General features: G+C 39.6%; 1 protein-coding gene and 2 long non-coding RNA genes across 3 annotated transcripts; 2 read left to right on the top strand and 1 right to left on the bottom strand.

The window, feature by feature from the left end:
- The first annotated feature begins 30,742 nt into the window (after positions 1 to 30,742).
- LOC135427265 (uncharacterized) lies at positions 30,743 to 33,006 on the top strand. The gene is made up of 2 exons (XR_010436016.1): positions 30,743 to 31,366; positions 31,420 to 33,006. It is a non-coding gene; the product is annotated as an uncharacterized LOC135427265 (long non-coding RNA).
- A 2,605-nt stretch (positions 33,007 to 35,611) lies between these two features.
- On the bottom strand, positions 35,612 to 49,951 carry RnrL (Ribonucleoside diphosphate reductase large subunit). Its single transcript, XM_064680672.1, has 4 exons — positions 49,799 to 49,951; positions 49,653 to 49,741; positions 47,333 to 47,510; positions 35,612 to 37,843 (listed from the first exon to the last, which is right to left on the bottom strand). The coding sequence occupies exons 1-4, from the start codon at positions 49,848 to 49,850 to the stop codon at positions 35,706 to 35,708; spliced, it is 2,457 nt and encodes an 818-aa protein (XP_064536742.1). The 5' UTR covers positions 49,851 to 49,951; the 3' UTR covers positions 35,612 to 35,705.
- A 491-nt stretch (positions 49,952 to 50,442) lies between these two features.
- Positions 50,443 to 54,556, top strand: LOC135427266 (uncharacterized). Its single transcript, XR_010436017.1, has 3 exons — positions 50,443 to 50,457; positions 53,910 to 54,174; positions 54,260 to 54,556. It is a non-coding gene; the product is annotated as an uncharacterized LOC135427266 (long non-coding RNA).
- The last annotated feature ends 4,398 nt before the right edge of the window (positions 54,557 to 58,954 follow it).

Genomic DNA, 58,954 nt, shown 5'->3' with positions numbered 1-58,954 from the left:
AAGAAAGGGCGACTTATAAGATGACTTCTGTGGAGCGAAAATGCGAAAGAAAATTGACTTTGGTGAGTGTCAAAACCCGACTTTTACCGAAACGTCTTCGGTAATGAAGTATGCGGTATGAGGCCGATCCGACCCCCTTATTATTTTCGAGCACCTTGAAGAGCGGGCCATTACATATGGTATCGTCCTAGATCATCTGCCTAAGGAGATGAATGACAGGGCTGCTTGGTGGTTCCTGAGTAGTGGACTGAGGGACGTGTCTATAAAAGGGGCTTCTTAGAATTTTTATTACCATTGCGCTACTTCGAAAGGCTCGTAGGTATTACATTGGATATACGAGAACGTCTAGCGTAGTCAATACTTGTCAACCATGTACCAGTGGCGTCCAGGTTAGGGTTGGATCGACGCCGACACACCTACGCACCTAATATAGATTCCTTTAAAGGCGGTCGGTGGCCGAATCGTCGGACAATGCCTGCAATAATTTATACCGTGGCAGCTCGCAGCCTCGTGAGTGAAGACTCGGGGAAGAGCACAGGATGTGCAGACGTGCACTCTTCTGGCAGACAGATCCACGCTGGAATTAGGAAAGGCGCTCTGCTAGACCACATCATCCTGGGCATGGATTATCTTTGTGCGATGGGCACCCGATAAGTTGCGGCAACGTCGAACTGGTCCTTGAAATGTCCCGTGGATGAGGCAGAGTGGACAGTGGATCTGGACCCGAAACTAAGAGAGTTTCTAAAGTCGGAATTGGCACCCTTTTTGGGTCTGCAGGGGGTCTCACATATCGCAGGGCATAGGATCCGGCTTAATAACGATAAATCTCTGATGCAGAGGTATGATCCGTAAAACTGGTTATGCGGAAGGTGATTGACGACCAGGTGTACAAGCTGATCCAGGCGCCCCAATAGTCTGAATCAAAAAATAGACTGGACTCAATGCGAACTCCATTTCGGCTACTTGCCGCGTCCCTCGGATCGACCATATCCTTGAGCGTTTGCGTCATGCCCGATGATGAGAAGGTGACAATCATTTCCGACCAATTGCTAGGAGCTGCGACAGTGTCTCGAGATGGCCTTGTGGAACAAGCGTTTCTTGCCCAATATCGCAACTCAGGTACAGCCTGACGGCATTCCTGGAGATGGTCGTGGGGCAGGGATCGGGCGAGGCATTGCGTCAGTTAAATGAGAACCTAACGACTTTGCCGGTGTTAGTATGTCCCGACCCTTCCGCCAGGTTCGTCTTGCATGGGCAGGAACGGGTGATAGCCTACGCGATCCGGCACTCGCTGAACTCAACCTATGGGGTCATCAAGTTCGTGTCCCCTTATATTGTGCGTCTTCCGATGTGAAGCGAACATAAGAAGAGGATGGCCACTATATCGGGGTTAAGGCCTATCTTCCAGGGAAAGAGTTATGACGGAGACGAACTTAAAAAAAACTTAAACTTCTTAGCTGAGATTAGCACCCGTAGACTAAGCTAATCCTATTAGAATATTACAGCCAAGCTCTGTAGTGTGTTAATGGCACTGCTAGAAGAAGGTACTCTAAGTTAAGTAATTAATAATTTATTCAATAAGTCAATTCCAGAGATGGACTCCGAGATAATCACAATCTCTGGCGACGAGGACGCCAACGAGGATAGTAGCGACCTCACGGCGCCGTTCCCGGATCTTGCGTCGGAGGCCACCCACGCGACCGGTGACGATAGGAGGAGAAGCTGCAGCGCGAGTTCCGGGAGGGACCCTTCTCCGATTTAGGATATCGCCGAAGAGACCACAGCCCATTTCACCGTCATCTACGTCACGATACTTTGAAGGATAATCATTGGACTTGTAGCTCGATTCCGGAGAAAAAGAAGGACAGTCTTCACACCTACAGACAGCGCGTATACATACGTTCAGCCCATGCCATCGCTATTGCTTTTCCTTCGATCCGGGGGGAAGAGCTACCGATGAACAATTTATTTCTTATAAAAAAAAAACCAACTAAAATAGCAGCAGATAAATCAATACAATCGCAATTGCAATGCTGTTGATGGAACCAATTTGCGCTAGCTGCCGAAAAGACCTGGCCAGCAAAAGTACGTTTTCTTTAATAGCTTTTGTGTTTCTTAACCGATTTTGAAAAATTTTTCAATTTTTCTCAGTAGAATATTCGTATATTCTCAAAATGACTATTGCCTTAAAAATTGTGCGTTAAATTGGTGGGTAGTTCCAATTGTTTAATTTTTTTTTATTTCTAGCAATGTTGTGTAGGCTAGTGGTGGCGATAGTTATAAAATCAAAGATATTTTTCTTTATATACTGTTAAGAATCTATTTGTCAAATTACAAGTCTCTAGCACTTATAGGTTCTGAGATCCACTCGTTCATACAACGGACAGACGGTCACACAAATGGACATGGCTAGATCGACTGGGCTATTGATGCTGATCAAGAATATATATACTTTATGGGGACGGAGATGATTCCGTCTGTCTGTCACATACAAGTGCACAAATGCTTTATACCCTTTTTACCCATATCAGGGTTCAGGGTGTAAAAAGAGTTGGAGAAAATATTCCTAAGAACTCAAAATTAGAATGAAAATGGGTGGCAAAACGTTTTAGGCAGATGATAGCACTGCCATTGTTGTAAGCGTGGTAAATGTGGATAACACTACTCCTTATTTGCATATTAATAATTCGAATAGTTATAGCTTCATTAGATATTTGTTACAAATATACCAACTGCACAAGGGCGCTGCGAAAGCGCTATCACCTAGACAGGGTCAAAGAAAGGATTTATTTATCATTTAGCAAACTAAAAGAAATGATCGGAAATAGCAAACATAAAAAGTACATTAAGAGCCGAGTTTGACAAATCGAATGAGTGTTTCTTAATTAAGCAAATTCAGACTTGTACAAAAGTACATTGACATCCGAAGCTTAATTAAGGAAATAGGTTACGGTAGTAAGGTACACCTAATACAGGTTTCCGACGGCTAGGGGAACAGCTCATTAGAGTAAATGAAAAATCGAGCTAAGATTACTTTTTCCTTAGGTGGTAGCAACACAAGCTGCGTTTCACCCTTCACACTTATCATATTGCCAAGCAGAAGAACTATGCAAATGCTGCTATCAGCAAAACCATCACAGAGTAAGATGGCAGTCAAGGGAGAGTAAGAAAAAGTGACCACGAGTATTAATAAACTTTCCAACGAAAAAGGCCAATTAACAAGAGCCCTTCAACATATATACATCGCTGAAAGTAAACCGCAAGAAGTAACGACAAAATTCCATTCCCAGCAAGCAGTTAAGGCAATGATGAAAGGCGGGCAAATTATCCAGTATGAATGACACTATATCAAAATTCTTAAATAGTTGCACGGAAGCGACTGGTAGATCAGATACCGTCCTTAACTATAACAGTCAATAATCTGGCTACCATAATGGCAATCGCGGTAGGGGCTACTAGGCAGGCGGTAACCGCCGTGCTCGTGGAAATAACAGTTAAAAATATGTATGCTAAGCCTTCATTAGCATATTCATAAATATAAAAAAAAAGCGCATAATCCATTAATTTTACTAGTAGATACAGGTGCCTTATAAGGTGCCCCAACAGGTATTGAGCAGGGAACACTGCAGTCATTAGTCTCGATAGATCTAGCTCTTGGAATCCCAGAATTTCTTGTACCATATGATTTTAATGTAGTATATGATAGTTTTTTATACCATGTGATGGTAAAATTGGGTTGGATTTCCAAACCAGCAACTACAACGTGGAAAATTAACAGCTATTATTATCGTCAATAGTAAGAGTGTCCTTATTCCAATAAATAATACAAAATTTAAAACGCTGTAATAAATACCGCCAAAATTAAATGCGAGTGAAAAACTTTGAAATAACTTCAGCACCTACTTATAAGTTAAAAAGAACCAATTAAGATTAGTTTAAATAAACCGGTGTACATAAAAAATTATCGCATACCAGAAATACCAAAAATACTAAAGCAAAGTAATTAATCAGGTCGACAAGCTGATAAAAGATGTAATAAGAGAACCATCGTAAATTGTTGATGGCGTACGATAAGTATGATTACTCTTTCCTTTTCGGATTTATAGCCCTCGCAGGCGTTTGTTCTGTGGGTGATTTAGTAGCAATATTTTGTTCTGAAAAACACATAATGAAAACCCCAACGGCGTTTTTCAAATTGTGCATACAGCATAATCTAAAACTTAATCCTGATACATGTTTTTTCTTTATGAAATCACATAATTAGTCCCCAATTTTTTTTGTCGCGCAAATCCCGATGCACTGCAGGGAATCCTACCTCGCGCCCAACTGACTGAGAGGCGAAGTCGTGTAACATACGACCTGAGTCGCGAAGCACAAAGCGAATAGTTGCAAAATAGTTTACAATAGAATACTTTATACGAGAAAGAGAACACTCCGAGCATAATACTCTGTGATGCTTGTTATAATCATCACAGAGAACCCTGATCGGTTCATTTAATAGTTAGGCATAGTTAGTTGAACAAAATTGAAGCGATAAAGGTGTATAATTACGTGTGAGTCTTATGGGGATAGAGAACACCAAGCATAGATGTATGATTTATTAATGAAGGAAGAATAATCATCAGAATTCTACTGGAGTATGACGGAAACCGCACCCGAGGATCCCAATTTAAACCACGAAGGGCGAACAACAAAAATCGTTTCTGTAAAGATTTAGTTCTGTCTTGATGAATAGAGTATTGTGGCGACTAGATAAATGAGGCATACTCTAGTATAGGTCGTACCAAAGACATATAAAGGATCTTTGTCGTTTCCTTTGACCATCGCTTGATGAAACCCAAATCAATTCAGGCCTTATTGACCAGGGTCTTAGCATGAGTGCCGAATTTAAGTTTATGTTCAAGAATGACACTTTGATCATTAACTTCCTTAGAAGTACTGTTGACACGCTCGAGCAGTAAGCTATCAAGGATGTAAGAAACCAATTAAGGAGGGATTCTATAGAAATTCGATACCTTAAAGTTAAAGCAGTTTTAATTTAAGAGGTGTGCTAGACAATAAGGCTGAAAAGCATCAATGTTGGCTTGTAAAAGATACATAGTGCCATATCTTTATATGCAAGTCTTATGTTCACATCATCAGAATACATTAATTCTCGAGAGTGGGACAGTATGGAGGGAAGGTCATTGATGAAAAGAGTAAAGAGTAGCGGACCAAGATGACTTCCTTGAGGAACACCGGAAGTCACCAGAATACGTCCAGAAAACGAATTTCTGAAAATAAACTTTTGGGTTCTGTTACACAAATACTCTGAAATCCAGTTCAAGAGATTGACTGGGACGCCGAGAAGGCATAATTTATGAAGCAGTAAGGAGTGGTTGGCAGAGTCGAAAACCTTACTGAAATCAGTATAGATGACGCCAGTCTGCATTCCTTTCTTAAACCCATCAATTACAAGCGAAGTTAACTCGAGAAGGTTGGTGGTTGTAGATCTGCGCTTCACGAACCCATGCTGGGAAAGTATAAATATAGAACTACATAAATGTTGCAGTTGAGATGTTATGATTCTCTCAAAAGCTTAAGGTTTAGCGGATAATTTGGAAACATATCTATAATTTTCGACATCGGACATACTCCCTATCTTATTGAGAGGGATAATGTGTGATTATTTCCAAATGGTCGCAAAATGAAGTGGGCACAGATAATTAAAAAGTTGTAAGACAGGTTTACATAGTGATGTAGCACAGTACCTGAGCACACAAGCCGTCCTGATTGTGTTAAGGTCGCTGAGAAGCGAACTTTTACTAACAATAGGATTTAGGATGCAGTTTGACCTCTGTAACTGATAAGGGCAAGGTTGATTTTTATTATACCTAGAGGAGGAGTAGGTTGTTTGAAAAAAGTTTGCGAACAGATCGGCAATGCCTTGATCAGTATTCGCGCTCTCATCTGCAAACTTAACCGAAGATGTCAAAGTAAATGCCATTCGTTTAGAGTTGATAAAGTTAAACATTTGCTTAGGATTATTTGCAAACTGAAGGCAACTACAACGAAGGACTCGACCTCGACTTCACATTTGTTAATTTCATTAGATTTCTTGAGAACCAGGGAGGCCTATCATATCTCGCTGGGTGATTAGTTTAGCTTAATGTTTCCCTTATTATAAGCTCTTTGATTATCAGCTCTGCTTCAGTTTTTATATCTCTACCGTTGCTAATGAGGCAAAAGATGTACTACGATGTATTAAAAATTGTTCTGAGTAGTTCAGCGGTTCCTTCTTAACAAAACTTTTGTGTTTCCCGCTTGTATGTCCTATCCTGAAATAGAGCTCATGTCTCGTTTCTCCGTAGTATAAATAGACCCAGGACCAATGGCCGCAGTACGAAGTGATGACTCGGAGCGGTTGTGAGTAATTGGGTTAAGGCGGAAAGATATCGTCCATGGGCGGAGTGAGATTCTCCGAGTAACAGGGTTATAGCGACAAGAGATTGGTTATCAGAATAAGGACGGCAGTCCCAACACTTATTCTGAATTGGTAGAGAATGATCAATAAAGGCCATTGTCATTTAACAGACTCGATGTGTTATTTGATATCTTTATTTGTAAAACTGATTGTCCTGACTGACATACTGATTGATTGGTGATAAACGCTCAGCCCAATCCGTAAAAGCTGGGTAGGGTGTTTTGAACAATTCCTTCCATTAGGAAGCTGTACAAGCAGGTGGTCAAGGTGGTGACTGCTCGAAGAAGTCGGGATAGGCTGCAATGCCAAAGATGTCAGGAGTACGGGCACATGGCCACATACTATAGAAAACAACGCAAATGCGTTAAATGCAGGTTCAATCATCGCTCTGCTGATTGCACATGGCCCGACTCAGTTCCGGCAACATGAGCCCACTGCGGTGGTAACCACCCTGCCAACTATAAGGGCTGCGAGTGGTTCATCAAATATATAAAGCGTGCGGGAGCCCCAAAGCTTGCCAAAATGAAAAATCTCCTACTGACTTAAGCGAACCGAAGCTGCAGCAATAAAGTTCATGGGCATACACCTGTTGACTTCCCCCGTACAGCACCCACTGAACAAGTAGAAGGGCTTTCATACGCTGCTGCCACCAGAAGAGGACTAGCTGCATTCAGCAAAGAGAACAACGGCCCCAACTCTAGCCAGAGAGAAGGCCCAGCGCAAGCTATAAACATAGACAAATCCTTACCCTTTTAACCGCGTTGCTATCCAAATGAACATACCCCTGAAGGTACTAATCCGGAATGCCAATGGCATTTCACGTAAAGTACTAGAGCTGGAGGCCCTACTACAAAAATACGCCAATGGTCCTAGTTTCCCCAAAATCGTTGGCATCGAGGAGTACTCTGTACAGTGGACACAAAATCGCTCAGCTAGCGGTGGCTGAGCTACTACAAAATACGCCAATGGTCCTAGTTTCCCCAAAATCGTTGGCATCGAGGAGTACTCTGTACAGTGGACACAAAATCGCTCAGCTAGCGGTGGCTGAGCTGTCCTCGTCCGGAGTAACTTGGTTCATTTCCCGCAATTGAGTATTACGAATCGTGTTTACCAATACTCGACTGTGAAATGTAGCTGGTACCGTGAACTTTTGAGCAGTCTTTTGCAGACCAAATGAGCAGAAGTCGACTGATGACTTCAACGTCATACTTAACTCGGCTGAAAGCAGATATCTGGTGGGAGGCGACTGGATGGCACCTCACTGGCTGTGGGGCGCAAATAACAGCAATGGGGGTGGACTAGACTTCGCCATTTACCAGGGGATCCCTGACCAGTTCTTCTCAATCGCTGACGACTGGTATCTCCCCAGCGACCACCTGGCCCTGCTAGTTACCCTGGAGAGCTGGGCCAGGGTGGTCAGTGCAATACCGACGCTGATCAACGCTTGCACTGATCTCGGTGTATTCCAGAGACAGATGAGTGAAAGTATTCACCTCAACACCGAAATCTGCACTAGACGGGATATAGAGGACGCCATTGAGTTGCTCAACGCATAGATTCGCGCAGCAGCTGCCTAAGCCACTTCACCACCGGTTGGCAGGCGGCTGGATAGTGCTGGCAACGGACTGCTCGCAGATATAGCCAACCTGCTCAGGATCAAGAGGCGGTGCAGACGCAGGTTCCAGACGACACAGCATGCGTGGGACAAGGCGGAGTGGTGAAGAGAGGAGCGGCAACTCAAGGAGGCCCTTCGAAGACTCAAAGACTTATCCTTCTCTAGAAGGTTGGAGAGCATGGACTATACCCATGACTCAGGACACTCGCTCTTGCGAGCAACTAAAAACCTGAAGCGCCAACCCTGGTGAACCGTTCTCCTTCTTCGCCACAATGGTAAATACTACTTTACAGACGAAGAGCAAGCTGATACCTTCGCCAAACACCTGGAGGAACGGTTTACACCTTCCGTTTCAGATGTCACCACCTATCGGCCCCATTTGCGTGGAGGAGGTTATCAACGTCGTCAAAGCCCTTCCCAGGGCTAAAGCACCGAACCATGATGGAATCTGCCACACCAGTCTGAAGGCCCTACCAATGCGCGCATGCTTCTTTTTATAACGTCGATCTTTACCGCCATATTAAGGACTCAACACTTCCCAGCCCAATGAAAGTTAGCGGGGATCTATATGATCCATAACTTGGGCAAGCCGGAACATGACTTTTAGTCATATCGGCCGATCAGTCTTCTGCCTTCCTTGTCGAAGGTCTGGAAAAGACTGATTGTCGCCCTTGCAAGGCTTATACATCACATGGCCATCCTTCCTGATCACCAATTTGAGTTCAGGGGAGGGCATGGCGCTGTTGAACAGGTTCATAGAGTGATTAACCATATTTTTAAGGCTTACAACTACAAAGACTTCTGCTATAGAGTCTATGTAGACGTTAAGCAGGTCTTCGACCGAGTCTAGTTTGATGGATTTCTCCAAAACATCAAGGTGATTCTTTCCGCCATCTTCTTTCTACTTCAGCGCTCTTATCTAATGGAGCGAAAGTTCGAAGTCAAAGTTGGAGCAGCAGTCGCTCCTGTTCGCAAACTAAACGGGGGCGTCCCCCAAGGCAGCGTACTGGACCCCTTTCTTTACAATTTGTAAACGGCAGACATCCCCACTCCGGATGACCTACATGAGTTTGCCACCCCAGGCAAATACCTGATGGCCACATTTGCCGATGACGTGCCAATATTTTACTCCGCACACTGCGAGTACGAAGCCAATGACGGGGCCAAGGAATACATCCACTTGCTTGAGAACTGGGCACGCTGGTGGAACATCAAGCAGTGCCGTTATAAGATGGCCAAGGCCAACTGGCTACTAAACTCCAACAGCCCATTGCCAACGTCGAGGTAGCAACAACTTGGAAATACGGTATCCAGGTTTGGGGCATTGCATCTCGTACAAATCGAAGACGGATTCAGACACTCCAAAATTTGGCCTTGCGCCGAATGACCGGTGCTGACTGGTACGTCAGGAATTCTATCTTGCACACAGACCTCAAAATGGAGACCATAGACAGCCAAGTCAGAGCATTCGCCAACCGGTACAACGAAAGCTTGCAGCGACACTGCAGCCGGGAAGCAAGAAACCTCGCTGGGAGGTGTGTAGTCAGGAGGCTCAAGAGAAGATCGTTCAAGGACACCCTCCAACCGCGACATCTTTGATTCAATACAATAAACATTTATTAAAAAAAACAAGTAAGAGGTTCTTGTCGGGAGCTCCCGACTAAAGGATACTCTGAACCCTCTTCTTCCAACACCAAATGCAGCTCGAGCTACGCGCTCGTTTGCTTTAGCAGTAATAAAGAAAAATTAAAATAAAAAAACAAATTGCACAGAAAACAATACAATCGCAATTGCAATGCTGCTGATATAATCAAATCAGACGCGCATGAATGTGTGTTTGTACATATATACAGAATATCTTGGAATTTGCTGCTGCTAACACGTGCGCACATAACTTTTGTGTTTCTTAACCGATCTTAATGAAAATTTCGACAGTACATATTATTGTAGAATAGAATAAAGAATATTTGGGTATTCTCAAAAAATCAATTGCATATAAATTGTGGCTTAAATTGATAGGCAAAACAAGTTGATTTGGTGGCGATAGGTATGAAATAAAAGATGCTTGATATATATATACAATTCTAGAAGCTACATGTCAAGTTTGGTGACTCTAGCTCATATATTTGCCAAAATTGCTCAAAAAACAGGATTTCGATATCGAGTTTTAGCGAATACTTGGAAACAGGGCAAGTTTTCGTATATCGGAAACAAGCTCGTTCTGCGCGGGCACTAGGAGGTACTACAGCTAAAGTTTCAAGTCTCTAGCTCTTATTGGTTCTGAGACCCTTGTGTTCAAGGGTCTGTCTGTCGGGCAGACAGACATGGCTAGATCAACTCGGCTATTGAGGACTTTTCATGTAAGCCATCAATAAATTTATTGAACGAAGAGGGCAACAGAAAGTTTAATTCAAATCGCAGATTAAAGTCCCCAAGAACAACTAAAAGAAGGAAGGATATAAATTTAATAGCGTTAAGATGGCTTTGGTATGAGTATCTATAAGTTGTATATTTGAAGGTTTAAATTGAAGAATCTGAGATGACTGGCTTAATTTGAAAATTAAAAGAAATAGAATCTAAGTACGGGTTAAAAAGTTAAGATTTGAGTCCTCTAACATTTTGATAGGCAAGCTAAAGAGAATAAATTAATTTTTGACGCAGGAACAAAAGTTGATGCGCCACTGGGAACAGATGGTAACACTATCACTACCTAAAACAGCCGGTAGTCCGGACGACGAGCCTTCTAGCGGCCTCTGTAAATTTATTTGTTGCTATCGCTTTTTCGGAACTTCTACAACAGCGGACAACTCGGATAAATCATTTGATTTTATCATACCGACAGCTAACTGAGTAACAAAAGAGATGAGCTGCTGTGTGATCGGGGTAGTAGGCTGCTGAATTGCAGTCGGAAGCTGAAGGGTATTTGGCAACGGCAATTCACGAGGAGTGGACTTTTTAGGCCCTCTAGACTCATCAAACAGTTTTAGGCTATTGAATTGGGTATCCAGGGCTGTGAGTAGTCCTGATCTGCCGCATAAACGCCCGCATTTCGCCATCAATCTCCCTACACGAGTCACAACTATAATGCAAACCATTGCGTTGGACATCCCCCACTAGGCCACTGTAACCCGCACATTTTGAATGCACGATATTATTACATAACCAACAAGGTATGCTCGATTGTCTTGCCGTAATTTGCTTTTGGCAAGTTTTTTTTAAACAGACAATTTTATGATCCATTATTATGGGTCTTTACTTTAACAACGCAACCAAAATGTTAAAAGAAAGAGAGATTAGATTAATAGCGTATACAACGCAAACAAACGGCGGAAAACGGAGTAGAAAAAGATCAAAGCACACAAAGAAAAAAGGTAAGAGAGCGCGGGAGTGCGAGAGAGTCATCTATTTATTAATTGCTTTCTTGCTCACGAGATCTTGCATGCCAAGAGAGGCGATGTGCAGTTAAGCATTGACATATATACATGTGTGCTGCATTACATGATAGGCTAAGGCTATGATAGGCTCAGCTCTTTTTTTAATTTCCAGTAAATTCATTCTAAACACCTACTTTAAACAGCGACATTGAATATTGATTGATCTTGCACCGAGCCAATTTTTCATGTTTACAGAGACGTCTTAAAACTAACTCCACCTTCAGCTGCTGCAAAATATAGTAGACCTCAGATGTCCTTACCATTGAAGCGTATGGCTCCGCTGCCCAACATAATTCCTTCACTATCTCCCGGCAGCTTCGTCCCAGCAGACTGACAGAGGTTCCCGTGCCCAACAGCCCTTTCATCTCTTTACCAGCGACTTCCACATTTGCCCATCTCACAGATTCGTTGATTGGGTGCTGCGTCATCCTACGCCTGCGGAAACACGCTCTAGCCTTCACTACTCGTCAGCGTCAATCCATCCTATTTCGGGTCGACATGTATTCCCGAAGATGTTCTTTATATAGTAATCCAATTAAGATTTTTTCTCTAGTAATATCCGTAACGTTATTCTTATCCTTATTCATATTCTTATTGTTTTTGTCTTCTACTTGTTTTGTCAGGTGCCGCTCGACTGCTTCTCCTTGGTCGCCATCCCCTTAGGCGCGTGTTCCACCATCATCGCAGCCCCTCTTCAGTTTCGCGTACAGTTATCGCACTGCGGTCACAGAGTGTCCGCTCTATAGAGAGGCAGTCCCTAAATACGTGGTCGAATTGTCTATACTTCCAGTAGATTACGCGGGATTGGTTCATACCTCTCACGAAGGCCTGGTCTCAACCCCTTGAGATATTGGCTTCGCATATTGCAGATAGTGGTTGCGTATATCCCGATCAGTGTTAGAGACCAAAATGCCTCCCCACTTCTATGCACTCTTGGCTCATCAACGGTGAGTACGTTTATCGCACACACGTCCTTCGTCATGCTCTTCAAATCTTGCTTTATTATCTTCACCAGTTAAAGGTCTCTTAGCGGCTTCTGAAATCGCGAGGCGATTTGCCGTATGTCATTGATATAATCTTTGACTCCCTCGCCGGCTTGTTGCTTTGTTGTAGCAGCTCCTGTATGATATCGTGTTCGGTCTGGTTGCCTCTAAGCCGGCCCAAATGTGCATGCAGAAGTCGACTTTGAAATGCGGCAAATGTTCCCAATACTTTTAAGAGGCCGTGCCCAGATGAAAGTTGGCCATGAGCTACTTCCACGAGCAGTGCCTCTCCAACTCCAACTCCAATAGGATCACAAAGTCCTCGATGGAGTTCATGGAAACGTCCCGCGTTGTGCCCCTTCGTGGTCTTTCAGGATGACGCGCGTCCTTGGGTCCCTCGGTAGCACTGTCTCTCCGTCGTGGCTCCCTGGCGGCCTGTGAACATCGATGATTATATTCATCATCTCCATAAAGCCTATCCACACCTCCTCGCGGATTAATTCGCTGATGCCGGATGGCAGGGCGTGTCGATACGTCAGAAAGGCCTGCGTAATCGCCGCGTATACTGCCACGTGATCACAGAGTTGCGTCCGTTTTGGTAACTCTAGGTTCCGCAGATGCATTACTTTTTGAGCCAATTCTTAAATTCAATCAGATGCCCCTCCGCCGGTATCTGTCTCTCCGGAAATCATCGAAAGTTCATCGGCGTGCTCACTAGATTTCATGCAGGACGTAGCGGTTGGACACCTTCTCGTCGCGCACGATTACTCTCTCCATAAGGTACCATCTAACTTATACTTTATTCCTAATACTATCGACACACAATAATAAATAAATGAATATTCACACTCACCATCGACAACGTATATTACAAGTATTAATAAATAAATAAATATCCCCGACAACTAACTAACGATCACGTAGTTACTTATGATATAAGTTTATGTTTGTGTTTATAGCGAAACTTTATTAAAAACTGGGGGGGAGAAAAATTCCTAATACTACAATTATTTACCTCTGTCGCGCTTCTGGCTACAGTTGGGGTATGCTATATGTTATATCGGACTGGGTAATCTGTTTCCGAAGCTCTTATAACTACGGCCAGCACGCATTCAACATGAAAACAGAATGTGACACAACAAATAGTAAATAATAAACAGCATCTGACAAAATGACCACTAGTCTTTGGTGGAAAGTCGCAAATGCCATACTTCCATCAACCGCGGCAAGAAAACTTATGTTAATGGAAGCTCCTGCAAAATTTCCCGCGTTTCTCGGATCGCACCACACGCTGCGCTATTGTGGGCCGCCACATAAGACATCAGGTAGGTGAATCCTTAAGCCGAGAGAAAATTCTTTGTAAAACTACCTGTTTCAATTATTTTACAGAGTCTGCAGCGACTTCAACAAAGCTTTTTTTTGCCTATTTAAATTAATTGAGTAAATTCATAAATAATATTAATGACAGATAGGGAGCGACCCAAACGCACTTGCGTTTTCCGACCTTGCAGTAAAATTAACAAAAAAATAATTTATATATATATATATTTATATATATAAGTGCAGTTTTTATGTTTTCACTTGATTTTTTTTATACTGGTCACAACTGGAGAAAACTGTACTTCGTCAATTTTTGTAAGAAGAATGGGCTCTGAATTACGAGCATCGAAAACATACATTTACGAGACAAGTCGAATGGAGTTACGAGGAGTCCCAATATGGGTTTAATGTAGTTATTTCATGACCCACTGCCTTCTTTCCGTGTTCATAATCTTCCTGACGAGGGTCCACTTGAGATATAAGATTAACTCTCTTACGGCTCCTTTCACTTTGACTATCCAAACTGTTTGAGCTTTTAAAATTACTAGTTCGTACGGTAGACTTGGCTGACACCCCCTAACTGTATCCCTGTTGGGCTTGTTAACGTAAAAGTTTGTTGGTTGATAAAATTAGGAAGATGTTGGATCTGCATCCATTTTTTCTACGAGATCGTGATCGCGGAAGCCCCCCTGTGACAGGCCCCTTAGGTTCTTTTCTAAGTATGGGCTTTTTTCTTGCCCTCTTTTGTATCCTTTCTCTTTCTAGTCACCTTGTTTTTTGTTTGCTGGTAGTTTTGAGGCAAATCTTTGGGATAAGCTGAGAACGGAACATCGGTAAGGTTCCTTCTAATTCCAGATATGTACACGCGAAGTTCGTCTGCTTTGTACTTATCAGTAAAGTGCTGTGATAGGCATCATACTCCATGATAGTTTTGTTTGCCAACAATGTGAGCTTTTCCTCAACCTCGCCGTAGAACTGTAAGACCTGCCTGAGAGTGCCAATTTTCTGTTTAATCAAGTGAACCGGCTGCTTGTCGGCATAAGAAAAGTCCAATCTAGCTAAATTGGCATCAAAATTTAATGTTGTGCTGAAAGATGCCAGCGTGGTGTCGGTTGTGACACTTATTTATTTCTTATAATAATCAACGCCTGATAATAAAGTGAGGTATTTTATGATTTATATAAAGTCTATATACCGACATTGCCGCTTGGCCCCCATTTAATTCTGGGTGACACTTTACAACGTCGAGATTTGTTTTCATAAAGTACATCCGCTTCCAGTTTTAATTTGTTGCCTTTAGCTTACGAAAATATTAAAGTATAAAAACGGCAATTATTAAACTGTTTTGTTGGTTGCCCACTCACAGCCAAATGAAAATAAATTCAGAGATATCAAAATATTGCAACGCATCAAATTCCATTAGATCTTAATTCTTTAGTATTTCAAACATGATGGCTTACATTTTATTTTGTTACTGTTATTTTGATTATGGCTTGGTTTAGAATATTGTATAAAAACACGCACAATTGTTGAGAAATTATAGTATTTTGTATAATTAAAAAACAAACTTTGGTGGCTTTAAAAGGCAGATTATGCGTTTTCGTGCTTATCGCTTTGTTATTATTCGACAACTGAACTTCTTAAGCCTAAATTAAGTTTAGGCGGCGAAGCGAGGTGAATTCGCTCCCAGAGCGACTGATAAAGCTTTGTTGCGCTCTCGCTCCGCCCTTTACAGTCCGTCCACATACTCCTTAGACCATCGCAGCCAAAACTTTTGCTTGACAGCTCGCCATCGATTCAAGGAGGTGAGTCCCTGCAGGCAGAGCCCTCAATGGGCCTCCCACCAGTAGGTTGCCTGGCGTTACAGCATCGCCATCGCTTGGGTTCTCGCTTATTGCTCCCAGGGGACTGGAATTGAGGGCTTCTACTGCAAGAAAAGTCGTCTGCAGCTCTTCGACCGTTAGCAACAGGCTGCCTACCGTCCGTAGGAGTAGGTGCTTTGCAGACTTCACACCTGCCCTCCACAGACCCCCGAAGTGCAGAGCTCTTGGCGGTATAAACGCAAATTCGTATTCGCTCTTTTATTGCGAATTCGCGAATTGCGTCCGCCTCTTCCTCGATTTGAACTCGCAACTCCTGAAATTGGCGACTTGCTCCGACGAAGTTCATCGCGTTGCCGCAATGGACGGCCTGCGGGACTCCTCGACGGCCGCAAACCTTTGAAAAACCATTTAAAAATGTATGAGCGCTCAGAGTCGGTCTGCTGGTAAATTTCCCATAGTTTGTGTTAGCAGACGAGGTTTGCATTAAAAACAACGGATACATGATCTCACTGTCTGACGATAGACCTCTTGAGCGTTGATTAGCCAAAGTCGCTCATGGGCCAGCATGACAATTCGTCAAATGCGGGTACCTGCTTCTAGCGTATTGCGAGCTTTTTTTAAAGTAGAGGAAATTTGGCATCATTTGAAATTAAAGCATTTACAAAACGTTCCCCTACTCGCAACAACGAAAAGGAGCACCAAGATCCATTATACTCATGTATAAATGGACTGAGACGCTGTAGGATATGACCCACGCTTGTGCCCTTTCAAAGTCTATCTATGTCATCTTCAAATTCAACTTGTTGGATAACTTCAACTATTTTATCGAAAGCTTAGTTTCTTTCGAGCGCCGTAGGGATTCTCTTAAATTGTACTTCTCGATTTTTACATTTTTGAATAAAGCGGAACATATAAGCAAACACTCTCAGCAGACTGGCCTGCGATGAGCAACTATCCATATTTTCCAAGATATCTGGTCGGTCTACCATAGCTGCTAGTCCAACAGCTGTTTTGCGTACTTCTAGGGTACGCATCTCATCTGTCATCAGATGATGGTTAAACGGCCAGGATTCTCTTGGTTCCTTCAAAAATGAAAGTAACTCATCAACATCGCAGCCTCTTGAAACAATCTCTGCTGGGTTTTGCTTTGTAGGTACGTGGCGCCATCCAGCTTTCTCTGTTCATTCTTGCAGTTCAGCCACTCGATTCGACACAAATGTTGCCAAAGACGAAGGATGTGACCGAATTCAATGAAGCGTGACTTCGGAATCAGACCAAAGAACCGTCCGATCAATCGGTAATCTTATGAGATTTCTGACACGATGGCAAAGATCTGCGCGGGCACTAGGAGGCACTACAGCTAAAGTTTTAAGTCTCTAGATCTTATAGGTTCTGAGTTCCTTGCGTTCATATATACGGACAGACGGACAGACAGACGGACGTGGCTGGATCATCTCGGCTATTGATGCTGATCAAGAATATATATACTTTATGGGGTCGGATGCTTTCTTCTGCCTGTTACATACATTTGCACAAATACATTATACCCTTTTTACCCATTTTTAATGGTTTAAGGGTATAAAAAAGAGTTGGGTGAAAAGGGTCTTCAGGAAGTGCAATCGGGTCAATCCTTTGAACAAAACTAACCCGAAAATCAGATCAAGAGATCTATTTCTTGAATTGCGCACCCGGTTAACCTGCCGTAAGGACTTTTCATGTAAACCATCAATAAATTTATTGAACGAGGAGGGCAACAGAAAGTTTAATTCAAATCGCAAATTAAAGTCCCCATGAACAACAAAAAGGAGGGAGGATATAAATTTAATAGCGTTAAGATGGCTTTGGTATGAGTATCTATAAGTTGTGTATTTGAAGGTTTAAATTGAAGAATCTGAGATGACCGGCTTAAGCCAGGTCTCAGTAAAAGCGATAATTTGAAAATTTAGAGAAATAGAATCTAAGTACGGGTTAAAAAGATAAGATTTGAGTCCTCTAACATTTTGATAGGCAAGCTCAAGAGAATAAATTAATTTTTGACGCAGCAACATAAGTTGATGTGCCACTGGGAACAGATGGTAACACTATCACTACCTAAAACAGCCGGTAGTCCGGACAACGAGCCTTCTAGCGGCCAACAACTCGAATAAATCATTTGATTTTATCATACCGATATTACATATTTCGGAACAGAACTAGTGTCCACAGCAGACCTGACAGCTAACAAAAGAGATGAGCTGCTGTGTGATCGGGGTTGTAGGCTGCTGAATTGCAGTCGGAAGCTGAAGGGTATTTGGCAACGGCAATTCACGAGGAGTGGACTTTTTAGACCCTCTAGACTCATCAAACAGCTTTAGGCTATTGAATTGGGTATCCAGGGCTGTGAGCTGATTGTTTATTTTGCGAAAACCAACAATCAGTTCCTTAAACCTAGTCCTGATCTGCCGCATAAACGCCCGCATTTCGCCATCAATCTCCCTACACGAGTCACAACTATAATGCAAACCATTGCGTTGGACATCCCCCACTAGGCCAGTGTAACCCGCACATTTTGAATGCACGACATTATTACATAACCAACAAGGTATGCTCGATTGTCTTGCCGTAATTTGCTTTTGGCAAGTTTTTTTTAAACAGACAATTTTATGATCCATTATTATGGGTCTTTACTTTAACAACGCAACCAAAATGTAAAAAGAAAGAGAGATTAGATTAATAGCGTATACAACGCAAACAAACGGCGGAAAACGGAGTAGAAAAAGATCAAAGCACACAAAGAAAAAAGGTAAGAGAGCGCGGGAGTGCGAGAGAGTCATCTATTTATTAATTGCTTTCTTGCTCACGAGATCTTGCATGCCAAGAGAGGCGATGTGCAGTTAAGCATTGACATATATACATGTATGCTGCATTACATGATAGGCTAAGGCTATGATAGGCTAATCTCTTTTTTTAATATCCAGTAAATTTATTCTAAACACCTACTTTAAACAGCGACATTGAATATTGATTGATCTTGCACCGAGCCAATTTTTCATGTTTACAGAGACGTCTTAAAACTAACTCCACCTTCAGCTGCTGCAAAATATAGTAGACCTCAGATGTCCTTACCATTGAAGCGTATGGCTCCGCTGCCCAACATAATTCCTTCACTATCTCCCGGCAGCTTCGTCCCAGCAGACTGACAGAGGTTCCCGTGCCCAACAGCCCTTTCATCTCTTTACCAGCGACTTCCACATTTGCCCATCTCACAGATTCGTTGATTGGGTGCTGCGTCATCCTACGCCTGCGGAAACACGCTCTAGCCTTCACTACTCGTCAGCGTCAATCCATCCTATTTCGGGTCGACATGTATTCCCGAAGATGTTCTTTATATAGTAATCCAATTAAGATTTTTTCTCTAGTAATATCCGTAACGTTATTCATATCCTTATTTATATTCTTATTGTTTTTGTCTTCTACTTGTTTTGTCAGGTGCCGCTCGACTGCTTCTCCTTGGTCGCCATCCCCTTAGGCGCGTCTTCCGCCATCATCGCAGCCCCTCATCAGTTTCGCGTACAGATATCGCACTGCGGTCACAGAGTGTCCGCTCTATAGAGAGGCAGTCCCTAAATACGTGGTCGAATTGTCTATACTTCCAGTAGATTACGCGGGATTGGTTCATACCTCTCACGAAGGCCTGGTCTCGACCCCTTGAGATATTGGCTTCGCATATTGCAGATAGTGGTTGCGTATATCCCGATCAGTGTTAGAGACCAAAATGCCTCCCCACTTCTATGCACTCTTGGCTCATCAACGGTGAGTACGTTTATCGCACACACGTCCTTCGTCATGCTCTTCAAATCCCGCTTTATTATCTTCACCAGTTAAAGGTCTCTTAGCGGCTTCTGAAATCGCGAGGCGATTTGCCGTATGTCATTGATATAATCTTTGACTCCCTCGCCGGCTGGCGCTTTGTTGTAGCAGCTCCTGTATGATATCGTGTTCGGTCTGGTTGCCTCTAAGCCGGCCCAAATGTGCATGCAGAAGTCGACTTTGAAATGCCGCACATGTTCCCAATACTTTTAAGAGGCCGTGCCCAGATGAAAGTTGGCCATGAGCTACTTCCACGAGCAGTGCCTCTCCAACTCCAACTCCAATAGGATCACAAAGTCCTCGACGGAGTTCAGGGAAACGTCCCGCGTTGTGCCCCTTCGTGGTCTTTCAGGATGACGCGCGTCCTTGGGTCTGACACGAGGGGTTTTGGTAGCACTGTCTCTCCGTCGTGGCTTCCTGGCGGCCTGTGAACATCGATGATTACATTCATCATCTCCATAAAGCCTATCCACACCTCCTCGCGGATGAATTCGCTGATGCCGGATGGCAGGGCGTGTCGATACGTCAGATAGGCCTGCGTAATCGCCGCGTATACTGCCACGTGATCACAGAGTTGCGTCCGTTTTGGTAACTCTAGGTTCCGCAGATGCATTACTTTTTGAGCCAATTCTTAAACTCAATCAGATGCCCCTCCGCCGGTATCTGTCTCTCCGGAAATCATCGAAAGTTCATCGGCGTGCTCACTAGATTTCATGCAGGACGCAGCGGTTGGACACCTTCTCGTCGCGCACGATTACTCTCTCCATAAGGTACCATCCAAAGAACCGTCCGATCAATCGGTAATCTTATGAGATTTCTGACTCGATGGCAAAGATCTGCGAGAAGGTGAGCCGCGCTCTGCTCAAGTCGGGGAAGAGTCTTCGTCTTGAGGGAGGCTACTTTAGATTTGGATATCAACAATGAAATACGATAACCTCCTGCAGTATGGCTGCGGATATAAACGCATGCGTCAACCCTCTTGTTTATGTATCGGCGAAACAAACTGTATCTCGATCGGTGAAGTTGGCTCTGTAAGTATTGTGGTATCTTAATTCGTTGCAACTGAATCAAAGTATTTTTCAGTTTCCCAATTTAACTTCTGAAGCCAAAGCTCTTGGGGTAGGATTTTTGCCTCGATTATCAGAGGGCTTAACCGCTTTGTTGCTCCAAGACCCATGAATGAATCGTGTAGCTTGAATTGAAAAACATCTTAATTCGGCAACCACTACATGCTCAGTGTTTTGCTTGTGTCAGACTCTGAGATCGTTATCGGCTTAGCTGCGTTTGTTGCGGAGAACTCAGGAGAATTTGGAAACCGTTTGGTTAGTTTGAAACCTGCGCTTTGGAGTATTTGCTACATTGCAGACTGAATTGTCTGAAGGTTGCATCCATGCATAAGATGGATTCTCTCTCCACACTACGAGCTAGAAATCTAGATCTGCTTCATGCACCATGGCCTGCCTATACATCCTTTTGATGTGATTTTGATCTGATCATCTATTTCACTTCTTTGCCTTACATTTGGCAACAGTGTGCCCCCTCCGAAGGCAATTGATGCATAAAGGTGCCGCCTTAGCGAAATCAAACCGTTGCTGTACTGATTCAATTCATTATCGAATGGCCTTCGGTTCAAGGGCGTTTCACAATTACTGAAATGATTGCATAATCGTCAACTTTGAGTCAACTTTGTTCATAACGAGGTGAATGAGATTTGCGTTAAAAGTCTTTTTGACATCACCTATTGACAGGAGCGAGCCATGTATTGTGGAGACATCATCAATCATTGATCTCAATGATGCCGCAGAAGGTTGTGTTAGCTTTGGCAGGCTAAAGAGAGCCGAAATATTTTCATTAACTATTAGACATTCATTGTCGTATACTCTCTTCAGGCTGTGTAAAGCTTTTAAATAATTGTCCTCGGTGACTTGAAACGCTCTAACAGTGCCTAGAGCTTCACCAGAGAGACATGAGATCAGATGATTGAATTTCTCTATGCTCGGAATCGCATGACCGTTATGAACAGGAGTTTCGACAAGGCTAATAAAATTCTTAAACTCTGAGTATTTTCCACTAAACTTGGGAAGTGCTAGATGCGGAAGACGAGTGCGTGGAGCCGCAACGGGCATGCCTGCAGGCGTTGCAGGACTTAATGTCTTAATAAAGGACCTTAGACAAGGTTTTGTCGTTATACAGAGTTCTTTAAACTCGGCACGATACTCATCATCTGGGTCAAAAGTTTCTAATCGAGTCTGATATTTTAACGCTGTATCTATATGTGAGGCCAGCATTTCTAATCTACATTCTAACTCTTTTTTTAACAACTGTTTTGAAGCTATAGCTAAGAGATAATGCGATAAAGCCAAAATAGGCTTTTCACAACAACACGTTATAAATTTATTTATCGAATTTATATAAATTGCAAGGTTATTTGGCTGTGGCTCAAAAATAGATATTCGCTTCGTTTCAATCAACAACGAACAAGTGACGAGATATAAGAGAATATGCAATTTATAGCAGCTGCGTCAAGTGCATGTTTACATGAATGTTGCTTATTCTAACGCAATGCGACTGCTGCAGAATCCAACAGACATATTACGTTTCGCTTTTGAGTCGTCAAAACTTTCTTTGGAAGCCATATTTGACTTTAAATTCGATTTAATAATAATTAATTTAAATTAAAATCGAATTTGCCAAACGAATTCAAAACGAATGCCGAAAGTCAGGCATCACAGACAAATATTGTGCGGATGCGGAAGAAAGAAATTCTAAAAGGCACCGAATTTTTAAAAATGTGCGTCAGGATATAAGTGCATCAGAAAATATTCCCCAACTAATACGCTTGCAAGCCGTCAATGCCAATCAACAACTACAGATAGAAGGAGACGACGACAATATCGCATTTAGTGATGCTGACGACAACGGCGCCATCGAAACTTACGCTATCAAAAACAACAAAAATATTGATCTTTCCATTGAATTCCGCAATGATGACGTCACCGAAGCTGCATGTGATGAAATTCATTTGCTTCAAGCGACAAAGCGGAAATGGACTTCGGCCACATTTTAATTGGCTACGGAAATCCTATTGGATTGTAAGGGCGAGACGTCTGTGCGCAATTGGATTTTGCAATTAAAAAGTGACGCTGAAGATTATCAGCTGAATGATATGCAACTTCGAGTGTAGTGTGTTACCAAACTAAAAGGTAATGCATAACAGTAGTTGCATATGGATCCTTTGGTGTGAAGTCAGTGAACGAGCTGTCGGATCAAAAACTGGCAAGTTCTGAGCTGCGACGCACGTTTTTCACGCGCCTTTGGCAGCCTTCCCAAAAATTAGGTTTGTACTTCGAGAGTAAAACTATTATATGTTGGCTCGTGGTCTCAGTAGGGACGATGAGGAGCTATTAGATGGTCGTATTGAAGGAATTCCAAAGGAAAATTTGAGACTACTGGCCAAACAAAAATGTTTTGATGACCCAGAGAAGATTCAACAAGCATTCGCAAATGTGCTTCTACTGCAGCATGGCGGTTCTGGTGAAAAAGGAGGTGCAAAGTCGGCGGCAGCTAACATTAATGCAATACCTAAGAATAAGCGTTGTTTTAATTGCAATTACATGAGGCACTGGGCATTTAACTGTTTGAAGCCCATAAGAGAGCATAGTTCGTGCTATGGATGTGGTGCCACAAACCATGTAATAGCTCAAGGCCCTTAAAGAAAGACACACGCTGGAAAGGATGAAAATAATTATGTAAGACAGGCAAACTCATATTAATGATAACATTGACAGATCAATTTTTGCAGAATGCCTCATAGAATCGGGCACCGCCAACCACATTTTGCAATTTGGAATCAATAAAAATCCATCTTCATTAAAAAGTGGTGGCTGACGAGCAATAGCATTGGGCATTTTATGGAGGCTTGTGATTTAAATATTGACCCGAGCGCTCTGAAAATGATTTTTGTAGAGTAGACATAAACATATGAAGAATACAGAAAATAACTTGACACCAAATTCAAAAAAACAGACTAAGCAAGTATTTATGTGGGATAGTAGGGTATTTGGGAGTAAATTGTTGGCAGAAATGATGTAAGATAATATATTATTAAGACAGCGGCAGCAGCCCACATGCTGGTGCTATTGTGAGCAGAGACCCCGTTCACGCCGTAGTGCGTATAATAGATATCGTCAAACCCAATTCACCTGCCGCAGCCGCGGCTCGAATGATTCAATTACAGGCGAAATAAAACGAAAAGCGCAAAGTCTTAAACAGCAGGTCCCCACCTGTCGCGCGGCGAAAACAGAACAAGACTGACCCCAGTCCAGTTGGCACCCATGCTCCCGATACATATGTCTCTTGGCCCCACCCGATAACGACGAAGACATGGATACTGACGAATCTGAGCCCGACCAGATAAACCCAGTCCAAGAAGAGAACTTGCCTGCCTCAGCGACTCCTCAGGTTGGGGGCGGCAGCCAGCCCAACGCTGTCGCCCATGCCAGCACCAGTTCCCCCGTGCCTGAAAGAAGCGCCAACAACAATGCCCCCACCGGACGAAAGAAGCCACCCACCATCGTCCTAAATCGCATTGACGACATCAACGACGTGTCGCTCATACTATCCCAAGTAGCGGATAGCTTGACCATCAAATCCAACCTAGGTAGTACTATGCGACTCCTGGCCAATGATGTGCCCAAATACAGGGCCATCATATAGAAACTGGATAAACATAAAATTGAGTTCTACTCATAACAGCTGCAGGAGGAGAAGCCCTACCGCATAGTAATTAAAGGCCTCCACTACTCTACACTCAACCGAGAGCTCATCGACGACCTGCGCAGCCCGGGCCATACCGTTTTCTACGTACACAATCCGAGCAGCAATGTCACCAAGGAGCCCATGAATATTCACTTCATTAACTTGCAACCGGCGGCCAACAACAAGGAGGCTCTTACCATCAGGAAGTTGTGCTAGCAGGTGGTCAAGGTTTAGATTACTCGAAGAAGCCAAGATGTGGGGCAATGCCATAGATGTCAAAAGTACGGGCACACGGCCACATACTATAGAAAACAACGCAAATGCGTTAAATGGGGGCTCAATCATCGCTCTGCTGATTGCACATGGCCCGACTCAGTTCCGGCAACATGAGCCCATTGCGGTGGTAACCACCCTGCCCACTATAAGGGCTGCGAGTGGTTCACCGAATATACAAAGCGTGCGAGGGCCCCAAAGCCCGCCAAAATGAAAAATCTCCCACTGACTCAAGCTAGCCGAAGCCGCAGCTATAAAGTTCATGGCCCTACACCTGTTGACTTCCCCCGTACAGCACCCACTGAACAAGAAGAGGACTAGCTGCATTCAGCACAGAGAACAACACCCCGAGCTCTAACCAGCGACAAGGACCAGCACAAGCTAGGCGAAATAGACTGCTGAGAGAATAGCAGCAGGAGAGGCTGACTGCGCAACAGCAGCAACAACAGAATCTGGAAACGGCGTAGGACTTTCCTCTGCCATCAAGGGCAGGAGCCGAGCTATCGAGAGGATGGCAAAAAAGCAACATCAGGGTTTGGGTATGCAATAGAAATTCCTTACCCTTTCAACCGAGTTGCTATCCAAATGAACACACCACTGAAGGTGCTAATCTGGAATGCCAAGTACTAGAGCTGGAGGCCCTAGTAAAAAAACACGCCATCGGAATAATTCTGCTGTCAGAAACTAGAACTAGAAAACAAGCTGACACCTGCGCCAGCCACCTAAAGAAACGGGTTTCAACATTCAATTCGGCCTCTCCAGAAGAGATCGATGAGACTACCCGAGCGTCACCACCTATCGGTCCCATCCGCGTGGAGGAGGTAGTCAACGTCGTCAAAGTCCTTCCTAGAACTAAAGCTCCGGGCCACACCGCCCTGAAGGCCCTCCCCCCTTCCTTTCTATAACTTTGATTTAAAACGCAATAATAAAGACGCATCACTTCCCTGCCCAGTGGAAGTTAGCGAGGATACATATGATCCATAAGGCGGGCAAGCCGGAATATGACCCTAAGTCATATCCGCCGATCAGTCTCTTGCCTTCCTTGTCGAAGGTCTGGGTAAGACTGATTGTCGCCCGACATATAGGGCCTATGGATAATATGGCCATCCATCCTGATCACCAATTTGGGTTCAGGGGAGGACAACCACGACATAGGAGATGCCCCAGAGTCCCCCGACTACCTACGTGACGATGCACCCTTATTTAAAAAAGCCGCTTTTGACGTTTGTCCACAATAAAGCCTGGGGACTCAAATAGGCTGTGCGTAAAATCACATAAGCCAACTATGTTGTAATAAAAAGTTTTGATTCCATACAATAAACAACACAAAAAAAATATATTATTGGACAGTAAATTCTAAGAAATAAATTTTTGGATACCAAACTTTTCGAAAAATAAATTTTTAGGCAGACAATTGTTAGAAAAAGAACGAATGGAAACAGAAACGGTTAGTACAATTTTAGAAAATGATTTAAAAAAAGCATGATGCTTTTTTCATAAACATTTTAGACACAGTGTAGAAATGTAGTTTGTATTCCTTTGAGATATTGATAATTCAAAACAGTAGCACGTCAGTGCTATATCGCTTTCGTGTTAATAATGACTTTTTTTGCCTTTAAAGTTTTGCGTTAAGCCTATGGATACATATATGTACTTATGCTGTTATTGGTTAACAGCTACAAAGAGAGGGAGAGTGAGTAGCTTGCATATGCCTGTGTTAGTGAGCATATATTTATATGTTGCTCATGAAATGCGCTCAGACGGAGCGTGGGATATGCAGCGTAAGCATAAATGGTCAGCTAGTGGGCCGCACTACGTAACATGAGCCAGAGCCAATATATAAAGTGGCTCTGGGCTTGTTTAATGTATAATTGTTATTGTATGCAACAAAGTGCCGCATACTTTATTCTTGTATATAGGGTGTTCTTTTAAGGCATATACATACTACAATAGACACAATATAAAGAAGTAAGAGGTTCTAGTCGGGAGCTCCCGAATAGGGGATACCCTGAACCCTCTTATTCCAGCACTAAATACAGCGCACGCTACGCGCTCGTTTGCTTTTGTAGTAATAAAGATAAATTTAAAAAAAAAAGTTCCCTTGGCAGGGTTCGAACTTGCAACTAACCGCACTACTCGCCGCCACCTCTACCCAACAGCCACACCAATAATTAAGTCTTAATGAGAAAAAACCAATTAAAATGGCAGCACAGAAATCAAGACAATCGCAATTGCAATGCTGTTGATAGAATTAAAAGAAGACGCGCATTAATGTGTGTGTGTACATGTATACAGAAATTCTTGGAATTTGCGCTTTCTACGCAAACTCGTGGGCTGCCAAAACACATTTTCTTTCGTGTTTCTTAACCGATCTTAATGAAGTTTTCTACAGTATATCATATTGTACTAGAGAACATTCGTGTATTATCAAAAAGTCAATTTCATTTAAATTGTGGGCAATACAAGTTGACCTAGACCTAGATCTAAAATTTCAAGTCTTTAGCTGTTATAGGTTCTGAGATCCTTGCGTTCATACATACGGACAGATGGACAGACAGACAGACGGACATGGCTAGATCGACTCGGCTATTGATGCTGATCAAGAATATATAAAGTGGGGTCGGAGATGCTTTCTTCTGCCTGTTACATACATTTGCACAAACACATTTCACCCTTTTTACCAATTTTCAATTGGTTCAGGGTATAAAAAACGGCTTCTCGAGTATTTACTAAATGTATCAAGAGTATACCTCTTATTATAAAACTGTTTGTCCTGACTGACTGATTGGTGATCAACGCACAGCCCAAACCGTAAGAGCTAGGAAGCTGAAATTTTCACTATAGTTTTAGGTTTTGGGAAATGCCACCCGCAAGTGTGGAAAAATCGCGAAAAACGTTTGTATGAAACTCTTTTGTTTACCATCCATTCGGCCTCAAAATCATTTTCAAAGATCTTTGTTCAAACTCATTTGATGGGTGTTCCACACTTTTCCAAAAGTCCATTCGTCCTTGGTGGAAAAGTGGGTCAAAGATTTGTTGGGTGATCTATATAAAAAATCATTTAAGGCGTGTTTCCCATTTTTCGCAAAATTTTTTTGATGAAGTTTTAAGTATTGTCCGATTTGCTTCAAACTTATTTTCAAAGCTCTAAATAAGGACTTTATGTATACGTGTTTCAGTGATTTGTGAAATTCCACCCACACCAGTGTATGAAAGTAATATGTTTACCGTCCGTTACCATAAATTTCAAAGCTTTTTGAGAAAATTTTGTTTTATACGTCCTCGGGCAACGCCGGGTTATACCCGCTAGTTTTTATATATAATTCGAGATAATAAAGTCGTTGCGTATATGGACGACATTACGATAGCAAGTAAAAATATATATTTTAATTTGGAAGTCTTAAGATCGGTATTTAAGCGGTTAGTTGAGAACAAATTAGAGTTGAGATTAAATAAAAAGTGAGTTTATGCAAGACTAACTTTGTCTTGGATTTCAAATATCAAAGAAGGGTATAAAAGCTGACGTGAAAGGGCTTGAGGTGGTAAAGAACTTTCCCATTCCCTATAAAACTCAAGCGGTACAAAGTTTTCTTGGACTTTGTTTATACTTAAGATCATTAAAAAATTTTCTATAATTGCCAACAAATGTATGATTTACTAAGAAAAGATAGAGTATTTAAATTCGAAGAAAAAGAGATGAATTGTTTTGGGTAATTGAAAGAAAAACTGTCCCATATTATATTTTTCTAAGCGTACAACGGAAGCGGAACGAAATACCACAGTTTTAAGTTGGAGACTTTAGAAATTATGTATGCACTTCGTTGATTTAGGACATATTTACAGGGAAGACGTTTCAAAATTATATCAGACTGTAACTCTTTGGCTTTAACGCTAAATAAGGAATATCTTAACCTGAGAATTGCTATGTGGGCCTTAGAGCAGCAAGAATTTAATTATGAGCTAGCTTATAGAGTTGGTAAGCAAATGCAACATGTGAATGCTTTATTAAGAGTTTATAATACGATTTTGATAACAGATGCGCGTAGTTTTGGCACGAAATTTATAGTTTGTCAGACTAAAGATAAAGAAGTACAAGAAGCTATGAAATTATTAGAAAGGGGCGAGCTTAAACTGTTTGAAAGAATGAAGAACCATGTTTTGTATAAATACCATGACGAACTGGAGCATATTGGAAGAGAGAAAATGTTAGACCCCATTGGAAAATCATACTGGTTTCCTAACATGAAGGCCAAAGTTATGATATTGAAAACTGTTTAAAACGTATAGCATATTGACCTAAGATAGGAAAGAAAGGTGGGATATTATAGAGTATACCTAAAAGAAGTTATACCCTACCAAAGTTATGATATTGAAAACTGTTTAAAACGTATAGCATATTGACCTAAGATAGGAAAGAAAGGTGGGATATTATAGAGTATACCTAAAAGAAACAGACGATTTGACTAAATCCACATAGTAGTGCAAGGTTTTACAAAATTTTTTGGACTGTATACAACAAATAGCAGGCAGGTTATAAGCTCATTAAAAGATTATTTTTGATCATATAGCAGGCCGAGCTGTATAATATCTGATCGGGGGAGCTGTTTTACATGGACGCAGCTCGAAACATTTTTACGGGAAGCAATGTGAAACCTATAAAAATTGCAACGGGTTCTCCTTAAGCGAATGGGCAACTGGAAAGCACAAACAGAAGTTTAGGTCACATGATAGCAAAGCTAACTGAACCTGAAAGTAAACAACATTGGGATAGGATTATTGAAAAAGTTGAGTACACTCAGCATTGTATTTGGATTAGCGCATAAGGGAGAGGTCAGTGATGGATTAATGCAAAAGTTAGAGGAGATGAGACAGTTAGATACAGTTATTGAACGAAATTTGAAAGATATTAGAGAAAAGGCAACAGATTAGAATCAGAATAAATATAATGTTCAGGATTATGTAATGGTGGAAAACTTTGATAGCAAGGCAGGAGTACCGAGAAAATTGATACCTATAAACAAGGGCCCATATATTACAGATATTTGTCAAAGATATTGATGGCTTTTAGTTATCTCGAAATCCTTATCAGTGTGTTTGGAGTGCTCAAAATATTAAATGCTGGATTTAATAGACATAATAAGTAAACTTAATCTAACGCAACATAATACTAAGTATAAGGGATAAGACTTAAAATATATTGTAAAAGGTAAAATGTAGTATTAGATTTTAGTGTAGTAGGTATAAGTATATTATAAGTGAAACAGAGGACTATCTCATGGTCAGGATATCCGAGTTGTAACAGGCTTGGTCATCTTGTACGGTGTAAGGGCCTAGTCAGCTGCTAGTCCGCTGTAAATGAAATACTATCTTAAAATAAAAGACTATTACACAATGTTATTAAATCTAATTATTGACGACACTATAATTATTCAATAACTTTTTTTTGTGGACGGGAGGTGTAATATAATAGCAATTAAGATTTTCTTTTCCATGACTTGCGGCCTTTTGTAGTCGTCTTAGTAAATCGTCTCGAATTCTTTTATGCCAAAGCGCTGGTCGCTTTTTGACTTCGTCGCCGCTGGATAATGGACGTTTTTTGTACGCCAATATTTTCGGCTCGTGACCGCGAGGTTCATTGACAAGCTTGTAAGCTTTGCTTGCTTGCTGTTACTCACGAATAGTTTTTCGTCATACACACAAATACTTTGAGTACTTATTTCCTGTATTTTAATTAAGTGGGGTGAGCCAAACGAGAGACTAGCACGCAGCGCCGAAAATCGGCCAGATAGGGGGAAAAAAAGGGAACCAAAATTTTTCCCTTTTTATACGCTGAACCCATTGAAAATATGTAAAAAGGGTATTATGTATTTGTGCAAATGTATTAAACAGGCAAAAGGAAGCATCTCCGACCCCATAAAGTATATATATTCTTGATCAGCATCAATAGCCGAGTCGATCTAGCCATATCCGTCTGTCTGTAAGTCTGTCCGTCCGTCCGTATGTATGAACGCAAGGATATCAGAACCTATAGGAGCTAGAGACTTGAAATTTTAGCTGTAGGTCCTCCTAATGCCCGCACAGATCGAGTTTGTTTCCGATATTCAATAACTTTCCCCGTTTCCAAGTAATCGATAAAAATCGATATCGAAATCCAGTTCTTTGAGCAATTTCGGCAAATAATATGAGCTAGAGTCACCCAACTTGACATGTAGCTTCTAGAATAGTATATATATATCAAGTATCTTTCATTTTACACCTATCGCCTGCTCCCCGCTACCACCGCAACGCTTTAGATCATGTTAGTAAACCAACATGTATTGCCTTCCTATTTAAGTCACAATTTAAATGCGATTGTCATTTTGAAAATACACGAATATTTCATAGAATTATACAATAAGACCTACTGCTGAATTTCATCAAGATAGGTTAAGAAACACAAAAGTCAGGTGCGCACGTGTTAGCAGCAGCTACCGCAAATTCCAAGAATTTCTGTATACATGTGCGCGTCTGCTTCTATCAACAGCATTGCAATTGCGATTGTATTGTTTTCTATGCTGCTATTTGAATTCGTTTTTTTCTCACTGAGCCTTAATTGTTGGTGTTGCTATTGAGTAGAGGCGGCGGAAAGTATCACCATCAGTTACGAGTTCGAACCCTGCCCAGGAAACTATTTTTTTTTTTTGGCTAGTGTGGCTGTTGCGTAGAGGTGGCAGCAAGTAATGCGAGTTTGAACCCTGACTAGCTGGCTGCCCGACGTGGAGTACGTGGTGGACCTGAGGGCGTTAATGCACCATCCTGAGAAAGGAACTGAGCAGGATGGACGAGAACGCGAGCCCACAATATAAATTGTATGTCCGTAGGCATGACTTCTTGTTTTTACCCAAGCTCATACTTTTTGCAGTCCAATGCGAAGGAATAAAACTGCATGGTCAGAAGTATCCTCTGGTCTCGCGACTTAAAGTTGGGTGCGGAATAAGCGCATATCCGGGCGTCGGGCAGGCGCCATGAACGAACGTAATAAACAACCCATTTCAGACGACCCTTCCGCTGGCAGTAAGGACGACGATGCAACGAGGAGAGGCGGCCAATAGGATGATCGGCCAGAAACTGGAAACACCCGTCAAGCGGCGTCGGATATGTTACTGATGCGGTCAAGAGAGTGAGGGGCCGGATCCCACGGCCAGGGTAATCATTCTCATAACTCACTGAGACTCGTGCTAGCAGGCGAACGAGCCGTGGAGCTGAGCCCGGCCGCGGGAATCCGCAACAAGGCTAGCGAGAGTGAATGGTCTGAAATAGGGAGTCTGGACGGCGAGGACGTCTGGCCAACAGGCCTGGAGTCTGGACGGCGAGAACTTCTAGCCAACAAGCATGGAGCCTGAATTGCAGGTGCTTCTGAAAGAGGAGTTGGCGAAATTCGAGGGGCTTGAGGGCGGATCCCATATAGCCAGCCATCGGATAGTAATGAAGAACAACTAGGTACCCCACGTTGCAACGCGTCATCGACGAAAAGGTGGAGGAACTGCTCCGGACGGGATTCATTGAGCAATCCCGAAGCCCGCGAAGCGCGCCGATCGTGCTAGTGAAAAAGAAGATAGGGAAATGACTACCGGATGATTACCCCTGCACTCAGATAAACCACATATTAGACCGCCTACAACCAGCGCGTTTAATCTCGATAATGGATTTGAAGCATGGATACTGGCAAGTCGTGATGCAGGAGAGTAGCGAGCAGTATACAGCATTTACGGTTCCAGGTCGGGTCTATACCAATGGAAAGTCAGCTTTCCGCAAGCTCTACTTTCCAGAGCGAATAGAACCTTACACGTTTGCCTATCTGGCCGACATTATCAAAATAGGCGGGCGTGAGAGACTAATTTGAGGCTAAAGCAGGAAAAGTGTCTATTCTTTCAAAAGTAGAACTGCATCAGCGTCTGGGAATGGCATCGTGGTATCGGTGATTCGTTTCAAATTTTGCATCAAGAGAAAGAAAAATGTGAGATCGCGCAACACAGAATAGCAGGCAGTGTTGGTACAACTAAAGGAGCGCCGGATCTCTGCCCCGACCCGTGCATGTCCAGACTTTGACATGATGTTCGTATTGTATCGACTATGGACTCGGCGCTGTCCTTACGCAGACGATTCGAAGAAGAGGGACGTGTATCTGCATAAGCCAGTAAGAAACTCTCGATGGCAGACATCAACTATTCGGCCTCGGAAAAGAAGTGCTTGACGATAGTATGGTCAATTTGGAAGTTTAGATGCTACCTGGGTGGTCGTCATGGACCATATGGCGCCCAAGTGACTGAACTCGATAGAGTCCGTCCGGAAGGATCGCTCGATGGTCCCCGGAGCTATAGGAGTTCGAATTCGGCGTACAATACAGACGAGGGGTAAAAATTACATTAAATTCATTAATATGTATGTGGTATGTAAACCTAACGATATGTAGGCAACAGCATAAAAATTAACAGTTGTTAATTAATAATATGAAGTTTGCCACACGGAGTGGGTCAATCAAATGTTAAGTTAAAGGAGAAAAATCACCGCTGGGTTTATACTGATAACAGCATGAGCGAGGAGTAATTAGGCTTAAGTAGGGAGCAAGAGAGGGTTAAAAGATGGCGAAGCTAAGCAGCAACTTGACTTTAAGGTGAACAAACGTATGTAGCGCACATATGAGCGGAACATCAAGAAGTTTGGTAGAACTATTTATGTGTGAAGGTGCTGCAGGACCATCGAAGATATTTGCGGAATAATAGAAAACGAAATCAAACGCGGTCTTATCATTTGGTTCTTTTTTATCGTTCGGCAAGCAAGGGTGAACAGGGCTAACTTTGCCTTAATCTCGATTCCACTAATTTTAACAGCACCTACCTATCTCGAACTGCTACGGAGCAATCATAACGCCGGCCACGACTTTTGTAGCCGCCATGTCGCGAAGCGATCCCGACCGGCCAACTAGCCTTGCTTCACGGATTGTCAAATTCCTCTGATGAGACCCAAAACAATTCTGGCCACTGTCGTTACATGAGATTCGAATTTAAGTTTGTTATTAATAATGACACCTGGATCATTAACATTATTTTTGGTATTGTTAACACGCTCGAGAGGTAAGCTATCAAGGGTGAAAAAACTCATTTGAGGAAGGCTTCTATAGGAAGTCATTACATTACAACTTTAGGTGCTTCGGCACAAAAGTCAATGCCGTGACAGCTGCCCAATGTACAAAAATAAACTAAACGAGGCATAAGCAAGTCACGGCTTGTGAGCAACTCTGCACCCAAGCTAAATAAAAGCGTCGCTGGTAATCAAGTGGTAATAATTTTGAGTGTGAAGTCTTAATACAGTTTTATGGTGATTTATAGCAGCGTAAATAGTATGGTAATATCACAACGACAATGCACGCCAACCAAGTAATTTCATAAAGAGGTCTAATAAAAGAATGAACCCAATGACAGCACAAGCAGTAAAGCACTGTTAGTGCGTCGATGATTTTATCTACAGCGGCCGAAGTTGCAGTTGAAAAGCATCAACGCCTCTATCAACGTCATCATATTCAAAAAGGTATGGAACGAGATGGATACTGCTGAATGAACTCGTGTTCTTGTTCAAATTGGGCTATCTGAGGCTCAACCTCCTCTGCAAATGTGAGCTACCAACAAAACATTAACTGCTGCAGGTCCTCATTTCTATGTTCGATCTGAAGACCATGCTGCAAATAGTGTGGCGGTCCTCGATTGAGGGTTATGAAAGCGAATCTTTGCAGAGTTTGCCATTTAAAATTTCAAAGTGCTGCTTTTAAAACGCAGTGTAAAATTTGTTGGCGAAATGGCAACGAAGCAACGGTGCTTCGTACTGGCGCGTATCGATAGCAATTTATACCTAAGCCATGGGGTACTGGTGCGTTTTCAACACGATTGTGATAACACTGCAACAAATGCATTGCGCTGTAATAACCCCAGCAAATGGTTAAACCATCAACGGGCAGAATACACCAGCAAAAGCTTTGCATCCCCTGAATAAAACTGAATACATATTTTTAGGTGACAACAAGCTGAATGTCAGTAAAAGAAAACTCTTAGGGCCTAACCATAAAATGTGTTTCCTTATAAGCATCGCGGTGTAACATCCCCAATAGCTATGCCCAACGACACCCAGAGTTTGTACTATATTCTGCCCCAATATACCATATTCATACCACACGTGTCAATTTTAACAAGTAAAAGGTTCTAGTCGGGAGCTCCCGACTAAGGAATAACTTGAACCCTATTACTTCAACACCAAATGCAGGTCGCGCTACGCGCTCGTTTTCTTAGTAGTAATAAAAATAAATTAAAAACTAAAATAAAAGTTTTTTGGCAGGGTTCGAACTTGCATCCGACTGCACTACGTACTGCCGCCTCTACTCAACAGCCACACCAATAATTGAGTTTTAATGAGAAAATAACCAATTAAAATAGCAGCACAGAAATCAATACAATCGCAATTGCAATGCTGTTGATAGAATTCAAAGCAGACGCGCATGAATGTGTGTGTACATGTACACAGAAGTTCTTGGAATTTGCGCTTGCTGCTGCTAACACGTGCGCACATAATTTTTGTGTTTCTTAACCGATCTTAATGACATAACAGTAGATAACAGTAGAATATTTGTGTATTCTTAAAAAGCATATAAATTGTGGCTTAAATTAGTGGGTAATACAAGTTGGGTTATTAACTTAAATTTTAGCTTTTCGGTGGTAGCAGGGGGGTAGCGATAGGTAAAAAATTAATGATATTGATATATCTGCGCGGGCCCTAGGAGGACCTACATACCAAATTTGAAGTCTCTAGCTCTTATAGTTTCTGAGGTCCTTGCGTTCATACATACGGACGGACAGACGGACATGGCTAGATCGACTCGGCTGTTGATGCTGATCAAGAATATATATACTTTATGGAATCGGATATGCTTCCTTCTGCCTGTTATATACATTTGCACAAATACATTATACCCTTTTTACCCATTTTCAATGGGTTCAGGGTATAAAAATCAATAACTATAATTTTCTATATATTTTAAGCAAATAAAACAAAAATTTAAAAGCGTATAGATTATGAAAATTAAAATAAGTATTATTTATTATAAGAAACTTCTTTTTACTTATAGATGTGAGCGAATAACAATAGGTAGTCTAAATATTATTAGGATCCACAAGATAAACATGCATCCTTGTTTTCGAGGGAACAAATCATTTCTGCCATTCTACGCTCTCGTTCTATATCCGACTCGTTTGTGTTGCCCATTTCTATCGAAGTATGTTGGTCAACTAAGTTCTGTTCATTAATTTCCATTACAGACACATTTTTGTCTACAGTAAATTGTATAGCATTTGCAGCTGGTTTTGTGCGAAGATAATACATTCCTGTTTTAAGGCCCGCTTTCCAGGAGTAAAAGTGGATTGATGTTAATTTTCCATAGTTTGGCTCAGCAACATGAATATTAAAAGATTGACTTTGATCAATAAACGCCCCTCTATCAGCCGCCATTTTAATAGTTGACTTTACCGATATCTCCCATACGGTTTTGTACAAATCCCGGATTTCCTCGGGTATAGATTCTATGTTTTGTATAGAGCCTCGGCTTGCGATAATTTGATTTTTCATCTCATCATCCCACAAATCAAGCTCCGTTAAATCACGCAGTAAATGAGGATTTACTACTTGAAACTCACCGGACAATACTCGTCTTGTATAAATGTTGGAAGTGTAGGGCTCGAACGACTCATTGTTGCCCATTATTTGCGCAGTGGATGCTGTAGGCATGGGAGCAACTAGCAAAGAGTTTCTGACACCGTGCTGTTTTATGGACCTTTTAAGATTATCCCAGTCCCAAAGATCTGTTGGTGATCTGTTCCACATATCATACTGCAAAATTCCTTTGCTTACTGGACTTCCAATATAGGTTTCATACGGACCATCCTTCTGGGACAATTCACAACTAGCTTCCAAAGCTCCAAAGTAAATAGTTTCAAATATTTGCTGATTTAAAAGAGATGCTTCTTCGCTTTCATACGGAAACCTCATTAAAATTAATGCATCTGCAAACCCTTGAATACCAATACCAATAGGGCGATGCCGTAAATTTGATTTTTTTGCCTCTGGCAAAGGATAGTAGTTTATATCAATTATTTTATTCAAGTTTTTGGTAACAATTTTAGTTACTTCTCTCAGTTTTTTGAAGTCGTAAGTTTTTTCGGCCGTCACAAACATGTTTAGTGCTATTGATGCTAAATTACATACAGCTATTTCGTCTGGTGCTGAATACTCAACAATTTCCGTGCATAAATTACTGCATTTTATAGTTCCAACATTTTGTTGATTGCTTTTTCTGTTACACGAATCTTTAAAAAGCATGTAAGGGGTACCAGTCTCCACTTGAGATTCGATTATGGCAAACCAAAGAGATTGAGCTTTAACAATTCGATTCTGTCGCCCTTCTTTTTCATATTTGACATATAGTTTTTCAAAATCTTCACCCCAAACATCTTGCAGACCGGGACATTTGTGTGGACACATCAAAGACCAATCCTCGTTGGCTTCAACCCGCTTCATAAAGAGATCAGGAATCCACAAGGCATAAAACAGATCCCGGGCCCGATGTTCCTCTTTCCCAGTATTTTTTTTAAGATCTAAAAATTCAAACACGTCTGAATGCCAAGGCTCCAGATAAATGGCAAATGCACCTGGTCTTTTACCACCACCCTGATCGACATAGCGCGCCACGTTGTTAAATACTCTGAGCATTGGTACCAAGCCATTTGAAGTACCATTTGTGCCGGAAATAGAGGTGCCCTTTGCTCGAATACAATGAACATTAAGACCAATGCCTCCTGCCGATTTGGAGATCATTGCGCACTGCTCAACTGTTTTAAATATTCCTTCAATAGAATCCGATGCCATTGTTAAAAGAAAACATGATGATAATTGAGGACGATTTGTGGCAGCAGCAAAAAGCGTTGGTGATGCATGGGTAAAAAAACGTTCCGACAGTAAATTATATGTTTCAATCGCAGAATCAATATCATCACCATGTATACCAATTGCGACACGCATTAGCATGTGCTGTGGTCGTTCCGCTATTTTGCCATTAATTTTAAGCAAATATGATCGCTCAAGTGTCTTAAATCCAAAATAATTATATCCAAAATCACGATCATAAATTATTGCAGAGTTCAAGCGGTCTGAATTCTTTGCAACAATGTTGTAATGATATTCAGACACCATAGGTGATGTCTCATTAGTTTCCTTGTTAACGTGCTTATATAGATCTTCAAAGACATCTGAAAAGAAACAATTATACAAATAAGCTAAAAATCGTTCATTTTGCATTTTGAAATGATTTAAGTAATGATCTCGCGTGATTGAGTGACTATGACTATAAGCTCTGTACACAACCCTGAAAACATAACCTTTATTTGACAAGATTATTAACCACACAACATATAGATGTGACAGCTAGAAGATAAATTGGTAACCATTCATTTTCTGTAGATGCTGTAGAGAGCATATGCCTTGTGTGACACAACGGCATCGCTGTTTTTTAATTCGCCCCCACTACAGGAAACTGCTTTGCCTATGTGTCTCTCAGTGCTCTCTCATTAATTTTTAATTGTCATTTAAATGTATGTGTGTGTATGTGTCTGCTCAAACAAAAAGGCGCACAAATTGAATTTTCTCAAATTTATGTGCCTTAGGTTTCCTGCCTATCATTCACAAAAAGCATATGGCTCTGTAACTTTCTTGCATTTTAGTCGATGCTGTCTTTTTTATATGTTGTATGGTTAGTGATAAGACTAAAATGACATTGCAAAAACTTCATTGACGGCATTGTTAGTAAAATATATTGGAAGCCATACGAGACTCTCCTTAGGACATACCGCATGACCCATCAGCAACTTGTAATGATGTTTTATTTTTACCTATTTTTTAAATTTGTCTATAATCCTATTGAGCTGTGTAGAGCACAATTACTCTAAACTCATTAAATGGATATTGATGTATGTTCTCGATTGTCAGTGATGAAAGAACAGTGCAAAAACAGCATGGTATCAGCCATGGTATTAGTAAGAATAATAATAAAAAATAATATTCAACAGTTTAGTATTTTTTTTTAAAGTAATCAACTTAACAAATTACATTTTAGCTTTAAGAAATTGAAAGAAATAGATAGGAAAAGATAGAGAAGGTGGTTACCTAAAATGACCGGAAATTGAATTTATCTAAAACAACAAAATGTACTGTACTGAAGGTACAAGGTAACTTGAGGCGGTGAATAATATCCAAAATATGTTCGGTAAACTAATATTTTTCAACACCATAAAAGTCAATTAGCACGCACATGAGTACAAATTTGTATAATATAATTTAGATGTTGCTTATAAACTTAGGTGTCAACAGAAGTGATTTATGATTAAGTGATATAAATATGATTAAGTGATAAAGATACAAAATGCAACCAAAACAGATTTTTGAGTGTCAACACTTAATATTAAGACTAGGTCAATCCCTATCTAAACAACGCCTAAAATAACTTCAAACGGGGAATGTTTTTTTTAACTGAGAATCTCAGTGCAATAAGGCGCAGTAGGCTTTACCGGCAATTAATATCGCGACAGCCCCTAATATTTTGATGAAGAATAGCTACAAGGTCTGAAGGCGGATTTAGTTATATGAGCCAGTGCTGGCTGATGCCTATTAGAAAGAAACTTAAAATCTGACTTCGTTTTATTGGACTCACCTCGTGAACAATCAGTGTGGAGGCCATAAAATTAGGATCACAAAAGATTGGGAACGACTTAGAGAAACATAAACTTGAAAAGTTATTATTTGTTGTTGATAAATTATACATAAAAATAGATACAGTAGAAGAAGATTAACTAGCAATCTTCTAAGTTATCGATTATCGGAACACTCGTAAAGCGCGGGCATCAGAAGGATCTATTAGTTTTGATCAAGATTATTTATACTTTAAGGGTTTGGAGAATATCTTCTGTCTGTTACAAAAATTTGCACTAATAGATTATACAATTGTCAGGGTATAAATAGACTGGACAAACGCCTTAACAGGGAAGCGCATAAATATAAATATTGCTAGCTTTTTTAAATAAGTAGAAAAAAGGTTTAAAGACAAAGAAAGACTATCAAAAAATCAAAGTGCAATTTAAGGACAATGAAGTCAAAGTGCAAAAAAGTAACCTACTATAATGGATCTCTAGTAAATTAAACGGATTTGCCGATTTGTCGAGGTTTCTTCCATAAATATATAGAATTGCGTACCTGTGCAATAATAACTATCTTCATAAAAAACCCACACAAATTGATTTTACTTTTATTTTTGCACAGTGTATGCTGGAGAGAAGTTTTTGTCTCAGCCGAGCAAGCGCCGATATTTGTTTGTCTGAATTATTCATGCATGAGTACACCATATATATACTATATATTTAAGGATATTTTTGTGCTTTCGCATAATATATGTTCACATTATAGATATGTTCAGAGATGCTAAGGTTTTGATTTTCTAACGTTGTTGGTTGGGAAACAATTAAAAGAAATTCCATGAATATGAAGATCGTATTAAAAATACTAATTTTCTAACAAGCCAACCTCAGTACACAAGAAAATAAGTGAATACACATTTGGGATAGATCATGGTTAGCGCAGGAAAACCAAAAAAAAGTAGTTTCTACGGAAGCAAAGGCCATAGCAATGAAAAGCTACGCATCCAAATATGCGTTGATGTGTGTATATTGACACACATGCAAACATAGTTGGTTGAACGGCTCTTATAGAGCCGAAGCTGAGAGTACATTATATTTTAAGCGTTTTCGCTCTTTAATCTGTACGGTACCGATTTCTTCTTCGTTCTCAATTATGTGAAAACCAAGCTCCATGTAAGCATTTTGTTGTATGGCGTTACTAGATTGATGAAAACTTCAGTGTTTATATTGTCTTTGGTCTGACGAATGTCTCTCAATGACGTCAACTAATTTACATGTTACTAACGTGAAAGATTTCGTCCAAAAGCTCAAAAATTACATTTTTCAGCCAGCTTTCTCCATTTTTCAATAACATTGAGTGGACCATCAATCAGCCGGATTGACGTTTACCTTTTGAAATTATATTTTCTGATTTATATTTTGTTTGGCCAAGCCAAACATTTACAACAATAGACCAGTTTCAATGAAGACCGACTGCTGAATCAGTCTTACACACGATTGCCTTAAGAAAAGCCAAGGTGTTCGAAACGAAATATACTCAAACGAAAATATCTGTCCACTTGGTCAAACATTGCATTACAAAATTATATTTCCCTAATCATGATTTAACGTGCTGCATCCAACCTCCCACCCACAGGGGGGGGGGGTCGTGAGAAACAAATCGCAAAGTACAAAAATAAATACAAAACATTTAGATAAAGTGAATGGATTATTGTGGCGACCAGCCACATAAGGCACACTCAAGAATGGGTCGTTCCAGAGATACAAAAAGCGTTTTTGTCGTGAAAACTTCTTTACCTAGGGAGGGCTTCTATAGAAAGTCATTTCCATTTATTTAAAACATTTAAGCTTTGAAAGATTAACTTGACACCAACACTGAAAGACATCAATGTCGGCTTGTAATAGATTAATGGAACCAGGAACCGTCATTGATGAATGAAAATACAGTGCAAAAAAAAATCTTTTTTAAATAATTTTATATATGTACATATATATATATATATATATATTTCAAAAATGATTTTATATATATATAAAAAATGATTTTATATATATATATAAAAAATGAATTTATATATATAAAATATGATTTTATATATATATAAAAAATGATTTTATATATATATATATATACATATGTGAAATAATTTTTGATGTCTTTCAGTGTTTGCGTCAAGTTAATAAGTCAATATATATACAGTATAATTTGCTTAGCTGCCTCGATACTTAGCTGCATCGGTAAGATAGCTGCCTGAAATTTTATTTTCGCTATAAGAGCTAATTTTGTATGAAATTAATTACGTTAAGTGCATCTAACTTAACAGCCTTTTGCACTTAAGCGCCTCCTATAGGCAGTAATTTTTTTTTGCCAATTTCTATGAATATAATGTAAGTTAACTGCGACATCCATGATCAGATGTGCTGATTTTTTTATTTGTTTTTCTTATGTATACAATAAACTGTTCAGAAATTAAATTAAATGTAATTTAAATACATAAAGTTAATAAAAACTATCAAATTAATTTATTTATCTTAGTACTGTTAAATAATATTCAGTGCAACTTAAAAAAGTCGAGGTTACTATGAAATCGATTCACTTTTAGGAAAAATAATAAATTAAGTTAGCTCCCTTTTTAGGATTTAGTGCCCCTTCGAGGCAGCTAAGCAAATTATACTGTATATATACATATATATAAAACACAAAATTTTAAAAACTATTATATATGTATATATTTTTTTTTTTTTTAATTTGTATATATATATATTAAATAATTTTTTAAAATTTTTGTTTTTTGTAACTGTGTATTTTTTGTCATCAGTGACGGTTACAGTTGCGAAGAAATAATAGCACCACTAAAAGACATTTTATTCTTGATAAAAAAAATGCAATTACTTCTGCGATTTTTTTAAACTATGATTTTTTTATATTGTTCGGTATTCCCCATAAACAAAAACAGTGTTACCGTTCTTCAAATTTCTGTCTAATTTTTTTTTGGGATTTTAAGAATAAAGCCCCCAAAATTGCCGAAAAATAGCACCATTAGCCTTTTTTTAAGTTAATCCTGTATATTTCGCGGAATTGCCTTTGTAGAAAGAACGTGTTTATTAGTTTTGACTAAGATTGAATTGTTTCTATCATAAAAGTTAATAATAATCATTACAATGGGACGTAACGCCTGCTCAGTTGCCTGACCTGAATCCCATCGAAAATCTGTGGTCCGACTTCAAGAAGGCAGTTGCTGCTTCCAAGCCAACCACTATCGGATCACTTTGGGAAGAAATTAAAGCATCTCGTGCCAAAATTCCCCTAAAACGATGCCAGGACTTAGTTGATTCCATGCCAAGACGTTGCGCAGCTGTTATTGCCAAAAAAAAGGACACTGTTCTGAATAATTAATGATAAACATAGATTTAGTATTAATAGTTCAAAATTGTTAACTAATGAATTCGTTATTTATTCAACATTTTTAAATTTTAATCCATTTTTGAAGTGTTGCTATTATTTTTTTCGCCTAATTTTATCAATTTCAGTAGTTCCTCAAATTACTTAAAAACCGTAAAAAAAACAGATGATTTTTTTTCCCAGGTTTGTAAGTCAGTTTACCTAAGTAAGTTTACCTAAAGTAAAAATCAAGCTGCAAAAAAAATTCTTCCCTCTGACGGTGTTGAACTCGCATCCTTCAACCGAACTACATTCCATCGCTTCAGACCTTCTATCCGTACCCCGGGCTGCACTTTTTTGGAACACCGAAAATGTAAGGGTATCTTCGGATCGCCGAAGATTTAATACCATTGTAGGTTTTCCGTTTTGCAGATATGTGGCAATAGAGAAGCTAATAAAATAAAAAGGTTTTCACACCAGAACTCACTATTTGATCGATCGCCCTCCTATGACAGCTATGTGATACAGTTGTCCGATATTGAAAAGATCAAGATATCTTGATCAACAAAAAAGTTTTCTATACTTTCAACCGATCGTTCCTATGGCATTTATATGATATAGTGGGCCGAACCGGCCGGTTCCGACATATTTACTGGCTGCAATATAGATGATAGCTTTAAAGCTGGGAGACTAGTTCGCGCAGAAACAGACGCAGATGTGGGTATATCAACTCGACTGTCGATACTGATCTAGATTATATACAACAAATATAAATAACGAAATGTAATAAAACCCTACCAATGTAAACATCCGAAGGACGGAACGTGGGAACTAAGATAGTTTTACTAACAATATTTGTAAGTCATTATCATTTGTCGTTTTGTCAATTGGTAACGTTAAAGACTTGCTGTAAACACACCTAGTATGAATGCAGAAGAACATTTAAGTGAACTGTCCCTACTAACCCCTTTTTCATCTCAAAAAATATAACTATCCAATTTGATCGCTAAAGTGGCTAGGCGAGTTGGATTATGGAGGAAGTCAGTAAAGATAATATTAAAAATATATGAAAGCTAACAAAATTCTCCAATACTTTTTGCCATTTTACATTCTAACTGTAACAAGATTATCGGCAAAGCTGCACTTAACTTTAGTTAAGTATTATTGTATTATTTACAATGCAGGTTTAGTAAAACAGTTTACAATCAAAAGATTTAAAAGATTCATTCATTGATTCTCGATAAGAATAATTGTTTGGATAATAAGGACGAAGCTCTACATACAATGACCAACTTTTACAGATATAAAACATTAGAGGTTTAAATAGCAGTCTGTCAAGTTTGTTAAGAAGACCATCAAACTTGCAAGAACTTTAGGGCAACACAATGAAGATGTTCTTGAGCGGCATCTATAATGTTGAAATACAGAATTACAAACAAATGGTACATAAAATAGATATGCCAATCAGCCACCATAGAAAATAAAACATTCACTTTCTCAATCCACACGTCTTTCTAATGAACAACAAAAAATTTCCTAATGCTATGCCGGACGACGAACAATGCCTTTCAATAGGCTTACAATCTTACCTATAGATAGAAATGGAAAACGTAGAAAAAATAATGGGACTAACTGAAAATATAACATTTTACGCAAATATCGATATTTTTGGCAACGAAAAAAGTAAAATACAATTCTTTCTTTTGACAGAATGAACCAAATAAAAATTCGAAAACCATAATTAATATACACGAAAATCATTTAACATTATTAAACAAGTAAGAGGCTCTAGTCGGGAGCTTCAGACTAGGTGATTTCAAAAACAATATAAACACTAAGATGAGTAACGTCATACAACAAAATTATACTATGCAGCTTAATTTTTTGAAAATTGACTACGAAAACGAAATCACTATCATAAAAACTAACAAAATTTATTTCTTTGCCAGCAAAAGCCAGTGCAGTGAATAACAACACATTGAAATATGCTGTTATGTATGTTTATTAACACATATACAAACATAATTGCTTGCACGGCTCTTATATTAGCCGAAGCTGAGAGTACATTCTATTTTTAGCTTTTCCGCTCTTTTAGCAGTAAGAGATTTTTAAAAAATCAAGCTGCATAGTATCATTTTGTTGTATGGCGTTACTCATCTTAGTGTTTATATTGTCTTTGGTGAGAACAATATCTTGTTTTCTTATTTAAAAGCACCCAATGAATACGAAATCAGGCAGCGCCAGTGTAGTTGCAAATGTTTTTTTCTTTTTTTTTCAAGTTTCGAGTTGATGCGCAGTAGCGAAAGGTCGTCCGAAAATGTGATTTACTGAGTAGATACTTCTATTACCGCTTTCAAATATCAAATATTTCTTGAAATTCACGGAAAATTGTCAAACCAGTTAAAAGCATTTTAATTTTTTTCTCTCATTTCAATAATATAACTTCAACTTTTTTTTTAAATATACCAGGATTTGTTGTTGTGTTATATATATGTAAATAACTTAAACCTAATATTTGGTAGGGTACCCTCTATTCTTAATGACTGCATCAAGCCGATTTGTGCATGGACAAAACAAATTTTCCAGTGTAGGATTGGTCAATTTTCGTCCACACTTCTTTCAACACCTCTTAGCTTGGATTTTGAGTTAATGTGGTGATTCCTGATCTTTTTTTCCAACATGTGCCAACAAGGCTCGATTGGATTTAAATCATTTTTTTTAAATATCAATATATAGACGATGGTCCATTACTCCCTCAATTATATCCAAGCTGCCACCCACCACCATGTTTAATTGTTTTAATAGTATTTTTGGGTTGTATGCCTCTCCAGCTCTACTCCACACTCGAAGCCGTCCATCTGAGCGATATATATTGTATTTAGACTCGTCCGAGAATATGACATTACGCCAAAACTCTGGAGGCGCATTTTGGTACTCTTTTGCGAAGTCTAAGCGTTTCTTTCTATTGACAGAGTTCACAAAAGGTTTTCGTCTGGGTGTGCGTGACTTGTACCCGGCATATACTACGGCCTTTCTAACCGTCTCGGGGTGCACTTGCTTCTGCCTTGACCGTAGAAGCTGTGAACTTATGTTATTTGCGCTTATAAATGGATCCGAGGCAACCATTCGCTTAATAGCCAACCGATCGCTGTTTGTCAAATTTTGTGGGCGGCCAGATTTTGCCTTATTTTCCACACGCCGTTCATATTTTACCCGTCCAATGACAGCTTGTACGGTAGAACGACTGCGACATATAACTTTCGCAATTTCTGCATAAGATTTTAGTTGCTTGACGTGCATATTTAAAATTAGCCGACGTTCCTCAATGCTTAAATATTTTCCAGGCACGTATTAAACAAATTTTTAAAAAAAATCCAAGAAACTTGCTTCCAAGATGTGCCCAAAATGCCTATGTACACATTCAAAAACTACCGTTACCTTTTTTACATTTCGTATGCAGCTTAAGTGCCTGAATAGTATGGTGTACCAAGACCATTGGAGCAAAAAACGTGCCTTTTTTTGTTTATAACTTTTATATTATTAAACATTTTGAATATATTTTTTTGTTAAAAAAAGTTAATTAATAGATAAAGAAAACTGCATTTAAACTTTTTTTGTTACTCTTCTGCAAGTTAGTTACTTTCGTTACCAAAGAATATTTAAGTCGCTGTACGAAGACATTATTTGTACACTGTATATGTGCAAATGTAAGGTTTGTATGGAATTTCGTGTTAACAAGAGGAAATAGCGACGTGGAGATATAATAACATATTAAAAACATTTTCCAGAGTGGGAAATAGGTGCGGACAATATACTCTCCAATAAATTAACATAATTCAAAATGCCACGTGGACTGCATTTATCGGAAACGTGGTTTTATAAGCGGCTTGCAGGAGGCCGGCACCACAATTGCCGAAATCGCTAAAAGAGTAAATCGACATAGAAATACGATTTCCAACTTTCTCAACAATGTCGATAATGGGCGATGTAAACGGGAAATTTCACGACTTGAGGTTCAAAAGGGCATGTCATGTATGGATTGGCATTTGCTGAAAAATATAAATTTTGTACCTATGTATTCCAGAAAGAAATTATTTGGGACGAGAAAAAAGAAAGTATCAATTGGATGGTCCTGACGGTTGCCATAACTATATAAATATTAATAAAAATAAACAAATATATAAATTAGATAGATTCTGACGGGAGAGCTCGACGCTTAGACATCTAAGTAACTCAAACTGTAGTCACGTTTGCAAATTTCACATATGCATGTGCGTACTAGGTGATGAATTTTGTATACAAACTTTGACTACGAATATCCCCAAAGGGTAGGACAAATTTTTCAAATCCTCTCTATGTATACACTTTCATCCTAAGAGAAAAATTTAGTAAATGTTTTAGCTTCAAAGCTCTGATGATTCACCAATCTGTCAGTCAGTCCGTATAGCTTTAGCTTTAACCATAATATTTTAAAATGTTTAAAATCTAAAAAAAAATTAAATTTTGCTTGTATATAAATTAATTTTTTTTTAATTTGCAAAAGTTAACGATTTGAGCCCCTAGATCACAGTCTTATCGAATTTTGTACATTATTATTATATATTCAAAATTTATACAGTTTAAAGCAAGGCAGAAAAAATAATTTTATATGCAAGTGTCTATACAATTACCTGAAAAAACTTTCTTTGTTTCCTTGTGAAGATTGGACACTGCAATTCTAGCAGCTAGAAGGGCATAGTCTGCATGATGGGTTGTTAAGCTGGCTGCTATCTCCGCTGCTAAATTATCAAGCTCCTGTGTTGTCACACCACAGTAAAGCCCGTTTATGACTTTAAGTGTAATTGAAACCTATTTTAAAACATTTAATATTCTTAAACATGAACGTGTATTCAATATGGTATATACATAAAATTAAAAAGGCTCTAGTCGGGAATAATCGACTAGGAAACCCTGAACCCACCGCCAAACTGGTGTAGCAAAAAAATTCGTTTCCCTTTATATAAAAAAAACAATTAAGAGGTTCTAGTCGGGAGCTCTCGACTAGGGGATACCCAGAACTCTCTTATTCCAACACCAAATGCAGCTCGCGCTACGCGCTCGTTTGCTTACTAGTAAAAAAAAAACAAATTAAAAAAAAAACCAGTAAGAGGTTCTAGTCGGGAGCTCCCGACTAGGGGATACCCTGAACTCTCTTCTTCCAACACCAAATGCAGCTCGCCCTACGCGCTCGATTGATTTAGTAGTAAAAAAAATAAAAATGAAAAGAAAAAAAAACTGCTCCCTTGGCAGGGTTCAAACTCGCAACTAACCGCACCACTTGCCGCTGCCTCTACTCAAGGGCCACACCAATAATTGAGCTTTAATGAGAAAAAAATCAATTTAAATAGCAGCACAGAAAACAGCAGCTATCAAAAACATTGCAATTGCAATGCTGTTGATAGAATTCAAAGCAGACGCGCATGAATGTGTGTGTGTACATGTATACAGAAATGCTTGGAATTTGCGCTTGTCGCTCCAAAGTCGAGGCCAGCAATAACATGATTTATTTAATAACTTCTGTGTTTCTTAACCGATCTTGATGAAATTTTCTACACCAACAATTTCAAGTCTCTAGCTCTTATAGGTTCTGAGATCGTTGCGTTCATACATACGGACATGGCTAGATCGATTTGGCTATTGATGCTCATCAAGAATATATGTATTCTATGGAGTCAGAGATGCTTCCTTCTGCCTGTTACATACATTTGCACAAATACTTTATACCCCTTTTACCCATTTTCAATGGGTTCAGGGTATAACAAGAGGTTCTAGTCGGGAGCTCCCGACTAGGGGACACCCTGAACCCTCTTTTTCCAACAGGCGATAGGTATAAAATTAAAGATACTTGATATATGTATATATACTATTCTAGAAGCTACATGTCAAGTTTGGTGACTAGCTCATATTATTTACCGAAATTGCTTAAAATAAACAGGATTTTGATATGGATTGTTATCAAAAATCGGAAACAAACGCGATCTGCGCGTGCACTAGGAGGACCTACAGCTAAAATTTCAAGTCTCTAGCTCTTATAGGTTCTGAAATCCTTGCTTTCATACATACGGATGAACGGACAGACAGACAGACATAGCTAGATCGACTCGGCTGTTGATGCTGATCAAGAATATATATACTTTATAGGGTCGGAGATGCTTCCTTCTGCCTGTTACATACATTTGTACAAATACATTATACCCCTTTTACCCATTTTCAATGGGTTCAGGGTATAAAAATCATGCTGATGAGAACATGCCTTTTGGTTGATCATTCATATCACGGCTATATGATATAGATACAGACTACTAGAGAAAGACGGACCTATGGAATGTTTCAAGACGATAGCTTTAAAACTGATACTTGCTCATACATATCTAAACAGACAGACAGGGCATGGCTATTTCAACTCGGCTGATATAGAGTATATATAGTTTATAGAGTCGGATGTATATCCTTCTATGCGATGCACATTCATGACAAAATTATAATTCCTTCTACAAGGGTATAAAAATGGAAGACCCCAAAAGAATAGCACGAAAATCTAAATTTGCCTTTTGTACACTGATGTGGAAAAGATAGATTTGACTTATCTTTGTATCAACGTCATAATTTTACTGTAAGCAATACATATTTCAAGTCAGTTTATAAACTTAACTTTTTTTATAATTTGTTAGTAAAATTTTGACTTAGATAACAAATTCATAAAGTTCATGACAACAAAATGCAAATGATGGACTTTTACAAATTTTGTCTAGATAATCGTAGACTAGGTTGTATGGGAACAGACTGACGGACATACATAGCTATATCAGCTCAACAGTAGTGACCGAAAATTGTTAAAAACTACGGGAGCAGAGGTTTCTCCTTTACGCTCTTAACAATTTCATAGGCAAATTTTATTTAAATGAATTTTTGTAGTTCTATAATTAGATCATGTGAAACTTAAATACTTACAGGATCAACAAAGTCCATATTTAAATTATAACATAGCTTCTGTACTCTAGATGTAATTTTATCAAAATGAATTTCCTCCTTCCTGCCATCTAAATGATAGAAAGTATGTTATTACCCATGCACAAATAAATATGCAAGTAATTCACCTCTTTTAATAACATATAATTTTTCGGGTTTGAGGGACTTTGACTTCGTCATCTTAAGTATTCACAGTTTTAGAAATCAAAATCGGCTTGCTTATTACACAAAAAATGGCGCCAAAATGTCTTGCTGTACCATTTTACACCGTTCGATAAATGCGAAACCATTAAACGATAAAAATGCATGCTTGACAAATATTTTGGTCTGTTTCAATAACTATTGAGAAAGTCAAGATAGCGTTCAGTAAACTACTCATACAAGAACTACTATATACAAGAACAATTATTATTGCTTTTATTATTATTGAAATTACTGCATAAATTGCATGTGAAATATTTTTTGTTTCTTCAAGTTTTTTAAGTAAAGTGTCATTTAAATATATACATGTAAGTTAAAAACATATACAAAAGTTGCTTCTTTTGTATGGAAAACGCAGACGACCAAATTAAAGAATAAAATCGTTATTTTGATTTTCCACTCTATGGACAAAAAACATATTAAGTTGCTATATATTCGCCTCTGTCCACTGAACACATTTCTTGAAAATTTCACATTTTTGCAAAATGTGTAAAATGCGGCCTGTACGTTCTCCCATAAGAAAACACATTTCATTCTCCCCGAGCAGTTTGATTTGTTGCGATGATATATTGATTTTGCGAAAAATGTGAATGTGTTCATCAGCATTAATTATAATTATAATAATAATTTTAAAATTTTAATAATCTGTGCGGCGCTTAGGTTAATAAAAAAACAACTCGATCAGCGGTTTATTTAAATAAGCGGAACTTTTGCCACTCGTTACCGAAAACCGGTGGAACACCAATATGTGAAACTTGAATATGTGACATTTTTAAGCCCAGTGGAGAAAGGCTATATGTTAATTAACAAGCACGCGACAAAGCAGCTGTGTTACATTCCGTTCAATTTTCAAATTAACAGATTATTGTTTTTGCTCACTCTTGCGATAAAAACCTGCCAGGAAATCAAGTAATAATTGTGCGGTGGTTTCTTCCATGGAACGTTTGTTTGGTAAATGTTCTCAGAAAATCGCTGTACAAATCCTGAAAAATATGATCAGTGATTGCCTCCTTGCCCCTGTAATTTTGTGATTTTATCTGGATCAGTGGATGGCAATTTTGACAGGCATACACTTATTTTTTTTTCATTGTTTAATTTACTTGGGTAATTGCGGCTTCGCAGAAAAAACCCGATCGGCATCCTGATGCTTCTCAATAAGTTTAATAGAATAGTTTCATCTCCGAAGTGAGATGCATTGCACTAGCAAAAGAAGTGCCTTATAATAAGGCCAGAAGCAATTGAGTAACCGGAGCTGTTGTAACTGTTTTCTTAAATTTCACACTTAGGACTTCGTTGTTCATTAGAAACTTATCAGTAATACATAGATATCGGCGTGATTTTAATTGAAGTGCCGATATCATCCTGCTGCGCCCAGAGAACTTATCACAACATGGTCTGTTCTCCTATTCGGAATGTTCTTTAACGCCTAATCTTTCCCGGACTCAGTCACGATGTTTCGCAGCCCCTAAAAATGTAAAGTACTGGTGACGCGAATGCCAGGAATTTCCTGCTCTCCTTTACCATATCGATCGACACTGGATCTAACAGGTGTTTCATTTAGCAATTATGATATCGATCAACCGATGGATTGATTGTTCACCAGTGGCGATACTCATATAGATGAATTTAAAAAAAACATATTAAAGCTGCCAAAATGTATTTGTATTTTAACGGCAAAACCAATTTCTTAATTAAGAAAAGTTTGGTGAGGCTTACAATACAAAAAAAATGTTAAGAGTTTTAATTTTGCTGCTCTTAGCAACTGTCCCATGAGTGCATGGAATACAAGCCAGTTTATACCGAATTACTGACAAATTTCTGGTTATCCTTGGTACTTCAGTCCCTGAAAAAAAGGCATTTTGTTATGGCAAGGTAAATTTTAAGTGAGTCCCGTAAATGCATATTGCCGAAAAGACTTTCAAAGTTTATATTTTTTTTTGCCGTTCCTGACTGCGCTTTTCACGCATTTATCACACTAACTCCGCGCTTAGCAGAAATTCCTCCGTCCTCTAAAAAGAGGGGGTTGACCGCTAAACACTTTTATAAGGTTTTTCCGGATTGTGGTTTACATTTTAAAAAGGTGCTATATCTAAAACCATCTGCAACCAACATACCTTTCTCTGCTCATCTTCACGACAATACAGCATCTACATGATTAAACTTGATATAATAACGATTTAGATTGCAATTTGCCGGTTTGATAGTCATCTGCTCTCCGAGCCTCCACTCGAAACAGTTAACCTTTATGATTACGCCAATTTCTTACCTGTTATGTTAGACTTTAATTTAAGCTACTATCGATAAAATAACTTATTAGCATGTAAATTGTCGCCCCTATACTTGTATGATGAAAATAGCTTAACACACGACTATTGAAATTACCCAAGTTAAATAAAATATAAAAACAAAAAACACTTTTTTATGCCGAGAGGATCAAGATTTTTGACATAGGCGCACTTGCCTTTCCTAACACAAATACTTTTACTTCGTGTCATTTTTCTTGACATTTTTTTAACTTCAATAGATGCGTTTATTATTGGGCAATGAATAAAAATAATAAAAATACGTTTCCTTTATTTGGGAAAACCATTCTCCAATTATAATAAAACAAACAAACAAAACAGATTTCAAACACTGCCAAAGGCAATGATTTGATTGTGCTTAGGTCAAGTTGGAAAGGTTCTTCTTCCGTCTTAATATGAACGCATAATCAACCTAAAACTTAGACTGACTTTTACGGGATACGATGTTGTTAGATGTTTGCTAGGCTATTGGTACTAGTTTTAGCCCGAACCTATATATACAGAACCTATTTACAATAAGTAGTTTTTGAGAACAGAAACCTGATCACAAAATTGGTGCATTTTGAAATTATTTATATTTGTCGTCGATGGTGAAGAGAAGTCGAAGCTGTCACTAGCGCGACGAGTGCGACGTCATAGAACACAATTAGTGCAAACAGCCCCTTAAAGATTGCAAATTTTTATGCAGGGGCGCTGAGAAAGGGGTCTATGCAACCCCACAGCCAGGGCCGTGGTGAGGAGGGAGAATTATGCAGCAACGGGATGCGCCGAAACTCCAGGGCACAATCTGCGTCGCGTGGTAAAATTGCTGGGTGGATTCTCGTTGCTTGCAGTGGGACGTTTGCAACACAAGCGGTGGCGAGACAGATTGTGCCAACTAACTTTATGGCGATGGTGTCGATACCGTCTGGTGACTGGAGAGGGGGGGAAATCTCCTGAACCTAGCGATAGAAACTTGATATCTGAGCCTCGGTGACAAAACACAAAAGAGCCTGGGATATTCTCCAAGTCTCCAGAAAGGTGAAAATTAATCACCGAGCCAATGATGGCAATGCAGCACCACCGCAGAGGTAGTCGCACGGGTCAATGATGCAGTAAACATTATAGCTTATTTAAGGATGCCAATATTGCCCATCTGATGAAGATTTTCGATATTCAGGGGCTTGCCTCTAAGCCCATTAGAGTTTTAGATGACTATTTTAAATCCGTAATTTAGCAACGTGGGGAAATGAAGTTAGAACAAAGGCGAAATTCGTCAGCAGGTGCAGTATCATTTCTGAGGTAAATGGGATTCTCGACATCTATTGGTCAAAACTCGATAACAACTTTGGGAACCTTACCACTTGGCGCTGTCTTGCTGCTATCTCCACAGCTTATCAAATCAGCTAAATAAAGTCCTTTTATACCGATCTCCAGAACCTGGGTACTTTTTAAATAACAACAACAGTAGGAAAGATAAAAAAAATTAACATCGAACAAAGCACAGATCCACTTAACTTGTCTAAACAGGATCGGCACCTCGCATTAATTTCTTTAAATCATAAAATGTAGCCCAATATGTATTCTTAAATGCTGATGCAGATATCCATAGATGCAATTATGATCAACACACAAACATCTGTGCGGCAACAGCACAGCGGCAACTTTTGTAATTAGCAGGAGCCAACATTAGACCTTTTGTAAATGTTTGCTTCAAAAGTCTTTCAGCAAAAACGTCCTTTTTCTCTTTTTTAAGGCATCGGTCAACGGACCAGATATGACCTACATAATTCTACTCTTGTGTTACATTTTTATATCACCTGCTTCTTTATATCAATGCGTCTACCACAAGAATGCAAAGAACAGTTGTGAGCGCTTCGGCAATGTGCCACAAGCCTACCAGTCGCGACAAAAAAATTAATCCCATGCTAAGGACATTAAGAAGATCATCCTTTGTCATGCGTCCCGGATCATCCTGCACACTGCTATGGGCTACCAGCTCGTGCCACATAAGCTTTCAGGTGAGTGCATCCGATGGCTGATCGGTATTTGTTTGGATATTATATATTGATTGATTGTGCATTGATTGTTTTTATTTATGTTCAGAATTATCAACGATATTAAAGCCGTGTGCTTCTTCACATTGGGCGTCACATTAGGAACTGTTTGTTCTCCTTGACCTACGCCGACAGGGTCAGGTATCGGTCCCGTCCCCAGCCCGCAATTCGCAACGTCAAAGTATATGTTGTAACCCTGCTTGTCAAGCAATCTGCACCAAACGGACATTATGCAAGACTTCAGCGAAAACAAACTACACAAATAAATCGCATACAGAGCTTTAACGTAACAGATAATATTGGAATATTACCTTACAATCGCACACAATTAAATAATAACACTTAGTTTTATTTTTATAATCGTTTTGATATTTATTATTTGGATTATTGAGCGCGTCAAGAAGCCCATTCAGAAGATCTACTACGAGTGAGGCTAAACGATATAAGCATTCCAGTATCAAGACTAAAGTATTTAAACAACAAAAGCCTTCTTGGTCACATTAACTTTTGTATGAATGAGTGCTTGCGTGAATTTTAGTGTTGTTAAAATATTATTTACAACACAGTTTTGTGAAACCAAATTTCATTCATTATTCCAACACTCATTATTTTAACAGATAACAATGTGAATCTAGGTTCCCGATTTCAGATACGCGATATTAGATACTTTTCCTGCGTTACATAAGTTTACTACATCTCCCTCATTCCGGTCATACTAATGATCCTATGACGCTTTCGACGATGATTCCTTTACCTTTTAACAATTATTTTCTGGGCATTTTTCTACATCAATACGCGAGTATAATTATTTTAAAATATAAAATAATTTATTTTTTTAACAGGGAAGCATTTTTTAATAATAGTAAAACAAAACAAGAGGTTCTAGTCGGGAGCTCCTGACTAGGGGATACAATGAACCCTCTTCTTCCAATGGTCGATAGGTATAAAATGAAAAATACTATATATATATATATACTATTTTAGAAGCTACATGTCAAGTTTGGTAATTCTTGCTCATATTATTTGCCGAAATTGCTCAAAAAACAGGATTTCGATAACGATTTTTATCGATTACTTGGAAACGGGGCAAGTTATCGAATATCGGAAACAAACTCGATCTGCGCGGGGACTAGGAGGACCTACAGCTAAAATTTCAAGCTCTAGCTCTTATAGGTTCTGAGATCCTTGCGTTCATACATACGGACGGACGGACTGACAGACGGGCTGACGGACAGACAGACAGACGGACATGGCTAGATCGACTCGGCCATTGATGCTGATTAAGAATATATATACTTTATGGGGTCGGAGATGCTTCCTTCTGCCTGTTACATACATTTGCACAAATAAAATATACCCTCTTTACCCATTTTCAATGGGTTCAGGGTATAAAAATACAAATGAGAACTCGTTCAACGGCTATTACCAAATGCCGATTGAAGCAACAATAACATATGTGATTTTTATATATTAAATTATTATATATATTAATATGTAGGCAAACGATTTTGTGCGGGTTTCGAAAAATCTCCAAGTGGGACCCTGCCTTTTAGTAAGCTCTTTCTTGTTTTGTAACACAAATGTAAAACAGAAGCAATAACGTTTAAGCATCCCTGTATTGATTTGTAAGTATAAATACAAATTATATGTACATAAATGTTATATTGTATGCTCATTATGCCTGAGTGAACGAAAAAAAACATGATAGAGCGTTTAAATGTGTGTTCCCTTTGCTACAGCAGGATCTACAGGGTCTACCACAAAGCCGAAGGCAGCGCCAACTCGTTGACGAAAATATCTCTGGCTGGCGGCAAACGCAATGATCGACCACATAATATATGCATATGTATTTATGTAAGTCCTGGGGTTCTTTTGCAAATCTTTGCAGTGAGGAAGAGATTGACACAATTACACACTACAATAACTGAGCGCAAGACACACTCTGCACATGCATACATATTACGTAATTGCCTTGTCAATGGCACCTTTTTTTAATATGGCATCGTCACGTAGGTAATCGGGGGACTCTGGGGCGTCTCCTATGTCGTGGTTGGAGGAGATCCTTGAACGATCTTCTCTTGAGCCTCCTCACGACACACCGCTACACGGCTGCAGTGTCGCTGCAAGCTTTCGTTGTACTGGCGAAAGCTCCGACTTGGTTGACTATGGTCTCCATTTTGAGGTCTCTGTGCAAGATAGAATTTCTGACGTACCAGTCAGCACCGGTCATTCGGCGCAAGGCCAAGTTTTGGAGTGTCTAAATCCGTCTTCGATTTGTATGAGATGCAATGCCCCAAACCTGGAAACCGTATCTCCAAGCTGTTGCTACCACGACGTTGTGAACTGACCGTTTTCAGCGATGTGGCAATGACGATAACTGGTCTGTCACATTCGGAGGCATTGGGGTGCCGACAAAACGGTCGCTTCTTGGCTGCATCCCGGTTTTTCCATTGCTCTGGCAGTGTCTTCACTTTGCGATCTCGCTTTAATTTATTAATTTTAATGTTATATATGTCTTTGTGGTTAAGCACCATATCGAAGTCTAGGTCGGATTCAAATTCGTCTAAATCATCAACCAAGTCAGCCAGCGTGGCAAACTGATTACTTAAGTTAATAAGGAGGATGTGTTATAGGAACGTGGTATAGCTTGCGGTGAATTTCTTCTATCAACGCGTTTGTAGTCATCTGTGGGGCGACTGTTGGCTGTGGGCCTAATTCGCTGGGAATGCTCTCCAGCATTAAAAGATAAAGGCATTTGATGTTGATTAATATGATTGATGATGTGACCTACTTCGTTTTTTAAAAGTACTTAAAAGTACTCTCCTATATTCAAACCAAGGTCTAATGTTTTCCAATCATCTATCATAATTCTAGCTCTTTTATAAGCTTGCTCTAATCTAAACTTGGATTCTTTTGAATAATCCTCGATGTTGTAAAGTGGAACTATATTATCTGTTGGCGCAGATCCGCGTATTGCTTCACAAAATGAATTTAAAACTTAAGGTCTAGGCTAGGAGAGAATTCGCCTCGCCGCCTTAGCTTAATGTAGGCTTATGAGTTAGTCGTCGAATTAAATTAAATCGATACACACGGAAACGCACAATCTGTCTTTTAAAGCCACCATAATTTTCGTTTTGTAGTTATATAAAATAAAATAATTTTTCATGGCGCCCCCGGGTGGACAGTTTCAAACGACAATTTGACAATAAATAAACAAACTTAAGTGGTAAAGTGCAACTAGCTGTGGCTCGCGAGTGAACTTATATTAAAAAACTCAAATTAAATCGTGTCGGCCGGTTGACTTATAATTATTATCTTTCCTGCTGCCATTGTTGGAGAATGCCAGGGTAAGTGGCTTCCAAAGTGGAACAGCAGGTACTGTGCTAAAATTTGGCTTGGTTGCGCTAATAGAGCCAACGCTTTCAATTCTTGGCACATATGGAAAGTAGTTGAGCATAATTAAAATTTGCATGCACTTACTAACCGCTTTGGAGATTTATATATTATTTAGTATTTGTGCAATTTGGAGCTTCTAAGCGAAGGATAATTAGTGACAAAAATTTATTGTCATTACAATTTCATTTCGCTTAGTCGTGGTCGTTTCCCCCCTCTTGCCATCACTGGAAACCACTGTCAATTATACAGTTGTCCGAGACCAAACGCTTGTATATAAGTGCAGTACAGGCATACATATACACGCACATAGCAAGCCAGCTGTAGCCCGTTTATTTTCGTTCCGCTTTGAGCTAAGTTGTGTCTGTGCAATTGTTTTTGTTCGCGTTTTTCGTTGGTCAAGAGACGCTCGCTCCCCTACGCTTTATTGATCAGGCATATCAGCTCTTTGAATTCGTTTGGAAAATTCGATTTTAATTTAAATTAATAATTATTAAATCGAATTTAAAGTCAAATATGGCTATTTAGGAAAGTTTTGACGATTCAAAAAAGAAACACAATATGTCCGTTAAAAGCATAATGCGTTTGAATGATCAAATAATAAAGGGTAAATTAAACCATGAATCTACAGAGATAGAATGTAGATTAGAAATGCTAGCCTCACATATAGATACAGCATTAAAATATCAGACTCGATTAGAAACTTTTGACCCAGATGATGAGTATCGTGCCGAGCTCAAAGAACTCTGTATAACGACAAAACCTTGTCTAAGGTCCGTTATCAATACATTAAGTCCTGCAACGCCTGCAGGCATGCCCGCTGCGGCTACACGCACACGTCTTACGCATCTGGCACTTCCCAAGTTTAGAGGAAAATACTCCGAGATTAAGAATTTTATTAGCCTTTTCGAAACTCTTGTTCATAACGACAATGGGATCCCGAGCATAGAGAAATTTAATCATCTTATCTCATGTCTCTCTGGTGAAGCTCTAGGCACTGTTGGAGCGTTTCAAGTCACCGAGGACAATTATTTAAAAGCTTTATACAGCCTAAAGAGAGTATACGACAATGAATGTCTAATATTTAATGAAAATATTTCGACTCTCTTTAGCCTGCCAAAAATAACGCAATCTTCTGCGGCATCATTGAGATCATTGATTGATGATGGCTCCGCAATATATGGCTCGCTCCTGTCAATAGGTGACGACAAAAAGACTTCTTACGCGATTCTCATTCACCTCGTTATGATCAAAGTTGACCCAATGACGAGGAGAAAATGGGAGGATCAACTCGATTCTGCAACTATTCCATTGTGGAGTGATTGTGAAACAGCCTTGAATCGTAAGTATT

This window comes from Drosophila montana, unplaced genomic scaffold, assembly GCF_035044405.1.
Source record: "Drosophila montana isolate Dmon_TW-CO22-7 unplaced genomic scaffold, ASM3504440v1 contig_2159_1, whole genome shotgun sequence".
Lineage (NCBI taxonomy): Eukaryota > Metazoa > Arthropoda > Insecta > Diptera > Drosophilidae > Drosophila > Drosophila montana.
The sequence above is the reverse complement of the archived record's forward strand: the minus strand, read 5'-3'. Positions and strand labels throughout refer to the sequence as shown.

Coding starts and splice junctions, on each gene's coding strand:
- RnrL (XM_064680672.1), bottom strand. CDS start 49,850: ATGACGAAGTCAAAGTCCCTCAAACCCGAAAAATTATATGTTATTAAA. Junction 47,511..49,652: donor ATATGGACTTTGTTGATCCT/GTAAGTATTTAA, acceptor GTTTTAAAATAG/GTTTCAATTACACTTAAAGT. Junction 37,844..47,332: donor AACAAAGAAAGTTTTTTCAG/GTAATTGTATAG, acceptor GTTTCTTTTCAG/ATGTCTTTGAAGATCTATAT.